This window comes from Boleophthalmus pectinirostris, unplaced genomic scaffold (genome assembly GCF_026225935.1).
Source record: "Boleophthalmus pectinirostris isolate CB_2022bp ecotype Guang Dong unplaced genomic scaffold, ASM2622593v1 HiC_scaffold_6, whole genome shotgun sequence".
Classification (NCBI taxonomy): Eukaryota; Metazoa; Chordata; class Actinopteri; order Gobiiformes; family Gobiidae; genus Boleophthalmus; species Boleophthalmus pectinirostris.
Genome location: NW_026571447.1, coordinates 6,191,651 through 6,252,598, shown reverse-complemented (window position 1 = coordinate 6,252,598; position 60,948 = coordinate 6,191,651). Strand labels below are relative to the sequence as shown.

At 37.3% G+C, this 60,948-nt stretch overlaps 1 protein-coding gene across 1 annotated transcript; it reads left to right on the top strand.

Moving 5' to 3' along the window:
• The first annotated feature begins 256 nt into the window (after positions 1-256).
• On the top strand, positions 257-58,665 carry etv1 (ETS variant transcription factor 1). Its single transcript, XM_055164031.1, has 10 exons — positions 257-332; positions 10,215-10,268; positions 34,067-34,193; positions 35,439-35,615; positions 37,016-37,263; positions 44,259-44,330; positions 47,615-47,683; positions 49,471-49,640; positions 55,753-55,854; positions 58,264-58,665. Exons 1-10 carry the CDS (start codon positions 272-274, stop codon positions 58,483-58,485), a joined length of 1,302 nt encoding a protein of 433 aa, XP_055020006.1. The 5' UTR covers positions 257-271; the 3' UTR covers positions 58,486-58,665.
• Positions 58,666-60,948: the final 2,283 nt, after the last annotated feature.

Genomic DNA, 60,948 nt, shown 5'->3' with positions numbered 1-60,948 from the left:
GCTATCACTCGCCGCTCCTCCCTCCGCTCGCACACCTTCACTCTCCTCCAGCTGTACCGGCAGTCTGCGCTCTCCCACCCGTCCGGAGCGCTCTCAAAACCAAAAAAAAACACCCCCCCTCTAAAAACGGAAAAGAAAAGAGAGAAAAAAAAAAAGAAAGAATGGATTTATGATTTTCTTTTCCGTAAACTTTTAAGAGAGAAGACTTCCCGAAGCGCCCCGTAAGTTCGCGAAGTTGGCGGTCCATGGCCAGGCGTTCAGGAGGGACGTGATGCTGCAGGATTTAAGCGCCGGCGTTCTCTTTCCCCAATGTCTCCAGCATCGAGGTTTCGGTCAGTCAAGTTTAACATTTCTTTTTTTTTTTTTTTTTTTTTTACTCTGGAAGTGTTAATATGTGTCATGGGTTTAACTCAGGTTTCGGGGTTATTTTAGCGTTAAAAGGCCCTCGATGTTGTGTCTCGTGTGTGTGTTTTTGTGTGTTTAGAGATCAGAAGCAGAATTTTAGGTTAAATATTTTCATTTGCTTTGAGGTAAATTTAAAAAACACAATAGAACTTTGTTGTTAAAAACGTTTCAGTGTTAGTTTCACTTGTTGTGCTTAATTTTTGTAGAGAAAGTGTTATATCAAATTTAAGTTGCTTTGAAGTAAATTTAAAAATAGAATTCTGATCTTGTCTGTGCTTTTAGACAAAAGAAATTCTTAGTTAAAAAGCCTTACATTTTGCAAATTTTAGTTGAACTTTTAAGTATAATAGTGTAGAAAAAGCTTTCCAAGTACAATATATTTTAATTTGTTTTGAAGTAAATTTAAAAACTGAATTCTGCTCTTCTTTGTACTTTTACAAAATAGGAATTTGTAGTTAAAAATCCTTCAATTCTGTAGTGGTACTGTGACTTTTTGTGTATAATTTTGTAGAAAAAGCTTTGCAAATACTGACAATTTTGGTTATATATTTCCATTTGCTTTGAAGTAAATTTAAAAACAAAATTCTGATCTTCTTGTTACTTTTAAACAATAGAGATTTGTCTTGAAAAAGCTTTAAAATGTGTAGTTTAATTTCACTTTTTGTGTATGATTTTGTAGAACAAAAGGTTTTAGGGTACTATATCGAAAATATTGATTATATATTTTCATTTGCATTGAAGTAAATTTAAAAACACAATTCTAATCTTCTTTGTACTTTCAGACAATAGACATTTGTCATGAAAAAGCTTTAAATTTTGCAGTTTTAGTTTCACTTTTTGGGTATAATTGTGTACAAAAAGCTTTACAATCAGACTGCCAATCAGATTTTTTTGTTTAGTTTATATTTCATTTTCATTTGAGGTAAATTCAAAGACAAAATGTTGACCTTGCGTGAAGTTTTAAGACCAAAGTAACACAATATTTGCACAATATAAATGCAACGTGAAAAACCCTTTAATTTTGTAGTAATAGCTTCACTTTTTGAATATTATTTTGTAGAGAAAGCTTTGCAACTGACATAAAAATTTTAGGTTATATATTTTCATTTGCTTTGAAGTCAATTTAAAAACAAAATTCTGATCTTGTGTGTCGATTTAAGACCAAAGCGTTATGAAAACATTTAAAATTTTATGGCATTAGTGTCATTTTTTTTTGTCTATAACTTTATTTTAAAATTAATAAACCTTCGGACGAACCATGTCAGAATTTTAATTTCCTTTGAATGAAATTTAACATAAATCTGATCTTGTGTGTGATTCTAAGAATAAAGTCTGGAGGACACTACGCATTTGCACAATGTAAATGCGCTGGTGAACCTCGGATCATTACACTGACGATTTTATGTATAATTTAGAAGAAAAATCTTTGCGAGGTTATAGATTCAAATTTACTTTCAAATGTACTTTGGATTTAAAAACAGAATTCTCTTGCGTGATTTGAGGACAAAACACACAACGCAATTTGGTTAAAGCTGCAAATGAAAGTGCACAAACGTTATTTCTGATCTCAACATGCGTCCAACTGAGAAACACAGTGTTGAAAAGTCAGAATTTTATTTGATTTTCGCTTCATGAAACAAAAATAATTACATGTTTTATAAAATTTTACAAGCTCTCATCTCTTTATGTTAAAACGTTTCTTTATTTTCACTTTTATTTTCCATTCCAAACTCTCTCCACACTTAAATATTTTCTTTTGTCTTCAGTTTCAGGTTAAAGATATTGTGTTAATGCAAATTTATAGAAAATTCCAGTTTCAAATATCAAATTTAACCAAATCTGCCTTCAAATTTAAACACGATTCATTTTTAAGCGATGAAATTTCACAGTTTACTCATTTCCAATTGTCATCCACGCGTCGAGCATCACCTCTCCTCTGTCCCCCCCTTCCCTCTCCATCTTCTCCGTCTTAAATCTTCTAAAACCTTCTCAAAACGATTCTATTAAAGCTATATTTTTAGTTCTGAACATCTCGAATCCGATCCGTTCGCGCGCGCACACGGTCGGACAAAGACGGGAGAAGGACTTTAAGGGCGTTTAATATTTCAGGAGGAGACGTGAAGCGGCGAGACGAGGTATGACTGTTAGAAATGACACTTTAACTTCAATACTATGCCGATTTAATGAGCCACTTCCTGTCTATTACCATATAAGGAATACCTCTTCATTTTCGAGATTTATGGCTACAGGTAATTGGAACGAGAGCTGGAATTATGAGGCTGGGTTTCCGGCGTATGTCCTACTTATGGACTCCTCAAAAAGTACCTGTTGGAATATTTTTAGATTTTAGGTTTTTTCAGCTGTACTTCTTAAATGTACGCAAATATTGTATTGTATTTGTTTACGTATAACCTAATATCATAACATAACTGTTCATATTTTCATTAGATTTTTTGTAAAGACTTATGAACTACTTACAGAACAGGTGTTTTAGATCAGAAATGTTCAAATCAACCATGTTTTTGATTTGATTTTTTCGCTTGACGAAAATGTGCGAAAATGAACTTCTCAAATACCTGTTGGAATATTTTTAGGTTTCACTTTTTTTTTTTTCTTTTTTTTTTTAGTATCATAACATAACTGTTCAGATTTTCATTAGATTTTTTGTAACAACTGTCTCTTTACTAAGAATTACTCAAATATTTTAAAATTTTTAGATCAGAAAGTTTCAAATCAACCATTTTTTCAGTGTAATTTTCAATTCAGTTTGATTTTGTATCACTCAATATCATTATCATCACTTGGCGAAAATGTTATGAACTTCTCAAATACATGTTGGAATATTTTTAGATTTCAGGTTTTTTTTTTCCTTTCTTTTTTTCCAGCTGTAATTCTAAAATGTACGTACAAATTTCATTGTATGTTTACGTGTAACCTAGTATCATAACATAACAGTTTAAATTTTCATTAGATTTTTTGTAATGACTGTCTCTTCACTAAGAACTACTCAAATATTTTTAAAATTTTTAGATCAGAAATGTTCAGATCAACCATATTTCCAGCATAATTTTCAATTCAGTTTGATTTTGTATCTCCCAATATCATTACAATCACTTGACGAAAATGTTATGAACTTCTCAAATACATGTCTCCAAACACGTTTTTTCAGTTCATTTTTTTAATTCAATGTGTATTCATACCACTCAATGCAAAAACTTCAAACTTCACAAACTGAACTTTTCGAATATTATGTTGGAATATTTTTAGATACATTTTTGTTTCACTTCATATTTCCATACACACATACATTTTCGATAACAATTTTGAAATTTACTTTTGTATTGCTCAAAATCACAACAGTTGACTTGACAAAAACATAATCAGTAATAATTCAAATGACTGATTATGATTATGATAATAATTCAAACTGAAACCTCTCAGATATTGAAATTTGAACATTTTTGCCTTTGATTTAGTGATGTTGCAGACCAGCACCTGCCCTCTCCTCCCATGTGTACTTTCTATAGTTGTTTTTTTTTTTTTTTTTTTTTTTTTTGTTGTAGTTTTTGTGTGTGTGTTTTTTGTGAATGATGGCTCCTCTCCAGATCTGAGTCTCTGCAGGACTTGGTGGTGCAGCTTGGCTTTAGAACAAACCTGGTTCCGGTGACTCATCCATCCTATACTCTTCCGCTAAGACACTATTTTAGTCCTTTATCACGCGCTGCTTTTTGTGTCAGACTGTTTTTTTTATTTATTTATTTTTTTTATTGTTTGTTTGTTTAATCCAAAAAAAGTACTAAATTGATGTAACGAGATTTAATTCGGTTGTAAAATATGCATGTTTTATTCAAATGTATTCAAATGTACTCGGGGGTTTATTTACATTTCTTTCCTACCGATTTCAAATTTCAAACAGAAAATTTGCTGTAAATGAGATGTTAAACAGACTCTGGACTTTTGTTATCAATTCCAATTAGACAAGAGAGCTATTTTGCGATGAAAACACAAAAGTTTAATTCAATTTTTTAAAACTAAAAATGAAAATTTTTGTCGTTTTTGTCATACTTTTTAAACACAGACCGGGCCTTAACATTATATTCTGGTCAGAAAGTAAAAGCTGAAAAAATATATCTGTTTAAATGTTTTGAAATACTGTACAAATGTCAAATTTTGTCATTTTAAATCATGTGAAATTGCTCACAAAATGTCAATATTCAATTTAATAGGTATTATAGTATTTTATAGATGTTCGAAACTTGATATTTTTTATCTTAATTTACAAAAAAACATTGCTAATCCTGTACTTTAAATCTATACAGACATGTTCTGAAGTGTCTCTTTGCGTCAGATGCCCTCCCAGCGTCTCCACCACCTTCTTTATTAAAGCTACACTGATACAAAAATACTCCGAAATCTGGATAATTTGATTACTTTGCAATACAGGGTTTAGTCAAATTTGAATACTACTTACTACTACTACTACTACTACTACTACTACTACTGAAAATATTTGCTAGTGTTGTCAAGATACTAAAATACTCCAAAAAAAAAAAAAAAACCTCGCTGTTCAATACTAATTACTGTAAAAACAAATTTCAGTTAATTGAATATTACAATGTATTCTATATTAGTCCCATTCAAAACCTCACTAGGAAAAAGTCAAATTTTGTTCTATGTTTGTAAGCATCAATATATTTCTTATTCATTCTCTATATTTCTTACTTTGAGCATAAAAATTACAATTCAGGACAAAAAAAATCTGAAATGATAATGTATTACATAAAAAAACATATGTATAAAAATTCATAAACCTCATTTGAGCTCTTGTTTACGCTGCCTCCACCTGTTTACCATTGTTGGAAAATATTACCTCTTTCTCTCTCTCTCTACGATCTGTTAATTATTTACTCTTTTTAATTCACACCTCGGGCGAGAAAACATGATATGAAAAGTGTCACAAATGGAAAATCCGTCTTTTTTTCCCCCTTTTTCGACGACCCCGCGCATGTCTGAACTCGTCCCCGCGATAATGACAGCCCCCTCTGTATTCAGGGTATAAATAGACCTGCTAATGACATTTTAAACTCCCCTCTAAAACGCACATCAAATGAAAATATCTAATCGGCGAAGGCTTCATTATTTGGGCATTAGCGGGTACGGTGGGGCGGGGGGGGTATGGAGGGGGGAGTGAGCAGGTGAGGAGCCCCGTTTCGAAGCCTGCGCCGTGGGTACAGGTGGGTCCAGCCGCGGGGAGGAAGCCAATTAAACACAGAGAACAATGGGAGTGTGGCGGGGGAGAGGAACAGTGTGGATTTGTCGCGATAACCGCTTGATTTTAAGTCGATTTTTAACTAAAAACGCAAATTTGTATCATTTTTGGCGTCTTTTTCTATATCTCGTATACGTCTCGAAATGGTTTTAAAAACAGACCTAACCTTAATATTAGTTGGTCAAGCTTACACTAACTTATGGACCCAAGATTATATTTGATTTTTAAAACTAAAAACGCAAATTGTTTCATTTTTGTCGTCTTTTGTATGTCTTGTATATGTCTCGAAATGGTTTTAAACACAGACCAAACCTTCATATTATTTAACCAAACTTGCAATAACTTAATGACGCAAGATTTTTATTTGATCTTTAAAACTAAAAATGCAAATTTATATCATTTTTGTTGTCTTTTTCTATGTCTTGTATATGTCTCGAAATTGTTTTAAAAACAGACCTAAATTTAATATCATTTGGCCAAACTTACACTAACTTAAGGATGAAGGATTTTGATTTGATTTTTAAAACTAAAAACACAAATTTGTATAATTTTTGCCATCTTTTTCTATGTCTTGTATACATCTCGAAATGGTGTTAAACACAGACCAAACCTTAATAGTACTTGGCTAAACTTATAGGAACTTAAGCATGCAAGATTTTTTATTTAATTTTTTACCCTTAAAACGCAAATTTGTATCGTTTTTGCCGTCTTTTTCTATGTCTTGTATACGTCTCTAAATGGTTTTAAATACACACCAACCCTTAATATCATTTGGTAAAACTTACAGTAACTTAAAGATGCAAGGTTTTTATTTGATTTTTAAAACTAAAAACACAAATTTGTAGCATTTTTGGTGTCTTTTTCTATGTCTTGTATACGACTCGAAATGGTTTTAAACACAGACCTAACCTTAACATCATTTGGCCAAACTTACACTAACTTAAGGACGCAAGATTTTTATTTGATTCTTAAAACTAAAAACGCAAATTTGTTTCATTTTTGTTGTCTTTTTCTATGTCTTGTATACATCTCTAAATGGTTTAAAACACAGACCTAACATTAATATTAGTTGGCTAAACTTACAGGAACTCAAGGACGCAAGAATTTTTTTAGATTTTTAAAACTAAAAACGCAAATTTGTATCATTTTTGCCATACTTTATATATATATCTCTTAATGATTTTAAACACAGACCATTGTATTTTGACCAGACTTGCAGTAACTCTGGATTTTGTGTATTTGTCACTATATCTGTGTGATTTGTATTAGATTTTTTTAAACTAAAAACGCAAATTTGTATCATTTTTGGCGTCTTTTTCTGTGTCTTGTATACATTCCTAAATGGTTTTAAACACAGACCTAACCTTAATATCATTTGGCCAAACTTGTAGAAACTTAAGCACACAAGATTTGTCACTGTATCTGCCTGATTTTTATTAGATTTTTTAAACTAAAAACACAAACTTGCATAATTTTTGGCGTACGTTTTATATACATCTCACAATCAACGCTTAACATTATATTTTGGCCAAAGTTGCAGTAACTCAAGAATGCAAGATTTTTCATTAGACCTGCAAGATTTTTATTAGAATTTTTAACCTAAAGACACTAATTTGTATCATTTTTGTCATACTTTTTGTATAAATCTCCTAATGGTTTTATACATAGTCCAACACGTAACATTATATTTTGGCCAAACTTGCAGTAACTTAAGAAAGCAAAATTTGTCACTATATCTCTGTGATTTTTACTAGAATTTTTAAATCTAAAAACACAAAATTGTGTAATTTTTATTGTATATTTCTATGTCTTGTATACATCTCTTAATGGTTTTAAAAACAAATGAACCCTTAATATAATTTGGCCAAACTTGCAATAACTTCAGAAAACAAGATTTGCCACTGTATCTGCCAGATTTTTGTTTGATTTTTTTTTAAACTAAAAACAAATTCTTATAATTTTTGTCATACTTTTTGTATACATCCTTAATGTTTTTAAACATAGATAATCCCATAACATTATTTTGCCAAACTTGCAGTAAGGCAAATTTGTCACTATATCTGCATGATTTTTGCTTGATTTTCTAAACTAAAAACACAAATTTGTATAGTTTTTCTCATATTCTTTTTGTCCTGTATACATCTCTTTATGGTTTTAAACAGCCAAACTTGCAATAATTTAATAATGCAATTGCAAGTTTTGTCATTATATCTGTATGAGCTTTATTTGATTTTTTTAAACTAACAAATGCAAATGTGTTTAATTTTTGTTGTACTTTTTGTATACATCTCTTTACCTCTTATCTTATCAAATCATAACATTACTGGGCCAAACTCACAGTAACTTGAGAATGTTAAATTGGTCAGTGTATGTGTTTTATGAATGAATCACAGTGAACAGTGGGAGTGTGGAGGGGACACTGTGGATAGTGTAGATAATGATCGCCATTGTAGTAATTACATCTACTCAGGAACTATTTTTTAGACCAGATGCCCTTCCTGTCTCATCAAGCCATTACAGCAACTAATAACTAATGTTTTGCCCGGCGACACAACAGCACGAATTAAGGCTGGTTTCGAACCGTAAACCGACTGTAAATATAAATGAATATAACTAACCATAGCGTTCCAAATAGGAAGTGAGCATGGGCACACTTCTGGCTCCATAGACTCTGGCTCCAATTGACTTTACATTGAAAAATGATGAGCCCTCTCTCTGTAACAGCTGCTGTGAGCCTCGATATTTTGGTCTTAAAAAAGCACAAAGCATCAGGTCCAGCTCCAAACTAGACTGGTCCAGAGTTTCCAGGCCCACGCACTGCTAAAAAATGATATTCAGGAACTAGGATGTCAAGTAAAAAAAATATAGTAGTGGTGTAGACATGCACTAAAATGGTTAAACTGGGTAAACTGGGCAAGATTTTTAATTTATTTATTTATTGTGGAATATATTTTAAATGAGATGAAAAGAGGTCATTAACAAAACTAAAAATCTAAATCAGTCTTGTCTTACATTTGTGACAAGCGCAAACTCAGGGAAACTCCAGATTTTTGAGTAAAATTATTATTGAAGCTTCATCAAAAAAAACCAAAAAAAAAAACATGTTAATTAACATAATTAACATGAAAAGTGGCAGTTAAATACTAATAATGTAAAAAAAAAAAAAAAAAAAAAAAAGAAATCCAGTTGTGATAAACTTAAGATTTTTGAGTAAAATTATCACATAAAAGTATTGAAGTTTCATTAAAAAATACAAAAAAAAGAAAAAGAAAAAAAAAAAAAGTTGAGGCATTTCTTTTCTTTTCTTCTTTTTGCCTTTATTTATCGTATTTTAATGAACATGGAAAGTGGCTCTTAAAAATTAAAAAGGTAAAAATAATAATAATAACAAAAACTCAAGATTTTTGAGTAAAATTATGACATTATTCCATTACAGAATATATAAATAAAAAAAAGTTGACAAAAATTAAATAAGACTGAAGATGAATAATAATAATAAAACATATAATATATAATATAATATAAAAAAAAAAAAAATAAAAAAAAAAAAAGATTGACGGTTAATCAAAAAATACAAAAGGCCAAGGCTAATCCTTTTTTTTTGTTTGTTTGTTTGTTTGTTTTTGTTTTTTGTTGTATTTATTTATTTGTTTTATTTATTTTTTAGTTCAAACATCTTAATTTTGAGTCAACAGTGCTCAGTTCTTTCACCTGTTGCAACGATTCAGGTAGAAACTGAAGCCTTTTCACTTCTATCTTATCTTGATTCAATTCATTTTTGTTAAGTCACAAATCACAACAGCATTCGCCTCTGTTCTCCTCATAATAGTGGATTAAACAAACAAAAATAATTAGGAAATCAAATTATGAAAGGTTGAGGAAGTCAAACTGTATAAGACAAAAGAGAATTCATCCAATTCAAAATGATAAAATATTCTTTGCAATTTCTCACCCCTTAATTTGTTCAAGGCAAAAGGAATCTCAGGCTTACTTTGTGTGAGAAAACTTGTGCAACAAAAAAAAATCACCCTCTCAAATCATTTGTTAGTAATTTTTCTTATCAGTTTTGTCATATTATTCTAGGTCTTGAAAAATCTTTAATAAATTTGCACATAAGAAAGATTTGTCTCTATACATGTGTGATTTTTTATTGAATTTGTAAACTAAAAACGCAAATTTGTAACATTTTTGTCATTGTATAGCCAAACTTACAGTAACTTAAGAATGCAAGATTTGGCAATATGTGTTTTATTTATTTATTTTGGTTATAAAACAAGAAAAAAAAAAAATATAATGAAAGGTAAAAAACATAAAATATAACAATAAATATTTAAAAACAGGTAATAAATACTGTATATATGTATGTAAAATGCTAAAATAATGTTCACTTTTTTGTTGGATTTCCTAGGGGGCAGGACAGGGTTACCACGGTTACCTCTTTTTTTTTTTTTTTTTTTTTTTCCTTTCTCTCTCTTTTTTTCCTCGTCTCTCGGCTCTGTCCATCCGCATCACTCTCTTCTTCTGTGTCTCTTTTGTGCAGCTCAAGTTCCCGACAATGATGAGCAGTTTGTCCCGGACTTCCAGAGCGAAAACTGTGAGTACGTATGTGTGTGTGTGTGTGTCTCTGTGTGTGTGTGTGTGTGTGTGTGTGTGAACATCTGCCAGCGCTGGAAGACGAATCGCAATTTGAATCATCAAAATGAGCAAATGACAAAACAAAATCAAAAATATCTAGGTGTATGAAACTTAATATTTCTATGTCCGTGGAGAGTCTTGTGGGTCACGTGTTCTGAAATGGTCCAGATGCCCTCCCCGCGTCTTCATCTCTAGTGTAAAAGCTGCTTAACCTGTACACTGAAAAAAATAATGAATATGAACAATGAAAAAATCCTCGTAACAATTTGCACTTGCAGTTTTTAAGTCAATTTGACTGCACTAATATCAGGTACAATTTACTTGTCAGAGTTAAAGGGCCCATCTCATGCAAAATCAACTTTTCAGAGCTTTCTACCTTCTAAGAGTGATGTGTGGGACTTGTATATGTCGCTGAAGTGTTTTTTTAGATTGTTTTGGTGTTTTTTTTAACAAATTGCAGCGTATTTCTTCCACCCTCCCACGTGACAACGAAATAAAGCTGCTACAACGATGACGCGGCAGATACACCTATGACGCGTCCCCCTCTCCACCACCTCCGCCCCGACTGCAGTGTCCACGATATAATAAGTTTATCTACTAGTGTTTATTAATACTTTACCAATCAGTAATGTTCAGCTGATGTCGACGTCCTCGTCCGATTCCGGGTCCAACACATGCGGCTGTATCTCCATGATGAATAAAAGTTTATTCCTACCACTATCAGGGTGCACGTCTGTCTCCCCCTCCCTCCCTGAGATGGCGGAGGAAGGGCGGCTCACTCAGAGCCTACGTCACGTTTGGAGGGCGGAGCCTGTGCTTTCTCAGGACGGGCGGGGGGATGAGCAATAGTCGGTCTTTCATAGTTCCTGGTCTGTGACTGAATCCAAGAAATCAGTAAGATTTCAGAACTATTGTGTAATGGATGTTCCAAAACCCAAATTGTGCTTGTTTATGTGCAGAAGATACAACGTGAAAAGAGTTATTTTGCATGAGATGGGCCCTTTAAGTAAAAACAGTCATGAATTGTTACTCAATTCAAAGTTAGAAGTTAGAAGTCATATTCATGTAAATAAATTAAGTAAAATACATGAAATATAGTCATAATTTATTGCATTGCTGTGATGAAATAATGAAATAAAGATAATATGTCTAGTATTTACTGATGTATAATAACTATATACATTTACATAAAACATTTTTATATTGCACTTTTCCACCTTCAATTCTCGCAAAGTGCTTTACAACAATGAACCGCTCACACACGCATTCATACACCAGTGTACGCACACACTGGGTTAAGTGTCTTGCCCAAGGACACAACAACAGCATTCATCTGTGGGAGCTGGAATCGCACCTCCAACCTGTGGGTCAGTGGACAAACGCTCTCCTCAGCCCAAACACGTAGAGATATACTTACTCCTTAAACAATTTACTCCTTAAACTTCGACTACTTGAGTAAAATAAGTAAAGTTTGACTATTCCTATTAAATAAATTGTAGTTCTCACAGATTCATGTTATTTGAGTGTAAAAATTACCCCAGATTATTCATACATTTTGACAACCCCAGAAGTTTTTTTTTTTTTTTGCTGTGTAGTTTAGATCTCTACATGTTCTGAAATGTCTCTTTGTGTCAGATGCCCTCCCTGTAGTTTCCTCTTATACAAACAGATTCTGAAATACATTCTTGGATTAGTCAAATTGGAACGCTACAATTACTACTACTGCATATAGCTACATCTACTAGTGATGTCACGATACTAAAAAAAAAAAAAAAAAAAGGTGGTTTTGATACTAAGAAAAGACGTGCTGCTGAAAACTAATAACTGCAAGAGTCATTTTGAACATAAAATAATTGGAGTTCATTTCATACTACAAGGTGATTTCATTCAAAACCTCTCCAGTAAAAGTCATATTTTGTCATATTTTGGTAATTTTTTATATTTTCTCAAATGTCTTACTTTGCTCCAAAAAATAACAAATCAAAACAAAACAACAATTAAAAAAAAAACATTGATAATTTCCAATTTTTCCTCTAAATCAAGGCAAACTTTGACTCTGTACTAGAAGACACATAGTCATGTCTCACCTATTATTGTTTATTTTGGTATTTTTTTAAAGTCTCAATACATTTTCTCAACTCAAATTTCTTACTTTGAGATGAAAAATGACAAATCAAAAAAAAAAAAAAAAAAAAGAGCTTTGATAATTTCCAATTTTCCTCTAAATCAGGGCAAACTTTGAGTACCAGAAGACGCATAGTCACGTCTTAACAATATTTATTTTATTTATTTTGGTATTTTTTTAAGTCTCAATACATTTTCTCAACTCAGATTTCTTACTTTGAACTGAAAAATTACAAATCAGCACAAAAAAACATTGATAATTTTCCAATTTTCTTTCAAATCAAGGCAAACTTCAACTCAGTAGTAGAAAACACACAGTCACGTCTCAGCTATTATTTCTTATTTTGGTATTTTAAGATGTTTTCTCAACAAATTTCTTACTTTGAGCTGAAAACAAAACAAAAATCTTTGATAATTTATGATTTTCCTCTAAATCAAGGCAAAATTTGACTCAGTACTAGAAGACACATAGTCACGTCTCATCTATTTTTTAAAGTCTCAATACATTTTCTCAGCTCAGATGTCTTACTTTGAGCCAAAGAATTACAAATCAAAACAAACAAACAAAAAAAACATCCTCCAAATCGGGACAAATTTTGACTCAGTACTAGAAGACGCATAGTCATGTCTCACCTATTACTATTTATTTTGGTATTTTTTTAAGTCTTAAGACATTTTCTCAACTAAAATTTCTTATTTTGTGCCAAAAAAAATGACAAATCAACACAAAAAACGTTGATAATTTCTGATTTTCCTCCAAATCAAGGCAAACTTTGACTCAGTAGCAGAAGACGCATAGTCACGTCTCATCTATTATTATTTATTTTTGGTATTTTTTTTAAGTCTCAAGATTTTTTTTCAACTCAGATTTCTTACTTTGGGCCAAAAAAATTACATAACCCAAAAAAACATTGATAATTTCCAATTTTCGTCCAAATCGAGGCAAATTTCAACTCAGTACTAGAAGAGACATAGTCACATCTCATCTATTATTACTTATTTTGGTATTATTTTAAGTCTCAAGATGTTTTCCCAACTCAAAATTCTTACTTTAATCCAAAAAAATACAAAATAAACAAAAAACCCTTGATAATTCCCATTTCCCCCTCAAATCAGGCCAAACTTTCACTCAGTTCTCGTCCCGTCTCAGCTCCCATGCCTCAGAGTGGCTGTATTCTTCTTAACAGCTGTATTCTTAGACCGTGGCTTATTTGCATGAGTTAAAATAGTCCAGTGAGGTTTTTTCGGGACTAGAGTGGTATATTTAACCCATCTGTGGCTGTTTTGAAATGGAAAACTCGTCTCCTCGCTGACCTGCCTCTAGAAGCACTTTCAGTAAACGCTGCTTTGTGGTTGGCGTCAGTTTATTTTTTACAGTCGTAATATTTGCTTCACTTTTGTTTAAGATTGCTGTTAATATTCTTCTTCTCACATGAGTTTGGACAGTAAAAGCATTATTTAGTCTTTTATTAGACTCATGTTGACGTTTTGGTTTGAAATTATTAAAAAAGAAAAGTGGAAATCTGTGGAAAATAATGCTTTAAGAGCCTAAACTCAATGATCAGTTGGATTTTTATAATGAAGATATTCCCAAAAAGTATGCCATTTGGAGCAGAGTTCAGAGTTTGTTGGAAAACATTAGACTTCTTTGTGTTCAATGGCAATAATTAAACGTCTCAAAAGAAAAATTTAAAATCAGAATTCATCAATGTGATTACAAATGTCATCTTTTTTGTCATTTAGATAAAATGTTTACCCAGCAATAACCAAAATTCAGTTTATTATCAAAATATCGTTGAGGGACATTGACCTTAGAAGTCTTTTAGGAACTATTAGGAACTATTCTTTTATACCAGATGCCCTTCCAGTCTCTATGTTATTAGGTTCTTTTTTCAGACCAAGGGTTTGTTTTTCATACCTTACAGTTTCAACTGCTCACTCGCGGTCTTCTTCAAAGTGGTCACGTGATGTTGCTGTGACGTGTCCTGTCAGCCTATTTATACAGGTTTTGGCGCTGTCTTCCTACCGGTGGGGGCAGGACGACAGCGCCATCTGCAGTCCCACTTCCTCAGGACAGTATCCCAGGTGTGTGAGAGTAAAAAAGCCCCCTCGTCCCAGTTTATAGTCCTGTGAGCAGTCGAATCTGTCAGGTATGAAAACAAACCCTTGGTCTGAAAAAAGAACCTAATAACATAAATTATTGGAAGACCAAATGAACCTCATCGGACCCTTCCTCTCTTCAAGCCATTACAGCGACTAGAGTACTCCAGAAGGTCGATCTTACCGGGGACTCAACAACAGCGCGCGCCCAGTCTGAATTCGAACTGTAAACTGACTGTGTATACACACCACCTAGTGCCTCCGCTCAATTTAATTTCTCTCCAGTGACTAGGTCAGGAATCGAAATACACTAGACGGTTCACAAAACCCCTGGAAGTGCAAGTTTGGGCACCAGCCAATCAGCGAAGAGCCATATATTCTGTATTGGCAATGATTCCAGAGATTAAGGATTTAAAGCCGGAACAAAGAGAATGTTTGGTGAATTTTATCAAGGGGAAAGACGTTATTGCCTTCTTCCTACGGGATTTGGGGAAAGCTTAGTCCCGTTAGCAGCGCATTACATACGTCACGACCAAACAGCAGCGATTGGTTAAATTAAAGTACGTGTGCTGTGGTCCAAAGCAAGAAAAATATCTGATGAAGGCTTTTTTTTTTTGCCGAAATGTTATTTTGAAAAAAAAAAAAAAAAGCTTTTGGACATCGGCCATCTGAGTGTGCTATGCATTTTTTCACTTTTGTCTTGCTACTCCTTGCATTTGCACCTCTACAAGAATTTTGGTGTGAGTTTTCTGGGGGTCACCTACCGTCGAGCAAATGAATTCTAATGCTGTGAGGTCAGACGGTTTCCACGAAGTGAAACCATCTGATGAATCAGACTACTACAACCTATCTATCTAAATAGGAACTCGACATAAACATCATTGGTTGAGCACTCAGATCCACAGACCCACAGGTTGGTGGTGTGATTCCAGCTCCTACAGATGAATGCTGTTGATGTGTCCTTGGGCAAGACACTTAACCCATCTCGCCCTCAGTCTTTGCGTACACTGGTGTATGAATATGTGTGAATGGGTGAGTGGTTCCTTGTTGTAAAGTGCTTTGAGTGCCTTGAAGGTGGAAAAGTGCTATAGGAAAATGTGACCAACTTGGGTGTGCATCCAGGTCCATAGACTCTGGCTCCAATTGACTTTACACTGAAAAATTGCCACCCCTCTTTCTGTACCTGCTGTGTTGAGCCTCGTCATTTTGGTCTTAAAATGTTTGTATTAATACACTATTGATCATTGTTTCCCAAAGACTGGGTCGCGATCCTCAGGTGGGTCGCAAGAGATTTTTTTGGGTCGCCTTGTCACGATCTGCATGTAGGTCTGCAATATACAGTTCTGACACATGTTGAAATGTTAAGACATGTTTTATATACTTTCTAATCTTTTTCTAATTATTTTATTGACTATTTTGTTCCAATATTGTTGGTTCAATTGAATGAAAAAAAAAGAAATGGGCTAAATTTAATGTCCAAATAGGCGACTTATGGATACATTTAATTGCTGATTCAGTTACTGTTTTTCATTGTTTAAGACTTGAGTAAACAATCACTCAGTCGACAATAAAATATTCTCACACTCTCACGTTCAATAATGGTCTTTTTTAAGGCTCAAGACATTTTCTCAACTCAAATTTCTTACTCTGAGCCGAAAAATGACAAAACAAAAAATTTTTTGATAAATTCCAATTTTCCTGAAAAATCAAGGCAAACTTTGACTCAGTACCAGAAGTCACATCTCACCTATTATTATTTATTTTGTTGTTTTTTTTAAGTCTCAAGACATTTTCTCAACTCAAATTTCTCACTCTGAGCCGAAAAATGACAAATCAGCACAAAAAACATTGATAATTTCAGATTTTCTTACAAATCAAGGCAAACTTTGACTCAGGACTAGAAAATGCATAGACACATTTCACCTATTATTAATTAATTTATTTATTTATGTCTCAAGACATTTTCTCAAGTCAAATTTTTTACTTTGAAAAGAAAAAAAAAAAAATCATTCATTAATGTTCAGTAATGTTTAAATCCACCTTTATTTTGTGATTTATGACTAATATCTATTGACTTGGGTTGCGAAGGTTTGTGACTTTTAAAATGTGGCTCCCCAGAAAAAAAGTTTGGGAAGCACTTCTGCAGATGATTCTGGTGTTTTTATTTTACTCTTTTGTCCATAAATCAATTCCTATTCCAGTTTCGCTCCTGTAACCGCCAGCCTCGATGAGACTCATTTGACTGTGTGGCGTTGTACTCCCTTACAGTCCACTTCTTTATGCTTCTACGCTTTGTACCGCGCGTCTCCAGACATAAACAGCCCGGCTCCGAGTTACACACCGCGCTGGCCGCCTCTCACCTGAGCCGCGAGAGGCTGCTGGGAGACGGGGACTTGGCTCGGGGGTCTTCTGGAGGAGGAGGGGGGGGTCCCAGCGGGAGCCAGAGGCAGCACATGTCTGTCCCGCGAGCCAGAAAGCGCATGGAACGGACCGAGAGAGAGAGAGAGAGACACAGAAAACCACCTATCCACCCCCCCACCACCCACCTATACCCGCCCACCCACCCACCAACCGCCCGGTCACACAGCGGAGAAAATTTGTTCTGATCTGTAAACATTAGCCAGCAATATGGTCTATTTAAAGTAACAACAAGTCAAATAAAAGTAAGTAGTAGGGATGTAACGATATCCAAATCTCTCAGTTCGATATTACCACGATATTCATCTCACGGTACGATATTTATTGCAATATTTTGGAGTGACAAATATAATTCTAGATAGGACACTTTTTTGCTTTTAAAATACTTTGACAAGATTTTGGTGCGAATTATTTCTGTCAGAATCTCAAGAATTCAAGTAAAAAACATATTTCTTCATGTTGTCTGCGCTGAAATGAATCATGGGAAATGTAATTCCCGACTAAAGAACAATGCATTTAAGCAAAATAACTTATAATTCGATATATCGTGCCAGCTCTTGATATTGTTGTGAGACTTCTGATGATACGATATCACGATATTTCAGAAGTAGTACTACACTGCAAAAAGTAATATTTAGGTTAGTTAAAATGGCTTGAATTAAGAATATTTGCTTTTATTTGAGTAGATTCTGCCAATGGAGTAAGTGTGTTTTTCTTAATTCAAGCAACATTCTATTTCGCTTCATATTTTAAGTGCAAAAAGTTGTTGTTTTTCTCATTTTAAGTGTAGCAAGATGTATTTTCATATTTTAAGTACAAAAGGTCTTATTCCATTGGCAGATCATTTTACTTGTCAAGTGAAATTTACACATCATGATCAAACTTTCTTAATTCAAGAGATCTTAACTTGGCTATTTTTTGCGGTGTGCATCGATACGCAGCGACTGACAATAAATATTCGAGACCGTGAACAATTCCAAATGATGTCATATCCATTATTTTTTATGTTTTTACAAATACATTTTTGAATTACAACTTCAAAACTTAACACATCTTTCTTTCTACCCAGTTATACATCAGAAAAAATATGGCTTGACCTGTGAACACTGGCAAGAAATAAAAAGTAAATATGCATACATTTACAAGTCAGAATTTTTAATGAACTAACCAATTCTTGATTCATTTCGACCGTACTGTCTAACATTAAAGACTGTAATGTCCAGCGAATTTTAACAGTTGACAAAAAAAAAAAAAAAAAAAGTTCAAATATTGAGTTTGTTTCTAACTGTAAAACTCAAGGCCTTGACAGCTTGAAACTGTAAAGAGTGGCAAGGAATCTGGTCTGTTTAAATCAGACATGTCAAACGCAGGCCCGGGGGCTAAATTTGTCCTGTGATATAATTATATTTGGCCCGCAAGATCATATTAAATATGTATTAGAGCTGCCCGCCAGCTACAGATACACTATAGAAACATTCAAATTGTGTTATTTTATATTTTGCTTGTTCTGGATTCAACATTTAAGCAAAACTATTATTAAACATTTAAAATTACATATCTCAAAAGAAGAAAAAACATGCAGATGTTGTTGAAAATTTTCAATAAATATTTAGTTTGGCCCATGACTTAGTCCCAGTGTTTAATTTTTGCTTCTGTGAATTTGAGTTTGACCCCCCTGGTTTAAAGCAACTACAACAATACTCTAAATGTAAGTAGTGCTCAAGATTTTTTAGTTGATGAAAATATTTTACTATGATTATCATGAGAATTAACTTTACTTTTAGGTTTGCCAGTGAGACCATGAACCAAAAAATTCCAAACATTTCTTTATTGGTTTTTTGACCAAGAGTGTCATAATCCAGTATATTTTCAAAAGTAATATTCTGATATAAAAAAAAAATAGAAAATGCTTTTTTACTGCATGTTATATATAAAAAAAACTTCTTTTGCAGAGACTAAATAAATCGCTTTTTTTGGATGGTATAAAGAGCTCAAAATTAGATTTTTTTTTCCAACCGAAAACTCCTAAAAACTGTTTTCGTAAAAGAAAATCGAATAGTGTTAAAAGTAAAGTGGATTTATACTTTTATACATATTACACATCACCAAACAAACAAAAACAAAAAGAATTCCATGCCCATTTAGGCACTTGACAAAAATATTCTCTTACTAAACAAGAAAAGGACGTTTTTAACCGTCCGCAGAGGTCACGAGACTGTCCTGTTGTCCTTCAGAGCGGGGCCAGGCTGGGTGGGCATGGAGCTGGGCATGGAGCTGGGTGTGGGGGAGGGGGCACGGGGGCGGGCACGGGCGAGCTCGCGGAGACTGCTGACCATCTGAACGGCCCTGGGTTGGCACACCGGCCGGCAGCACCAGCACCGCGCAGAGGTACGGACAGATGGCCAGAGGGGCCGGTGGGGCAGCCCGGTGGGGTCCCAGCCGGCACCTGTCCCAGATGGAGCCGGAGCCCACTCACGTGCCACACAAAACGAGAGAGAGAAGAGAAGAGAGACGGAGGGAGAGGAGGAGAGGGAGAGGAGTGGTGGTTAAGGCAGGTGATGAATGGCCCTGACAAACTGGATGCACTGAGTAGGAGAGGTTAAAATATCTAGTGCCATTTTTATTAAAGGAGGCTAAGATACAGGTCGAAAAGGTTTAGTCGTATATTTGACACAAAACGGATACAATTTGGAGCCTTTGTAAAAAAAAAAAAAAAAAAAAAAAAAAAAGAAAGATTGTGCAGATTTTTGATGATTGAGACCAGGGTGTCAAACTCATTTTGGTCCAGGGGTTGTATCCAACCGACTTTGGGCTGCATCAGAAAACTCACGGCATATAAACCACAAAAACAGCTATAAGTTTAAATATTTGTGCAGAGAAACTCAAATCTATTACACAAATCTTTTTTAATTGATGAACTCTTTCTTTTACAAAATATTATAATATTATGAACAACCTGAAACTTTAAGAAAAATGTGATTTTAACACAATGTTTTAACATGAACATGTATGCAAATAGGAAAAAGTCAATTTTTCTCGGAAAATCCTGCACTCGGCTCCACTTTTCTCATTTTTGACATTTTTCTGATGAGGGTGTCACGGTCAACAGTCAAAACGATCGTCCTTTAAGAGCGTTTGGAAAGAGACAAGTCTTCATTTGTGCTGCTCTGGTGGGAGGGGCCACGTACAGAGACGCTGGAGACGCTGCTATGCTAAGCAACGCAGAAAATTAACAATATTTTAATAGAAAATAAAATTAAAATATTTGAGTAGAAAATCAGCCAAGGGCCAGATTAAAGGTCTTGGAGGACCCCGTGATTTAGACTGTAGGGCTGCAAGATTAATCGCACTCAAATCGAAATCGCAATTTGAGCAGACGAAATTAACAAATCGCGGAGCAACTAATGAATGGACGTCTCTCACTTCTCTGATCTTCTGGTCCAACTTTACAAAGAAACTGTGAAACCAACGCTGACCGACCAGAGCTGAGCTTGACTCGAGGCTTTCCGAGGCTTTATCGATGTTTACGGAGTAGCACCACTTTGAGAGAACCAGTGATGTTGTGTAGTGGGTTTGGTTGGTTTCTTGTGAGTGACTTTCTCCTCACGCTCTGCTCCTTTTAAGCTTTATGTTGCTGTAAAGTGAACGCATCTGTCGTACATGGAGAGGTTTGGAGACGATTACATTTTGTGTAAATCGCAGTCTGCTTCATGCTTGTGCGCCAAGTTCAACTTCATCCCAAAAATGAACAAATAATATTGTCCAGGACACTCTTAGAAAAGACGTTTGAAATCTCAGTGATATTCTTTTTTTTTCTTTCTAATTTACATTTTGTTGAAAAAGCAGATGACACATCGCGACATGTAGAATATAAACCACGCGTTCCTGCTTTTGCATTTGTAAAAACATATACAAACTCAGAACAGGTTGGGGAGCCAGGGAACCTCTTTCACAAATGAACAAGACATTGCACATATGAAGTCTGACCTCACCGGCTTTACATACTCCATCCATTTAAGACCACATCTTAAAAATGAAACCTTTTCCATTGTATAGATCTCCTGTACAATATCAGTCCAGTTCTCAAATCTCAGTGACATTCTCCTGGTTAATCAAAGGTTAAATAAAAAAAAATATCTGAGCAGTGATTATTAACCCTGCAGGCAAAAAGAGTCTCTTTCTTGGGCTGGAGACAGGCACAAATAACTGAGGACGCTGAACATGTGTCACGTGCATGTTATTGATAAACGTTAAGACATCATTTTCATTCATTTACAGTTGAATAGTCGGTCATTCAATGTGATCGCTAAAGAAAAAGTCTAGAGCAGGGCTGTTAAACTCAAATTCACAGAGGGCCAAAATTAGTCGTGGGCCAAATTAAATATTTCAACATCTGCATGTTTTCTTTTCTTTCGAGATACGTAATGTTAAACCTTTTCTTATTAAAATAAATGTTTAATAATAGTTTTGCTTAAACATTTAATTTTTTAACATTTTAAATAAATAATGTCTCTATAGTCTATCTGTAGGCGGTGGGTTATTTCTAATACGTATTTGATATGATCTCGTGGGCCAAATATAATTATATTGCGGGCCAAATTTGGTCTCCAGGCCTGAGATTGACATGTCTGGTCTAGCGTAACCCACTGATCATCAAGATTTTTGCACATTTTAAATCGCAATATTAATCTAAAATAATTTAATAAAAGAAACGTTAGAAAACTGCGTTGCCCAGTGGGAGCTGACGTCGTCGTGAACGTCATCACAGCAAATAAAACTGCAGAACAAAGCAAGTGCGTCACAGTGGGCTTATCCGGTGGCGGTGAAGACGGGGGGTAGATCGGGGCAATGACGTCTTGAATACAGGAGAACAAAGATTTCTCAAACATGCATGAAACACTCTAAACTCTGCAACAGGGGTGTCAAACATAAGGCCCTCCAAGACCTTTAATCTGGTAATCTTAATTTTCTACTAAAATATTTGAATTATATTTTCTATTAAAATATTGTTAATTTTCTGTGGTGTTTAGCATAGCAGCGTCTCCAGCGTCTCTGTACGTGGCCCCTCCCACCAGAGCAGCACAAATCAAGACTTGCCTCTTTCCAAACGCTCTTAAAGGACGATCGTTTTGACTGTTGACCGTGACACCCTCATCAGAAAAATGTCCAACATGAGAAAAGTGGAGCCGAGTGCAGGATTTTACAACAAAAATGGGCTTATTCCTATTTGCATACAAGTTAATTTTAAAACATTGTGTTGAAATTGCATTTTTCTTAAAGTTTCAGGTTGTTCATAATATTATAATATTTTGTAAAAGAAAGAGTTCATCAATTAAAAAAGATTTCTGTAATAGATTTGCTTTTCTCTGCACAAATATTTGAACTTATTTCTCATTATTTTTGGGGTTTATATGCCATGAGTTTTCTGATCCGGCCCTTTTGTACGGAAGCCGAGAGAGGTCACAACAAACGCAAAGGGACTCTATTTTCCGACGGACCGATCAAGCAGCAAGTAAACAAGAAGAACTACAACGTGAAACAAATAATGATAAAACAATAAATTACTTTTACTTACATTTCCATCTTCTCCGTTCTTTTAGTTTTCACATTGTAGTTCTTCTTCTTCACTTGCCGCTTGATCGGTCCGTTGGAAAATAGAGTTCCGCGGTCACTTCCGTTGTGGCTTTTTAATGTGTTGAGGCATTTGCGTTTGTGTTGTGGCGTTTGTATTTCTTGCCGCATTTGCATTAAAATAGAGTCCCGCGGTCATTTCCGTTGTGGCTTTTTTTGGTTTGTTGTGGCTTTTTGTGGTGTTGTCGCATTTGTATTTGTTGCGGCGTTTGCGTTTGTTGTGAGCCCTCTCAGCTTCCGTACTTTTGGGATCAGAGTAGGTTGGACACCCCTGGTCTACAACTCCGAGAGGGTTAAATGAGACGCGAAACTATAACATGAATAAAAGCTCTAAAAACAGACTTTCCATAATAGGTACATCCTCTTTCAAATGTCCAAATTATAACAGAATGATTCATGGTGTCATTGATCCTAACTAAATATCAGACACAAGCACAACAGGTCTTGAAGTTCTTTGAGAGTTCATAGTTGACCGTATGACCCTGCGTACGGACTTTGCCCTCCGGACGCGTGAACCTTCAGAACAGCGTGCGCTCATCCTCCGAGCATCCTCCTCCTCGTCCGTCTGCAGGAGAACACAGAGCTCTGCTTTTGTCTGCTGCTCCACACGGACGCCTTGCATTAGCATAACTTAGCGGGGAGAGGAGGAGGAGGAGCGGAGGTGTAAAACGCGACCACACGTTCTCCCTCCTGTTCTCTCGTTCACAGCGCGAGGAGCACCTACCGCAGGTGAAAATGGAACCGAGGCTTTTTCACGTACTGCCAAAAGACCTGCACTTTTTATGAATGGACCGGTGGAGGATTTGCCAAACGGAGAGCCAAAGTTTGCCAACACACACTTTTGTAGCGACGCACCGAGGCCAGGAATTTGGAAGGAGCGTTGAGTAGGAGCAAAGATCTGAACGGGAGAGAATTTTCACTTTTTATTTATTTTATATTATCACTTATATTACGCAAAATTTACTCTTGTGAGCTTTAAGTTGTGCTATAACCTTGTAGAAGTTGTGTTTGTTTCATTCACACACGTTTGAGTAACTCTTTATTATTAGTCTGTGTACATCCCCAAAGTTGAAAATGCTCTGTTCCGCCTCGTGATGTCATGAAGTGGTAGTTTTCAAGCTCCTTTTACCTTTAGTTTAGTAGTGATGGGCAACAGGCTTTGTTCATGCTTACCGGAAGACGTTTAGAAAAATTGGGATGAGGAATTCCAGTGTAGTTCCCGACAATGGGCTTGTGATTAAACCGTGGATTCAGCAGCAGCGTCTTCACAACCTGCCAAAGCTTTCCATGAGGGACGGGACTCTAATCACAGCTTCCATGTCACTTTCAAACGGCTGGTTGGAACTGTTGATCCGTCGAACATAACGGAACGCTACAATGACATCTTTCTTTTATTCTTTTATTATTAAGTTAGACAAATTATAATACACAAATGAATAGGCAATTTATAAAACAAAAACAAAAGAAAGAATCTAGATGAAGGTGAACATCTAGATGAAGAAAAATGGGCCGTTGTCTCAGTTTTCCCAGATTTTGTCATATTACCGTACCATATTTTTTGGACTATAAGTTGCACTTTTTGGGGGAAATGTGTATTATAAAATCCGAGAAGTCAAGTTCTAGAAATAACAATAGAAGAGAGAACAACAGACTGTTAACGTCACATATGAACAGTTCTTCAGATAAATATAACATAAACAACAGACTTACCAAACTCACTCCAAATTACTAAGTCCGTTGAATTCTTCATCCTCTGTGTCACTTCTGAGCAACTCGGTGACCTCCGGAGGTAAACAGAGCACCGCTTCCTCTTGATTTTCTTTTTGGGGGCATTTGTGTTCAGTCTTCTCAGTCGTCTTTATAAGTTTACATGTTAAATTTTCAGTGGTACAGAAGTAATGGTGCGATCGACTGACGTGATACAGACAGGACAGAGGCTCTTTCTGCAGGAGACATGCGCAGTAGAGCCAAGTGACAGTGGTACAGAAGTAATAGGAGTATAAAATACTGGCACACAAGCCTAGCGCAACCTCTGTGTGAAAATGTAATATATAAATGCACCGGAGTATAAATCACAGGACTGCCCGCACCATGAAAAAATATGGTTCTGTTTCCAAATGTCTTCAGATTTTGTAACATAAGCATGAATAGAACCATATTCCAAGGCTGAAATCATCCAATTGATTCTCGTAAAGGTGTATGGAGTTTAAAAGCACAGTGGAGCATTTCTTTTCCACGTGACATCACAAGTTGGAACACAGTTTTTCTATTAAAGAGACGAACTCATGTGAATGAAACGTCTGAATGAAACAAACACAACTCGAGATCTGTTTGTGACGAGGAAATATTATAACATACAATAGATCAGAAAACAGCGTAAATATGGACTCTTTAAATATATATATATCTCCATGGAAACAATCAGGCGATAAACCAAGTGAAGTCAGATCTATGGAAATGGAGGCTGCTCACTGAAAGAATACATACTTTTCAATGTCGTAATGTAATGACAAGATATCTTATATTAATCCCAAACCGTAGAACATTACAGGTGAAGTATCTCCATGGAGACAAGCAGAAAAGTGCAGTAGCGAGTGTTCGTCGATGGTGGTGCGATTCCAGCTCCCACAGATGAATGCTGTCGTTGTGTTTTTGGGCAAGACACTTAACCCACCTCAACCCTAGTATTTGTCTATACCGAATTTGAGTACCTTGAAAGTGGAAAAGCGTTATATATATAAAAAATATGACCATTTACCATTTTAAAAGTGCACTATGTAACTTTATTAGGGTTTCGTCACCTGCTTGTTTCTATGGATACATCATTGCTTTGCTTTAAATGCTCCACAGTGTGGCATTAAACAGCTCTACCTTACATTTATTCAATATCAGGTGGTTTTATTGCGCAAAAAAGCTGAACTGACTGTGAGCGGGGTCGCCTCTCCACAGATCTGACCTGTAACTTGGTCTGGTTTAGTCTCCGTGAAGATAGAAAAGTCGAATATGATACCTTGAAACATTCTAGACAAAGCAAACATCCAAACATCACCATGGAGAGAAGCACTTCAGCCGAAAAGCTACACACTGCAGCTTTAATGTAACAGAAAAATACAGAAAAACAACATTTGCATTGCGGATCGGGCCTGTAATTGTTTTGAAGCGCTCCCGTTCTAAACACAGTGACGTCTTATTCATCAATACGGCGATAATGAGCGCGATCAGGCTGAGGCGGGAGACTGTGCGATTTACACCCGGCTCTGCCCCCCGGTATCGATTTGTGTACCGCGCCCCCTGCTGGACAAATCTATGGTGACATTTCCATTTCTAATTTAAGGCTCCGGGCTCGTCAGCGTGCGAAGCTATTGTCGAGGCCCCCCGCCGTGACGCTCGCACAGTTAAAACACAATCTACAGACAAATCACATATTAGTTTTATATATAGAATAATAGCCAATGTACGAGATGATTTCAAAGTGAGGATGGAAAAACAAAGTAATACAACAGGGTAAAAGTGAAGGTTAAACCAACTTTTAACAGAGTATATAATAAATAAACAAAAAGATGTAACAGTATGGAACTTTTCTGGTAGAGCGTCCATCACTTCCTTGACTCAGTTTTGTTTTTGTTTTTTCACCAAAATGTTCTACAGTTTGGCATTTAATTCAAGTATTGCCATGGAGACAGTCAGCTCACATCACCAGGCCAAGTTACAAGTCAGATCTGCGGAGAAGCGAAGCCGTTCTCAGTAATAATGCATGTTTTTTTGAGGTAGTTTTGAGAAATAAATGTCTATAATTGAATAAATGCAAGATGTATGTGTTTAATGCAGTACTGCGGAACATGCCAGACAAAGAAATAACATCACCATGGAAACAAGCAGGTGGCGGACCTTCCACCGGAAAAAAGAAGAGGGTTTTCCACTTGGTGTTTAGATCAGCATGTTACCTTACATTGTTTTGAATATGCTATATTCACTGAAAACGATCTATTAAAATGTTTTATATGTTTCACTTTCATTTTTGATGCTCTGAGTCTCCCCTTTCGTTGCTCTCCGCGCTAAGTCACTCTCCCTTCAGAGTGCTATCACATTATAATTGGTGTGCATTCCGCTAAAGAAACTCCCGCACATCGCATTAGGTTTGTGAAGTTGTAGTTGTGCAGTTTTGAATCATGCTTTTGTATATTTATGAAGATGTATATATTGTGTATTTATGTAGGCTCGTGGAGGGTTAGAATAGGGCTCAGAAGAGATCGCTAGATTGCTCAAACATGCAATGATGACATCTAAAACCTCTTCTTTGACGGGGGAATGATGGTAGAGAATAGTGGTGTGCAAAATATTGAAATATCAATATATAGTAGGACATGTCTGTTTTTTGCGTCCTGTCCTGGGCGTCCGGGTCTTTTTTTTTTAGTGATGGAAATGTCTGGGTTTTCATTAGTGTTCACTGGGGCCATTAAATTGAGCGGCTCTCGTAGCTCTCTGCGCAATCAGACAGAGCGAGCAGACACAAACAGTCGGTCAGCCTGCAACACGCCGAAGTGCAAATGCGCATTTAACGCTGACTTGTACAAGAAATTCTCAGTTTTCTGTCGCGACAAGTGGCCATGTGCACAGGTTGCGAGGTGAGCGTAGCTGAATGTCGAGGCCCCATCCCCCACTCCCGGTAAGGTGTCCGAGTTTTCACGAAATATGGTCACCCTAATAAATAACACGGTTTAAAGTGATGATACAGCATTGAAACTGTGGGCTGCTGTATCAATATATCATTTTTTGGTATATTTTACTAAATTATTTTGTTACAGCGCCACAGTTTTGTTGCTTGTTTAGTGGAAGGAAACTCGTTCATGTGACACATTTGACATTTTGACAGTTTTGATGATTAAAATGTTTGTGTTTCATATGAACTTTGCTCAAGAAGTGGTTTAACAAAGACTTTTAAAAATTGATTTAATATTTTTATTGAACTGTATCGAATCAATTTAAAATATATCGTACTGAGTGCACTGTATCACGTATCGTATCGTGGCCTATATATCGAGGTATGTATCGTACCGTGGCGTATGTATCAAGGTATGTATTGTACTGTGGCCTATGTATCGAGGTTTATATCATACAGTGGCCTATGTATCGAGGTATGTATCGTATCGTGGCCTATGTATCATATCGTAGCCTATGTATCGAGGTATGCATCGTACCGTGGCCTATGTATCGAGACATGTATCGTATCGTGGCCTATGTATCGAGGCATGTATCGTATCGTGGCCTATGTATCGAGGTATGTATCATACCGTGGCCTATGTATCGAGGTTTATATCGTACAGTGGCCTATGTATCGAGGTATGTATCATATTGTGGCCTTTGTATCGAGGCATGTATCGTATCGTGGCCTATGTATCGAGGTATGTATCATACCATGGCCTATGTATCGAGGTATATATCGTACCGTGGCCTATGTATCGAGGTATGTATCGTATCGTGGCCTATGTATCAACGTATGTATCGTATCGTGGCCTATGTATCATATCGTAGCCTATGTATCGAGGTATGCATCGTACCGTGGCCTATGTATCGAGCATCTTGTATCGTATCATGGCCTATGTATCGAGGTATGTATCATACCGTGGCCTATGTATCGAGGTTTATATCGTACAGTGGCCTATGTATCGAGGTATGTATCATATTGTGGCCTTTGTATCGAATATTATCGTGGCCTATGTATCATCGTATATATCGTGTGGCCTATGTATCATATTATGTATGTATCGTATCATATTGTAGCCTATGTATCGAGGTATGCATCGTATCGTGGCCTATGTATCAAGGTTTATATCGTACCGTGGCCTATGTATCAAGGTATGTATCGTATCGTGGCCTATGTATCAATGTATGTATCGTATTGGCAACTTCTTACTGATACACAGCCCTAGTAGAGAATGTGACAGAAAGTTCCAAAAGGTCGATTTTGTATAATAACTCTTCTTTAATAATATCTTTCAATTGTGTGGTAGCCTACTTTGGACAAGTTTATGTAGTGAGAAAAAAAATCATGTTGTGTTGCAATTAAAGAAAAGTCCTTGGCTCCTTTGATCACTTGAATTGTCTCAGATCCCTCAGAGACCTCATCCTCACGTCTTTGCTGGCTCTGGTGTCTCATTAACTTAACAATCACTTTACTGTTCCTCGTCCAAGTTGATTGAATTTGTTTGTGCGTTCTGAGGAGATGACAGTGTTCACTAATTTCGGCATTTTTCTTTGTCAGATTCTCACTGATGTAGACACCAGAGCCCCTCAGATTATTCGTGTTTCTCAGGACTTGAACTTTATGCTTTTTTGAGAGCTGAACAATTGTGGATTTTGAGTTGTCCTTGTCTGGCAGTCTATAACATGCTTTGACTTATTAATATGAATAAGAGTCAGGTTTGTGGAAATGCGAGCCAGCTCATAAGGATGCGCATTTTTCTTTTTTTTTTTTTGTTTTTCAGTGCAACAAAAAAACAAATAAACAAACAAGCACAAAATTTGATTCTAATGTATTTTTTTGACTAAAAGTTACAAACTGTGGCTTTAAGTCGATTTTTCATGTGATACTTGAGTACTACTTTTCTTCACAAAGATGACACATAAGTCTGCAATTTTTAGAGTAGCCAAAAATTATACTCAAGTAAGAGTAACGTTACTTCAATATTATAATACTCATGCAGAAGTGTAAATTAAGAGTAAAAAGCAATTGCGTAAAGTACTACTCAAGTAAGAGTAACTTCTGATTTATGATTTGTAGTTAAAGCAACAAAATATTAAATACAACAAAAAATCTGTTTTTATTTTTTTAGACACAAAAATGAGACAAACTAAATTATATCTGAAGAATCGCTGCAAGAAACACAAATGTTCAAATCATTTCATATTGTCAACATAAAGTTTTTGTCACTTGTACATTTAGTCACAGTGGAATGAGGAACTACAACTTTTTAATTTTTTTAAAATTTTTTTTTTTTTTACTTTTACCACTATTACTTCTATATATATTAAAAAAAAAATTACTTAAGTGGGAGTAAAAGCAGAACTCACTGAAATTAAAACCCCAACTTTATTGCGATTAATCTATCAGCCTTTTTGAAGTACATTTTGAAGTACATTCTGAAGTACATTTTGAACTAAACAAACTCTAAACAGTATCTGCGTGAACTGTGTGTCTGTATTATTTTGTCCACACAAGTCTTTAACACGGCTTTCCCAGGCAACCAACAGTCGCCAAAGGTCACCCCACAGGAAGTGCCTGTTTGACCCCTGATCGATGACCCTCAAAGGTCAGGCCCCCAGCGCGGTCCCGAGGCTCCCAGAGTAGAGGCAGCCCGGGCCCCTGCGGTCGGCCCCGGGGAGCCCCTCTGTGTCGGGGGCCCGTGGACTCCTCCTCGCCTGGCAGATGACAGTCACGCGCGAGAAAGAAACTTAAAGGTGCACTGTGCAGCTTCTCCGGTGGAGGGTCCGTTGCCTTGTCTCCATGATGTGCCTAGAATGTTCCACAGTAGAGCCATAAATTTAAGAATCTCCAAGGAGACTTGTAAGCTAAATTACTGGTTAGATTTGTGAAAAGGCGACCTCGTTCACAGTATGAATTTTTTTGGTAAGATATTGAATAAATACAAGACAGATTAGTTCAATGCTATACTTCGGACAATTTAAACCCAAGCATTAACATCTCCATGGAGAGAAAAGCTACAAAGTGCACCTTTAAAGTGCCTAGGGCCAGTTTTCATGTGACTTGGTTTGGTGGGATGGTACTGAAGACTGTAAACAGATGTGGTCTAAGTGAGTGTGACGTCAAGTTCCATATTAGGAATACAAATTAATTTACAGACAAAATAGTGAAATAAAAAACACCAGGATCATGGAGAGTGTCTTAATACGAACATTTTAAGACCAAAATGAGGTTGATGGAGCCTGAAGTGCATCCATGCTCACTTCCTATTACCAGGTCTATTCATAATATGTGTCAAATATTTATCATTTACATTTTTACGTTTGCAAAAAAAAAAAAAAAAAAAACTGGAAGAAGTGGTGAGTTCTAAATGTGTGAATGAAACAAAACACTTTTTTTTTTCTAACTATAAGTTACACAGAACTACAGGTCACACTTTTGGGGGAAATGTATTTTATAAAATCAGAGACCAGGAACTGACATTTCATCTTGAAAGTCAAGTTCTAGTAATAACAATAGAAGAGAGAACAACAGACTGTTAACGTCACATATGAACAGTTCTTCAGATAAACTATAACATAAACAACAGAACAGAACAAGTTTACCAAACTCTCCATCTCACTCCAAATCACTAAATCCATTCAATTCTTCATTCTCGCTGTCACTTCAGAGCAACTCAGCAACCTCCGGAGGTAAATGGAGCGCTGCTTCGTCTTCTGTGTAGCTGTCGTCAGACTCAGCATCAGTTCTATTTAGAATTATTCCGGCCTTTCTGAATCCCAACAGGAGGGTTTCAGTGTCACTGAAGTCCAGGTTTTGTCAATTCATCCAGTGACTTCCAGGAAAGTTGCATGATGCACCCTCCAAACTCACTCCCTCACAACTTTCTTTCTGCTGCTTGATTATGGTTTTCAGCTGCAGATTTTGCTATTGTCAGTTTGTAATCTGCAAAATATGATTTTATTTTTGGGGACATTTGTGTTCAGTCTTCTCAGTTGTCTTTACAAGTTTGTTTAAATTTTACATTTTCAGTGGTACAAAAGTAATGGTGCGATCGACTGACATGATACAGACCGGACAGAGGCTCTTTCTGCAGGAGACATGCACAGTAGAGCGTGAAGTGACAGTGATACAGGAGTAATAGAAGCAGCAGATACTGACTGTCAGTGTGTACATTTTAATATATAAGTTGCACCGGAGTATAAGTCACAGGAAACACCCAAACTGAAAAAAGTGCGACTTATAGTCTGAAAAATATGCTGTTTTTGAGAAGGTAACAGCATTCTACGTGGCTTAAAGCTACATTTTGAGTAAATTTTGCGTAATATAGGACCTAACAATTCAGCATCTTGTATCACCGTATTACCAAGAAGTCCATAATGATATATTATTTTATTTATATTCTGAGTACAGAGCTAATAGTGATATCCTTAAAACCCCTTATTTTTCTTCGCCTATTTTCTTGTATCGTCCATTGTCCACCTCCCATCCACGACGTAAACAAACCGTGGAAACCAGACTCCAAACTCGTGAATACTGCGGTCCGAATATTTGTACACGGGACAGACCTATCCATCACCTGTCTGAAAGCATGTGCCCCCCCATTGTGGAACCATGGAACCAGCAACCCTAAACCCCCCCCGCTCTTCCCTCCACCCTCGCTCCACCTCCTCCCCTCCCGCTCCTCCGCTCGGACGATTGAATTAGCGTCGATCCCGGCTGTAGAAGATGGGAGTTAATCAGGACTGATCAGGCACTTAGCAGCCTCTCCCCTGCCTCGGCGCTCAGTGTGGGGCCACAGGCAGCGGCGCGGGGCCCTTCAGATCAATGGGCTGTTGTCATCGTCTGGAGAGTATCGAACCGCACACCCTCCCCCCGCGCTCCGGTGATTGTCATATTTCACTGTGAGAGAGCGCAGGAAAAGCCAGTGCAAATGAGGTTTAAGTGAGTCGTCTGTGAGAGATGGGCCGGTGCGAGGCGGGAGCGAGGCAGCTGGACCTCGCGGATCTGAATGGACTGTCTCGGAGTCTATCAGCGCTAAAGAAGACCTCACGGGCTTGTGTCTGCTCTGTAGTTCTAATCTATGACACCCGCGGATCATCACGTTATCATTTGGACATTTGAAATCACAACATTTATCTGAAACGACTTAATCAAACAAACTAGTTCAGTGTCAGGTAGAGTTGTAGTCAAGACCGCCCCAATCGAGACCAAGATCTGTCCGAAACCACAGGGTCCCGAGTGTCCCAAGTGCCTCCGTTCAATTTAATTTCTCTCCAGCGACTAGATCAGGAATCGGAATACACTAGATAGTTCGCAAAAAACCCGGAAGTACGAGTTCGAGGACCCGTCAATCAGCGAAGAGCCGTACGTTTTGTGTTGGCAACGATTCACGAGATCGAGGATTTAAAGCCGGAACAAAGAGAATGTTTGGTGAATTTTATCAAGTGGAAAGACGTTATTGTCCTTCTTCCTATGGGATTTGGGAAAAACTTAATGTAGATAGCAGCGAGTTGTTAAATAAAAAAAGTACCCGCCTACCGTCAAGTGAACGAATCCTAATGTTGCGACGGTTTCCACAAAGTTAAACCGGCTGATGAATCAGGATACCCGAGACCAGGACAAGACCAAGACCTCTGAGGGTTGAGAAAGAGACAAGATCGAGACTTTTAAAGGCTGAGGCCGAGACGAGACCGAGTCCACAATCTATCGAGACCAAATCGAGACCATGTTTGTCATTTTCAACATGTATTTTACAGTTATTTTGGAACATATATATCGATGTACTCGAGTACTACAACACTAGTGCCAGCATCTACTGTGGATAGCTGCAGATATTTTTTTTCATTTATACTACTAAATGACCATACGTATCACCAATTAAGAAAATAAAATGGGAGCATTAAATAAGTAGAGAGCAGTGGGTGTGTGCTGGTGGCGATGGAAACTATTTAGAATGAAAATAAAAGGTAAACAACTGAAAAGTCAGTGCTGTAGAATAGAACAGTTTTAACATCAGTGATTCCCTGTGAGTTTCTAGTGTCATGATATAAAAAAATCAAACAGACTTAGTACTGATTCAAATACACAGTGATAATTTAAAAAGCACTAAATTGAAATAATTGTAATATATTTACTTTCAGGATAATCATCAGGCATAATCAGACTTTTTTTTTTAGTTCTTCTTTCTTATTATCCTTGAACTAAAAAATCTTGAAATGTCTTCCTCATGAGAATCAAGTTCCTGTGTGAATGTGGACTTGTCTGTTATATTTTCATGAATTCTGATGCAAATGTTGCTCTGTTTCAGTGTCTCTCTCTATTTCAGTGTCTCTGTTTCAGTATTTGTCTCTCTCTCTGTGTTTCACTGTCTCTCTGTTTCAGTGTCTCTCTCTGTTTCAGTGTCTCTCTTTTTCAGTCTTTCTGTTTCTGTCTCTCTCTTTGTGTCTGTTTCAGTGTTTCTCTCTGTGTGTTTCAGTGTTTCTCTCTGTGTGTTTCAGTGTTTCTCTCTGTGTGTTTCAGTGTTTCTCTCTGTGTGTTTCAGTGTTTCTCTCTGTGTTTCAGTGTTTCTCTCTGTGTGTTTCAGTGTTTCTCTCTGTGTGTTTCAGTGTTTCTCTCTGTGTGTTTCAGTGTTTCTCTCTGTGTGTTTCAGTGTTTCTCTCTCTGTGTTTCTCTCTGTGTTTCAGTGTTTCAGTGTTTCTCTCTGTGTGTTTCAGTGTTTTTCTCTCTGTGTGTTTCAGTGTTTCTCTCTGTGTTTCAGTGTTTCTCTCTCTGTGTTTCAGTGGCTCTTCACGGCCTCCAGCTGAAGATCAAGAGAGAGCTTCATAGCCCGTGTCTGGAGCTGAGCTCAGCCTGCAGCCAGGAGCGCCCGCTCAGGCTCCAGTATGGAGACAAGTGTCCCTACAGCAGGTACTCTCTCACACCTACAGCAGATACTCTTATACACTAGTGTCCCTACAGCGGGTACTCTTAAACACTAGTGTATCTACAGCGGGTACTCTTATACACTAGTGTACCTACAGCGGGTACTCTTATACACTAGTGTATCTACAGCGGGTACTCTTATACACTAGTGTATCTACAGCGGGTACTCTTATACACTAGTGTATCTACAGCGTGTACTCTTATACACTAGTGTCCCTACAGCGGGTACTCTTATACACTAGCGTCCCTACAGCGTGTACTCTTATACACTAGTGTCCCGACAGCGTGTACTCTTATACACTAGTGTCCTGACAGTGGGTACTCTTATACACTTGGGTCCCTACAGCGGGTACTCTTATACACTAGTGTCCCTACAGCAGGTACTCTTATACACCAGTGTCCCTACAGCAGGTACTCTTATACACCAGTGTCCCTACAGTGGATACTCTTATACACCAGTGTCCCGACAGCGGGTACTCTTATACACTAGTGTCCCTACAGAGGTACTCTTATACACTAGTGTCCCTACAGCAGGTACTCTTATACACCAGTGTCCCTACAGCAGGTACTCTTTAGCCTTTCTGTTGAGTGCATGACAGAGCACAGTGGACATCAGTGCAGCTTTGAGATGTTCCAGTCACGGCCTGTGAGTCACAGCAGAGCCACAGAGCTGCGTGGGCCCCTGTGGTCAGCCCCCGGGGGCCCCTCTGTGTCTGGGGCCGTATCCTCCTCCTCATGTGGCAGCTGAGAGGCAGGTGTGAGGAAGAGACTTTTGTGGTTTACTCCGGGACTGGAGCAACGATGAACACTGAAACATAAATATTCACAAAAGTCAGTCTCTGATACACAGATCTAATCGATGACACTGTGGATCCTTATTTTACAATTTGCACATTTTAAATTGTAAATGTAGTTTTCTCATTTTTGCGTCTATTCTTTGAAAATATAAAATTTGTGCATTATTTAATATTCTGTCCTTTAAATTATATTAACTTTCAATTATAAATCAGATGTTACGTCCCGACAGTTTTTCTTCATGAAGCTCTTACTTGGACAGTAGTTTTCCCAAATACTTTTTTACTCTTACTCAAGTAACTTCTTGAACCACTATTTGAGTATTATTATTATGAAGTAAAGTTACTCTTAATTGAGTAAAAGTAAACCCGTGTTGGTTAGTTCCCTCTACCATCATATTACCGTCGTAACATGTGTGTGTATCTTTTCCTCCAGTGCCTACGAGCAGAAGCAGCCCACAGGTATGAAGGCCTCCAGCCCAGTGACCCCCCCCTGCAGCACCCCCGTGTCCCCCCTCCACCATGGCTCCCCCAACCCTCCGGAGAGGAGCTACAGCACCCACGTACCAGCCTCACAGCCTCTGCCCGACAGCGCCTACGCCATGGACAACAGGTACTCCAGTCTCTCCACAATAACACACAACACTACCCGTCCAAAGTCTGGGCACACTCTCACTATTATTTTTTTTCTATTTTTTCTAAATGTTTATGACTTTTGACATTTTAGATACACACAGAAGACATTAAATATATGAAGTAACATGTACTGAAGTATGTAGCAAAGAAAAAAAAAAGTATATTTTTTTTTATTTCATATTTAAATCCTCAAAATATTATGCTTTGTCCAAAAATATTTAATAATATTCAGTTATTTAAAGTTGCACTATGTAACTTTTTGGTTGGGGGTCTGTCAGCTGCTTGTTTCTATGGATATGAGGTTGCTCTACCTGGAATGTTCCACAGTATGACATTAAACATCTCTACCTTAAATTACAGGCTGATTTATAGCTCAAAAATGGCTAGAAAAACAGGCATTCTGACTGTGAGCGGGGTCTCCTCTCCACAGATCAGACCTGTAACTTGGTCTGGTTTGGTCTCCATGAAGATAGAAAAAGTTTAATGCCATACTGTGAAACACTCCGAAAAAGCATTTGACCGACCCTCCACTAGAAAAGTTACACAATGCACCTTTTAATTTTTTCTTTACTTTGTAATTCCATGTATTTGACTTCATATATCTTGTGTCTTCTGTGTGTATAAAATGTAGAAAGTAGCAAGAAAAAAAATAAGAGGGTGAATGAGTGAATGAGAGGGTGTGTCCAGAACTTTTGACTGGTAGTGTACGACAACATCTCATTAAGAAGTAGCAACATTCTTCTATATTTTCAGGCGTTTATGGTAAAAGGAGAAAATCGATTTGTCAACTGGTCAAAAGTTTATTTGGTTGAATTCGTTTCACAACTCATCCAAGCTGCTTCTTTTTGCTTTTTACTTTGCTTTAGTTTTCTCCAGTTAACAAATTGGATTTCTCTTTTTGCCTTGACAGTGTAACAATACTAACTTAAAGGTCTTATATTACACAAAATTGACTCTTGTGAGCTTTAAGTTATGTTACAATGTTGTTACATAACTGGAGTTGTGTTTTGTTTTGTTCACACATGTTTGAGTAACAGTGGAGCAATTCCTGTATTACCACACGACATCACAACACAAGCTGGAACAGAGTGTCTTTTGTTTGAGAGAAGAACTCGGCATAAATACGCACTCACCTTCACTAGAATCATTTGGATAATTTCAGCTCTGGAATTGCCAATCTCTACTGAACTAAAGGTAAAAAGACGCTCTTAATTTGAAAACTACCGCTTCATGACATCACAAGGTGGAGATGTAGACAGTGTAACAAAGCAGGATCACTCAAACATGTGAATGAAAGAAAACACAACTCCAGGTCTGTGTTTGATGAGATAACAACACAAGAGTTGATTTTGAAATTCTAAATGTGTGTGTGTTCAGGTTCCGTCGGCAGCTTTCGGAGCCGTGCCACTCGTTCCCCTCTCCCCCCGCCCTGACCCGGGACAGCAGACCCATGTACCACCGGCAGCTGTCGGAGCCCAGCATCCCCTTCCCCCCGCAGGGCTTCAAACAGGAGTACCAGGACCCTCTGTTCGAGCACCCGGCCATGATGGGGGCCCCTCTGCCGCACGCGTACCCCCCCTCCATGATGATCAAGCAGGAGCCCCGGGACTTCACCTACGACTCAGGTGAGCAATTTTTTTATTTATTTATTAACTTATTTTCATTAAAGGGCCCATGTTACACAATTTTCTGATCTATGTTTTAATGTTTCCTCGTCACAAATAGGCAAAATTTCATTCTCACACGTTTAAAAACACACAAACCCTGCTTATTTAGACTGACTTTTTCTCTCAAACCGAAAATGCTTTGTTCAACCTTGTGACGTCATGTGGAATACAGGAAGTGCTCCACTGTGTTTTGAGTTGCGGGTTCCATTTCGAGGTGAGATATTGAAAGAAAGTTTGATACTGCAACTGGTTCGGAACAAAATTCGAATATAGAGTAAACTTGCATTACACAAAATGGACTCTTGTGAGTTTTAAGTCATGTTATAACGCTTTTACCTCATTAAACATACCTGCAGTTGTGTTTTGTTTCATTTGCACATGAATAGTCCTTTTTTATTATTAGCTCAAAATGCTCTATTCCATTTTGTGATGTCATGTTGGGGTAGTTTTCAGGTTATTAGCATCACAGGTGGAACAGTGTTTCCAGTTTAGGAGAAGAGCTCAGCCTAAATATGCAGATTTTGTGTTAAACGTGTGAATGAAACAAAACCCAAATCCAAGTCTTCACAAACAGCAAACACGGGGAGACGCTGGTTCCCATGTGACTAAAGGGCAAAGTATAGTTCTGCGCTGATTCAACACACACTGCCGCCGTCGCCTCGTCTCCGCCGTTTTTAATTTACGGATCTGCGTCGAGGTCTGTGTGCCGTAAAGTAATTCAACGCCACGACGCTAGGAGGCAAGGATATATGTCTGTTCATACCTGCAGACTGATAGACCTGCAGACGTGTAATCGTATAATGAGGCGCACCGGATTATAAGGTACAGTGTGGATTTTTGAGAAAATTTGAAGATTTTACGTGCGCCTTATAGTCCGAAAAATACAATAGATGAGAATGTAATCTGGGCCCTTTAACTGTGAATCCCATGCGTTTCAGAAAAGGTTTGTAGAGCTCTAAACTAGATGATAAAGCTCTACAAAAGACAGGATATTTTCTTCTATTATTCTATTAGCAAGTGTTGTAGTGCTCGAGACTGGTCTTAGTCTTGAGACCGGTCTCGATCACGCTTTTTTATGGCCTTGGTTTCGTCTCGAACTCGAGCGCATTTGGACTCGGTCTTGTCTCAGAGTCGAGGTTTAACACTTGATGAGTGTGATCTTATTTCATTCCAGCTGGTAAATGTGCAGAGGCTGCTCAACATTACTGCAAAACCTGAATGATAATGGTTTTGCAGTGATATTATGGAGTAAATGTTATGAACATGAAAAAAAAACAAAAAAAAACACTTGATTAACGTTGAAGTTGTTTTCTGTAAAGTGGGATTCAGGGGTCAGTGTCCGGGCACAGAGTGTTTCAGTAGAGTACAGTTTTCTTGGCTTATTTTAAACCTAAATGAACATTAACCAGATAAAATGGAGATATATTTATAAAAACATTGACATATATTTATGCAAAAATAAATGTAAAATACAAATAAATGTAGGAAATGACAAAGATGGTTTTGACTTGGTCTTGATGAGCTGTGGTCTTGGTCTTGTCTCGGTCTCAGGACCCTGTGGTCTCGGACTGGTCTTGATCTCAAAAGTAAAGTAAACCATTGCAGTTTTATTGATTTGATAATTGTACCAGCTCAAATTGCAATTTCGATTTCAATTCATTCTGCAGCCCATTATGTTACAGTGAATACAATCTGCCATATGCCTGTCTAATCCCTTTCTTTTTACTCTTTTTTACTAACATAAAAAAATCAAATATCACAATTTGTACATTATAATCAATCAATTACAAAGCAGATTACTCATATGTGTAAGAATATTAAGGTCAATTTACACGTAGGGGGAAAACTGTGCGTAAAAAACTAAAATAATGACAAAAATACATAAAATAAAATAATAATTTAATCTAATCCTTTTCTAAACAGAGTAATATGAGGTTATCCGAGTGATGAAAAGGTCCGTGTAAGACGAATGCAGTGCGTCGCTATAATCCCATTGGCCCCGCGTGTCCCTCCATCACCCAGGAGGGGGCGGTCTTATTGAGTTAGCCCATTATTAGACAGGCCTCTGCTAATGTCCACGGCTCATTTCCTGTAGCGGCTAATAGAACAGATCTGGTCCCACGCCCACCGCCGCCGCCACCGCCACCACCCCCCTCGCCTGCGCTCTCCCTCCCCGTGGCGGTGCTCTGCCTCTGGGCAACGGAGGACGGAGACGGGCCCCGGGCAGCTGGAGGATATGAATGAAAGTTGTCTAGACCGGAGTTCATTCACAACAAGGCCAATCCAAACCACTTTATTTACAGCATATAGCACATTCCATAAATAAAACCGTAAAGCTTTATTTAACTCCACTCGGCCTGGATTTAAAGACAGTATAATATCTTTTTGAGGGGTTAAATAAAACTAAATACAATATTGTGTTTCTGCTTCTGTATATAGTTATAATCTATGACACCTGTGGATCATTGCGTTATAATTTGGACATTTTAAAATTGCAATATTCATCTAAAACTACTTAATAAAGAAACATGTACGCTGACTTCCCCGTTATAAAACTGTGGTGTCTGTTGAGCAGCAAATGGAAATCCTAATAAAACAGTAAACAACAACTCAACAACAAAGTGATGTAAAGTTGTTGGCCCCTTCGATGGATAGCTGCAGATTATGTTTTTTGTACCTAAATTAATAAACGACGCTTCTGAATCCTACATTTATCACCCATTAAGAAAATGTAATCGAAGAACTAAGTAAGTACAGTGCAGTGGGCGTGTACCTAAAAATAACCAAACAATTAGGCATATGAAGATGAAAATCAGACTAATCGATGCTAAAACTAGTATTGAAACTAGATATTAATTTCAGCAGGTATCAGTACGAAAAAAGTTGCATTCACAAGACAGAAATGAACCCTTCCTGAATAGTTTTAGAATGATCTTGAGCCTTGTATAAGAACAAGAGCACACAGACTAGTATACACCCATGGACCACTATGGAACCAACCTGGACCACTGAGGTCCATTTTTAATTTTTGCAAGAAATTTAGAAAGTAGAAGAGCAATGGCAAGCTTTAGACGGGGTATAGTTAGATGCCTATTAAATATAAACCATTATCCATTTATTAGTGTACAAGTCAGGCATCACAATGGCACGATTACAATAATAATCAGATTTTATTTACATATTTCAGAAGTCCTCTGGCAAGCTACTTGGAAGGGGGTGGAGAGCTACAAGTTCGAGATCCCTGGATTACACAGATATAAGACCACATGGGAATAGAAAAGAAAGTTCTAAGAGTTAATGTTGAAAATCACATTAAATCAGGAAAATGAATGTGCTTTAGTTGTTCAAGGGCCAAACCTAATGACAGTTTGCACATAAAACTATTCTTTTGCAAAGAAATGTCAGATTACACTGATTTTAAATTATTGGAAAATATTATAGGAAATAGACAGTACCTTCTTCTCATCTCCTGACTGTCTTTTCAAAACAAGATCGAATCAAAGTAGATACATCGTAAAATCTCCACGCCCCGTCCTGAGCCAAATTACCTGAAAACTAAACCTGGACCAGATCCTGGAGTAAACAGGACCTGACCAAGTCCTCACATCAGGATTTAAATTTAGGCTATAACTTCTGTCTATCTATAAGTGTTAACTTCTGTCCTAACGTCTACTAAACCTACCTAGAAGTCCTAACTTCTATCCATCTATAAGTCCTAACTTTTATCTATAAGTCCTAACTTCTACCTATGTATAAGTTTTAACTTCTATGTATGTATAAGTCCCAACTTCTGTCTATCTATAAATCTTAATTTCTATCTATAAGTCATAACATCTACTGTATCTATCTATAAGTCCTAACTTCTCATGTATCTATCTATAAGTCCTTGCTGCTGATGTCATTAGGTTCTTTTTTCAAACAAAGAGTTTGTTTTCATACCTGAGGGTTTGGACTGCTCACTAATGCTCTTCCTCACGTGATGTTGCTGATTTATACAAGTTTTGGAGCTGTCTTCCTACCAGTAGAGGCAGGAAGACAACAAGCCCTTGGTCTGAAAAAAAAGAACCTAATAACATAAATGATCGGAAAACCAAATGGAACTTGATGGACCTTTTTCTAACCATGTTACTTTACCACACATTTTTATAATGCAAGTAATTTTGTTATGATACTAAAATTTCAAACTCGATTTCATTAAGGAAGGACTTGCTTCTCAGTACTGATTCTGATACCACAATAATAATGAAAAAACAACACTCTAAAGACTCATTTCTGTGCTCTGAATGTGACTTTTTTGGTACCGATACCTGCTCAAACAGTTTTTATTTCAGTCCTGGTTTTAATATCGATTAGTATTTTATTTTCAAGACGACGCTCAACACAGTATTTTCCCAGCCGCTCTCCTGCTCTGTGTACATATGAGATTAATGACAGCTCTCCTGGTGCAGGGAGGAGGAGGAGGAGGAGCTGTAATTTCATCAGAGCTATTTCCTCTTCAGTCCCATTACTTTGATGAAGTTCAGAGAAATGTTTACGAGTCACGTCTGTTCATTGGCCATCACTTTGGAGCTGCTCATGTTTGATCACAGCCTCCAGATAACTGCTTCAATTAGGGGCTGTGCTGGATTTTTTTTTTTTTATCTACATACACTAAAAACTCACATTTCTCTTGCTCCAGTACAGATACAGTGTGTTGTAGAAGCAGCTCTTTGATTCAAATGAAACCACAGTAGAATTACAAAGCATTAATTTGAATGAGGAAGTGCACTGTTAGCATGGCAAGACGACAAAACTCTGCTTTTGCTTCCGAAAACTGACAAAAGTGCTTATAAAATCATTGCGCTGAATAAGGATGCTGAGAATGCATAAGGTAAGTAAGGACCTTGGACTTTGGACCATTGCAAACCTTTTAAAATGGACTTCTGTTTTTTCTTTTTTTTTTTCTTTTTACATTTTTAAGACACAAAAAATCAGGTACAGCACCTCAAGAATGACAAGATGCACTGGAACTAATACATTTCTCTATATGATGCTAATATATTATTCATTTATTGATAATTTTACACACACAAACCAATCAGAACATTTGTTTCAGTTCTTTCTCTCTCTCTATTTTTTTAATCCCTTTATTAATCAACACCAAGTGAAGTTACACTGAGGGTCGGCCAAACACAGGGGACAGTAAAAACATACAAAACAGAGGTCCACGAGCACATAGGGATGTTACTTGTAATGTTAATTACAAAATCCTTTGCTTAAATGCTTTTTTTGCTAATAAACATCGGGAACTACATATCCCATGATTCATTTCAGTGCACACAACAAGAATCTGTGTATCATTCAATCATTCATTCAATATAAAACCAATAATAAGAAAATGAAAAAAAAAAAACCCAGCAGATTTCTTTATTTTTATTTGTCTCCAAATCCAAAATGAAAAAGTGGATAATGATTCGTTTATGCACTTTTCGATTTTGTGTTTTAATGAATAAAGGAAAAAACGGATAATGACTTAAACTGCGATGCCGCTTTTGCGCCGCATATGGACTGAACCAGATATAAAACTAAACTAAACCAGATCCGGGACCAGACCGGAACCAGACCGGGACTGAGATCAGGACCAGACTGTGATTGAGACCGGGACTGAGACCGGGACTGAGACCGGGACTGAGACCGGGACTGAGACCGGACCAGTCCAGGACCAGACCGTGATTGCGACCAGAACTGAGACCAGGACTGAGACCGGAACCAGATCGGGACTGAGATCAGGACCAGACTGTGATTGAGACCAGGACTGAGACCGGGACTGAGACCGGGACTGAGACCGGGACTGAGACCAGGACTGAGACCAGGACTGAGACCGGGACCAGTCCAGGACCAGACCGTGATTGCGACCAGAACTGAGACCAGGACTGAGACCGGGACTGAGACCGGGACTGAGACCAGGACTGAGACCGGGACTGAGACCAGGACCAGACCGTGATTGAGACCGGAACTGAGACCAGGACTGAGACCGGGACTGAGACCAGGACTGAGACCGGGACTGAGACCGGGACTGAGACCAGGACTGAGACCGGGACCAGACCAGGATCAGACCGTGACTGAGGCCAGGACTGAGACTGTTGCTGAAACAGGGACCAGACCGGGACCAGACCAGGACTGAAACCAGGACTGAGACTGGGACCAGACCTGGACTGAAAACGGTCTAGTCCTGATTTAGTCCCGGTTCAGTCCGTATGCGGGGCAAAAGTCCAGCATCGCAGTTTAAGTCACGTAAATGGAAAACGGCCGTTATCCATTTTTTCCATGATTCATTTAAACACAAAATCGAAAACTGAAAAAACTAATCGTTATCCATTTTTTTCATTTTGGTTTCGGAGACAAATAATGAAGATTTTATTTAATTTTTTTCTTATTTTTGGTTTTACATTGAAAAACAAATGAACAAATGATACACGGATTATGAAGAAATATATTTTTATGGATTTGTATCGGATCTTGGTGCTGATCGGTTTCTACATATTGATTATCCTGGTTGGGTCTTTCATTTGGGTAATAAGAATATTTACTTAGAGTCTCATAAAATGTTCTGCCGTTACTTTTGAGAATAAAATACCAGCTACATAAACCACATAAGGATCAGTTTTGTCATATGTTAAATATAAATGCCGTTTTCAGTCTCTGCTCTGGTGTTGGTTGATAACAGATATGGGCAGATACTTGAAGCTCCAGTATCGTGATTGCACTACTTGTTCTAAAAATTGCATTGAGATATTTTCCAGACTGAGGCCTCGGAGCAGGAGCTGGGGGGCTGTTCTTTAATCAGAGCCAGCGGAGCATTGAGCCACGCAGACGGAGAACTAAAGAGATACAGTGATTTTAACTCTGCCTCCGGGCTTCTCACACCCTTTTCTTCTTTTTCTCTCTCCTTCTTTTCTCTCCGTTTGTCTCAGCAGAAGTGCCTAGCTGTCACTCGGTCTACCTACGGCAAGATGGCTACCTGGCTCACGCTAACAGGACAGAAGGTACGTTTAAATGTTTTTAATTGTTCTAGATTTAACTGAAACGTTCATGGTTATGGAATTTTTCTAGAGAAGGATCCGTAATTTTCTTGTCTATCTGTAGATGTACTTACTTTGCCTGGAATGTTACACAGTATGGCATTAAACGTATCTACATTTAATCTCTTTTTTTTTTTTTTTTTTAATTAGATGAACTAATTTACACCTAAAATAAGTGGAGCAGAGTCTTTTTTCCACTCCATTTTACATTGGTACGGAAGCCGGGAGGGCTCATAACAACCGCAAATGCCGCAACAAATACAAACGCGACAACACAAATGCAAACGCCACAACTCAGCGAGCCGCAACAAACCGAAAAAAAGTCACAGCACACCAAAAAAAGCCACAACAAAAGTGACCGCGTGACTCTATTTTAATGCAAACACCACAACAAATACAAACACCACAACACAAATGCAAATGTCACAACACAAATACAATTGCCACAACACAAATGCAAATGCCACAATACAACAACAAGCTACAACAAATTAAAAAAAAAAAGCCACAACACACCAAAAAAAGCCACAACGGAAGTGACCGCAGGACTCTATTTTAATGCAAACACCGCAACACAAATACAAACACCACAACACAAATACAAACACCACAACACAATACAAACACCACAACACAAATACAAACACCACAACACAAATACAAACACCACAACACAAATACAAATGTCACAACACAAATACAAATGTCACAACACAAATACAAACGTCACAACACAAATACAAACACCACAACACAAATGCAAACACCACAACACAACAAAAAGCCACAACAAACCAATAAGATAAAACGGAAGTGACCGTGGGACTCTATTTTTCTGACGGACCAAGCGACGGTCAGACAGTGACATCGATCCTGGCCACAAAACAATAATTTACTTTTACTTACGTTTCCAACTTCATTCACTTCATTCATTCCTTTACTTTTCATATTCTTGTTCTTCTTCAACTTTTCCCATTCACTTCCCGCTTGATCCTTTAACGCTTCACTTGGTCCATCGGAAAATACAGTCCCGCGGTCACTTCCATTGTTGCTTTTTGGTTTGTTGTGGCTTTTTGTTGTATTGTCGCGTTTGTATTTGTGTTGTGCCATTTATATTTGTTACAGTGTTTGCATTAGAATAGAGTCCCGCGGTCTCCTCCGTTGTGGCTTTTTGTTGTGTTGTGTCATTTGTATTTGTGTTGTGGCATTTGTATTTGTGTTGTAGTGTTTGTATTTGTTGTTGTTTGTGTTTGTTTTCATTAAAATAGAGTGCCGTGGTCACTTCCGTTGTTGTTGTTTTTTGGTGTGTTGTAGCATTTGCATTTGTGTGTTGTGTTTGTGGCTTTTGTTGTGTTGTGGCATTTGTATTTGTGTTGTGGCATTTGTAGTGTGTTTGTATTTGTTGTTGTTTGTGTTTGTTTTCATTAAAATAGAGTGCCGTGGTCACTTCTGTTGTTGTTTTTTTTTGGTGTGTTGTAGCATTTGCATTTGTGTTGTGGCTTTTTGTTGTGTTGTCACGTTTGTTTTTGTTGCGGCGTTTGCTTTTCTTATGAGCCCTCCTGGCTTCCATACCATGGAGAAGTTTAATGCTATACGGTGGAACATTCCAGGCACAGCAATGAAGTCTCCAGAGGTGGAAAAAGTACTGAAAATTTGTAATCAAGTAAAAGTATCTTTACTTTGCTTGATTCCTACTGAAGTAAAAGTGACCATCTAAAAATCTACTTGAGAAAAAGTAAAAAAGTACTTCACTTAAACTGTAAACTGAGTAAAAGTGACATAGTTACTTTCAATTATTTGATATAAAAAAGGATGAGTCCAGGACTAAACCAGGACTAAACCACTTTTGTATTACTAAACCAAGTCTAACCCAAGCCTGTGCAATTTTCCTTTCATTTTCGACAGATTTTTTATTTTTTTTTTTTTCATATTTTTTTCTGTCAGTCTGATTTTACTCAGTAACAAGGGTGGGTTCCAGTGTAATGAAGTAAAATACTTGGGTCAAAGTGTACTCAAGTAAAAGTAAAAATCCCTATTTAAAAATCTACTTTAAAACATTACAAATTACTCATAAAAACTACTCAGTTATTAATGTAATTTGTTACTTTCCACCCTTGGTCGTCTCCATCCGTACTAGAAGGTGGCGGACCCTCCAGCAGAAAAAGAGGGAGTATTATTCAAATGGACTTTACTGTCACGTCAGTAGTCTCATTAGAGAGATGCACTCTGATATGGTAATGTGATGTGCTCTGAAGGGGGAATGACTTAGCGTGGGGAGTGAATAACAAATTCTGAAGCACGATACTGTATCGCTACAAAGAATTATGACAGTAACAATAATATTGACGACTTTATGCCTCTGACACAAAAAGGGAATTCCATAACTGTTACCTATCAACCAAACTGTACACAGGGCCAGTAATAATAGCAATTCTTGTTAAAATAACCTCCAGTTTTCACAGAATGTATAGAAACAGATCAAGATTTTATATTTAATGTTTCATTTTTGTTGTTTTCAGGTTGAGTCGTGCCTTTCAATCCCAAAGAGAAGTCATTTTGCGTTTTGGAATCACACACAGTCACCCAAGACTGTGCAACGTGACTTCAATGCAAAATTTGGAAAAACTTCACCAACTGGCAAACAAACTCAGACTTGGTACCAAAAATGTTAAGAGGAAGCATATTCCAAGACACAAAATGACTTCTCTTTGGGAGTGAATGACTCAACCTGAAAACAGAACAAAAATAAAACATTAAATATATAAAATCTTGATCTGTTTCTATACATTCTGTGAAAATACAAGAACTGCCAAAATTATTGTCCTGCGAAATAATGTCAAATTTTTACGTTATACATAGAGATTATTATTTAAAAGAACACACCTGACTTTTGGATAGAATTCTCCCAGTGTGATGTCAGTGTATAATTTTCAACATATTTTTCAATTTTTCTTCACAAATTCAGTCTTGATTGGTGTAAAAGTATCATTTATCTTTACAACAGTTATTATCTCACCAAATGAAGTAGAAATAAGAGAATACTCAAAACCTCTCATACGCACTTTAACCAAATCAGGTTTGAACCAGGACAAATGCAGGTTTTTCACAAATCAGGTCAAGTCTAAACTGGAAAAAAGGACTAAACACATCTAAATCAGTTCTAATATGTTACAAATTCAGGATAAAATTGCATCAAACTGACCACATAAATTAACTTATTTTGATGTCATTCTGCTCTTCTGTTTCAGGGTGCATGTTCGACAAAGTAGCGAGACATTTCTATGACGACACATGTGTGGTGCCGGAGAAGGTGGAAGGTACGTGCTTTCATATCATAGGCTGTAATCATAAATGGACATATCTAACCTGCTCACCACTGTGTTTCATCGACTCTAGCTCCAATGCACTTTGCCCCGCTCTCTGTAACTTCTGCTGTCAAACTTATTTTGGTCATATTTTGTTTGTATTGACTCGCTCTACTAGCCTGATTCATCAGCCAGTTTCACTTCGTAGAAACCGTCTGACCTCGCAGCATTAGAATTCATTTGCTCAACAGTAGGCGGGTACTTTTTTTCATTTAACCAATCGCTGCTAGTTGGTTGTGGCATATGTAATGCACCGTTAACAGGGTTAACAGGTTATTAAGCTGCATTATATTAAGCTTTTCCCAAATCCCATAGGAAGAAGGGCAATAACGTCTTTCCTCTTGATAAAATTCACCAAACATTCTCTTTGTTCTGACTTTAAATCCTCGATCTCGGGAATCGTTGACAACACAGAATGTATGGCTCTTCGCTGACTGACTGGTGCCCGTTCACACTTCCAGGGTTTTTGCAAACTGTCTAGTGTATTCTGATTCCTGAAATAGTCGCTGGAGAGACACTAGGAGGCACTAGGTAGTGCCAGCCTGGCTACCGCTGTACATGATCCTGATGTTTTTATTTTGCTGTTTGTCTGTAAATTGGGTCCAGGTTTGTTCCATAACTGCTAGCCTTGGTGAGCTTCATTTGAACATTATGGGTATTCAGTCTGTGATTATTATTAACGAGGTGTGTAACAGTACACACAAATTACAGTTCAGTAAGCATCTCAGTTTTGAGGTCATACTTCAGTTCATTTTCAGTACAGTATGGGAACAAAATGCAAAACCATTTGCTTGTTGTTTATTTGTGTTTTTATTAAACCAACAATTTGTTTTAACATTATACAATAAAATAAATGCAAAGTGCTGCTTGGTAATACTAAGTTAAATAAAATATTAGCAAATAAGCAACAAATGTATGAAATATTATAAAAAATAAATTCCTTGTAAAGAGTAAACAAAACTTTTCAAACAGTAAAGTGCAGCACTAACAGTTCCAGCACAAACTTTTACTCAATTAAAAATTTTTGGCCAGAAAAAAACAACGTTGTCCACATTGTCTGCAGTAAGTGCAGATCTGCTGGCAGGGAGGGTGAGATGTGGTTCGGACGGACGTAGACAAATCCTAACTATAAAGCGCTGCGGGAAATACAGTTTCACTGTGAATATTGAAGAGCTGAGCCTCCGTGTAGCTGCACATGTAGTGGTAGAATCTAAACACACACAAATTGCACAAACTCATTTGTGCACAACCCTGCACCGAACTGAATGTCTCAAACCGAAATGGTTCCGCACAAATATATGTACCATTACACCCCAAACAACTGCTTTTTATATGGTATCCCATTGTATGACTTATCTGCAACTTATCTAACACTTTTTTATTTGATGGGGACAAGAGTGTACAGGGTTCACATTAAATTTTACAATATACTAAGACAATCGCAGGTCCTCACTGATGGTTTATCACTGATTACATGTCGGATTACTCTTTAAGTCCTTAAGTTCATATTCAAACCAGCCTAGTCTAGGTCAAGTTTCAGCTCCGGGCTTAAGGAGTCCCAAAGCCCTGAACAGAGAACGCAGACTGTCCAAAGGATGTTTTTTCTTGGGGGCACCTTCACATTCCCATTGAGGGTCAAAGTCAGGCCTGTACTGTGAGGGCCCTTGGTACCAGCACCACAGCTCTCATATGTCCCCTTTAAATTGGTCCTTACAGTATATGTGTGTGTGTGTGTGTAGGTGATGTGAAGCAGGAGTCGGGCCTGTACCGCGAGGGCCCTTCGTACCAGCGGCGTGGCTCTCTGCAGCTCTGGCAGTTCCTGGTGGCCCTGCTGGACGACCCCTCCAACTCGCACTTCATCGCCTGGACCGGCCGCGGCATGGAGTTCAAACTGATCGAGCCCGAGGAGGTGAGAGGGGCACACGGGGACAAAGATATACGGATATACTGCACACGCAAATACTACGAGGGGATCGGGATATGTGTGAATGAAACAAAACACAACTCCAGGTCTGTTTGTGACGAGGAAACAACGTTATAACATAAATCAGAATATAGCACAATTTCGTTATCTGGACTATAATATATTAAAACACACACAGAAAGACATTTTTATAACTAAGACAGTGGAATTATTAAAGCTGCACTATGTAACATGTTGGTTGGGGGTCTGTCACCTGCTTGTTTCTATGGATATGTCATTACTCTGCTTAGAATGTTCCACAGTGTGACATTAAGCAGCTCTACTTTATATTTATTAAATTACAAGTGGTTTTCTAACTCAAAAACACCTAGAAAAACAGACATTCTGAGTGTGAGCGGGTCCCCAGATCTGACCTGTAACTTAGTCTGGTTTGGTCTCCATGTAGATAGAAAGGTTTAATAATGTTATACTGTGCAACATTTCAGACAAAGCAGTAACATAAAAAAAAAAAAGAAAAGAAAAAAAGTGAGTTTATTGTAAATAGGGAGTTCATTTTTTTCTGTCATAAATAGTATTTTTAATTGTTTTATTAATTAATAAATCAATTATTATAATTATTAATGGTGATGATAGTTATAGTGATAATAATATAATAATAAAAACATTAATAATAATAACAACAACAACAACAATAATTATTATTATAATTATTATAATAATAATTATTATTATTATTTCTAATAGCTGTTAAGTTTATTTTTCTTCTATATGTATATATATATATATATATATATATATATATATATATATATATATATATATATATATATATATATATGTGTGTGTGTGTGTGTGTGTGTAAGACTACTTCTGCCTATATAATGGCGCATGTGGTGTGCATATGTATCTATATATGTTTATATGAATATGTATGTGCATGTATGTGTTTATGTAATACATGAAAATGGGTATACATATGTATACTTCTACTTTATATTGGAGGGAGGAAAAAAATTATAATATTGTGTTATAACTAACACAATGGAATGTTTGTATGGAAATGATTTATTTGCAAATGACACAATAAAGCATAGAACACACCCCCGGAAAAAAAAAAAAAAAAAAAAGTATTTGACGGACCCTCCACTGGAAAAGTTAGACAACGCCCCTTTAAATGAAAATGGCAAAGAATAAACAGTCCCTCATTTTCTTTAATAACACAAACTCTATTGAGACAATGACTGAATGAAGCTACATGGAGTCAGTATTTTGATCCAGACAGGCAGATATTAGTTATTAGCTGCTAATGAATTCACTTTTCACATCTGTGGCACTTCATCAGATTCTGACAGGACCATTATCACTAGTATTTTTAGTATTACAAGCCTCAAGATGCCATTACGAAACAATGAGAGCGATTCAATTCTCTGTGCTGTATTTGCGAGAGCTCCCACACTGAATATTTGATTCATCTGGATAATTGCCATGTTATGTCGTACGTCTGTGGCTGCAGTGCAAATATTACAGTAATTACACTAGTTTGGGCTATGGGTAATGGGAAAGGAGTCACATTATAATTGATTTGTTATCATTCCATATTGACAAGACATCTGGCAGAAATATGAATTAGAAGAGAATGTGTACAATTATTTATGCAGCGTTAAAGGTCCTATATTACGCCAAATTGACTCTTCTGAGCATTTGCCAGTTTCCTCATCAAAAACAGACCTGGAGTTGTGATTTATTTCATTCCCATGTTTGAGTAACCGAGATTTTTTAGGATGTCTGTATCTCCAAATTCTTAAAAATGTTCTGCTCCACCTGGTGATGTCATGTGATAAAACTGGAAGCGCTCCAGCATGTTTTTAAACTCCATACATTTTCACTAGAATAATTTGAACAATTTCAGCCCTGGAATTGCCAATCTCTACTGAACTAAAGGCAAAAGGAGCTGTTAAGTTGGAAAGTACCACTACATGACATCACAAGGTGGAACAGAGCATTTTGAGCTTTGGAGAAGTAGAGAGACTAATAATCACTGTTGGGAGTAATGCGTTATAAAAGTAATAAATTACTGTAATGCATTGCTTTTTGATGTAACGCAGTAATGTTTGGCATTACAGGGGAAAGTTTTTTTTTTAAATATTTTACTCGGTACAAATGTCAGTGAGGTCTGTTACAATGCTTTGGATTGAAGTAGAGGGTTTTTCTTCATACAAATTTGCTAAAATCACCGCGATATCAATAGCGGTGAAATGCTGGAAACGCGCCCATTTAGAGCTGGTTTAGAGCTGGTTTAGTCCTGGTTTAGTCCTGGTTTAGTCCTGGTTTAGTCCTGGTTTAGTCCTGGTTTAGTAGTCCTTGGTTCAGTCCTGGTTTAGTCCTGGTTCAGCCCTGGTTTAGTCCTGGTTTAGTCCTTGGTTCAGTCCTGGTTTAGTCCTGGTTCAGCCCTGGTTTAGTCCTGGTCTGGTCCTGGTCTAGTCCTGGTTTAGTCCTGGTTTAGTCCTTGGTTCAGTCCTGGTTTAGTCCTTGGTTTAGTCCTGGTTCAGCCCTGGTTTAGTTCTGGTTTAGTCCTTGGTTCAGTCCTGGTTTAGTCCTGGTTCAGCCCTGGTTTAGTCCTGGTTCAGCCCTGGTTTAGTCCTGGTTTAGTCCTGGTTCAGTCCTGGTTTAGTCCTGGTTCAGTCCTGGTTTAGTCCTGGTTCAGTCCTGGTTTAGTCCTGGTTTAGTCCTGGTTCAGTCCATATACGGCGCAAAAGTTCAGCATCTTCACAGTTCTTTTGGTGAGAGTAAATTAAAGTGCTGCAATAGTCATGTAATGTTTTACATTTTAAATACAGTAATATTATAATGTAATGAATGACTTTGAAATGACAGTAACAAGTCATAAATAACACATTACAGTTTTAAGGGTACTTGCCCAACAGTGCCAATAATAAAGGATTACTCAAACATGCGAATGAAACAAAACACAACTCCAATACGTTTTTTTAATGAGGCAACAACATTTTAACAAGACAAGTCAATTTTGTGTGAGAATCAAGTCTTTGATTATGCTTTATTCAGTTCAGTTCAATCTTTATTAAGAACACGTAATATCTAGTTCATAATATTAAAAAAGAAAATAGTAAGAATAAAACATTTAAATACAGTGCATGTTACAATAATGTTTACAGACAAGACAGTCAGTGTCTCCACAGCTTAGAGGTAAATCTGACAGAGCTCCTCACAGGACGCACTAGAACTTCCATGATTCGATTGCTCAGATTCATGGCTCTACACATAAATGATTAAATAAAACATCTGATTGTGACGACACAGGCTCTCACACCACAATTTACAAACATTTCACCTCAGCACTTTCAGTAATATGCTCAAAGAGTCGTTATTAGATTTGTAACGATATCCAAGTCTCACAATGCGATATCGTCACAGTATGAACCTCACAGTACGATATTTATTGTGATATCGTGGGAAAAGCTCACGATACGGTGGGGAGGCTCACGATTAGAGATGTAACAATATCCAAATCTCTTACGATATTTTCACGATATACATCTCACGATAAGATATTTATTGTGATATTTTGTGGAGACTAAACAGCTAAAACTGTTAATATGCGACTTTTTCCTATTTAAATGCCCTGACAAGATTTAATCCAAAAAACTAAGTGCTTAAAACTGTTATTTCTTCTTGTAGTCTGCACTGAAACGGAGCAAAGGATTATGGTCTATGTAGTTCCCTCTGTCATTTTTAGCTATTGCTGCGCCATAACTCTTCATTTAAACAAAGAGACTTGTGATTCGATATATCGTGATGGCCCACGATATTATTGTGAGAACTTTGACATTACGATATCATGATATTTCGATTATTGTTACATGCCTAGTCGTTATAGGCCTCTGTCAAACTCTGCAAAACTCTTTTCCTTGTAGTTGTGCCAAAGATATGCAGTATACAAGGACGAGCAGAAACATAAAAAAAAAAAAAGTTTGTTAAATGTTGTACTATAAATTTCATAAAATAACACACATTTCGACAATAAAAACAGTTTGGTTGAGTTTGGATTATGTTCAGAACAGAACTCTCACGCTGGCTGGCTCAAAGCAGCAGTTATCAAATGAGAGGATTACCTGTGTACACAAAGGAGCTTTTAGGCAAATTCATGTGGAATGGGACACCTGATCCCTGTGTAGCTCAGAGAGACTGCAGTGTCAACAGGATTATTCAGGTCAAGGGTTGTCAAACGTATAGAAAATCAGATACTTACCGATACTAAAACTAACATTGAAACTAGAAACTCATTTGAGCAGGTATCAATACTAAAAAAGTCACATTCACAGGACAAAATAAACCTTTCTTGAATAGTTTTAGGATGATCTTGAGTTGTGTCAGAACAAGAATGAATATGAATATGTTTTAATGTTGAAAATCACATTCTTTTGTCATAGTGTGGTATGAGAATCATCATCGAGTCTGTTCCTTACTATTTGAAATGTTAGTAATTGTGACAAATCTATTCAGGTCACAATATAATCTTAAGAACTAAAAAGTAATAATCATGATCATTTTAGATTCATTCTTTCTATACTAACAAAAAATACAATTAAAGGTCCTGTATTATTCAGGAAATCTTGAAAAACATACATCTTGACTGTGCGCAGGCTTGCATCTCCACAAACCTGACTTTTATTTGGCCTTGATGAGGGCCTCTTCTCTTCTTCTTCTGCTTATTTCCATGGAAATGTTGTTTCTTTGGCTATAATTATCTAGCCTGATTCATTAGCCGGTTTCATTTGGTAGAAACCATCTGACCTCACAGCATTAGGATTCGTTCCCTCGTCGGTAGGCGGGTGCTTTTTATCATATAACCAATCACTGCTGTTTGGTCGTGACGTATGTAATGTGCTGTTAACGGGGCTAACTGGTATATTAAGCTTTTCCCAAATCCCTTAGGAAGAAGGACAATAACGTCTTTCCCCTTGATAAAATTCACCAAACATTCTCTTTGTTCCGGCTTTAAATCCTTGACCTCAAGAATCATTGACGACACTGAATATATGGCTCTTCGGTGATTGGCTGGTGCCCAAAATCGCACTTCCGGGGTTTTTGCGAACTGTCTAGTGTATTGTGATTCTTGACCTAGTCGCTGGAGTGAAATGAAATTGAGTGGAGCCTGGCTAATAATCATCCACAGTTTAGCATAAAACGCATCTATCTCCTTGGAATATGTTTCTTGGAAGTATGGTTTTGGTTTTAACTTTCCGTTTCCATGGAAGCACAGAGGTGACCTGCTATTTGTAGAAAGTTGGAGACTGTCCCTTTAAACGGGGATGATTAATCTGCATCATTTATGCTCATGAAATGAATATTGAAAGCCTTTTTTATTTTGTTTTAATACAACAAAATTAAATTGAATAAAAAAAAGAGAAATCGCTTAATATGAGAGAAAAAAAAAGTGTATGTTTTTATCATATTGCTAACCCTTAAAGATGCACTGCACAACTTTTCTGATGTTATTGTTTTGCCTGAAATGTTCCATGGTATGACATTAAACATCTATCTATCTATGACATTAAACACATCCATCTATCTATCTATCTATCTATCTATAATTTATTCATTACAGGTGTTTCCGTTGCTCAAAAATAGAAAATTCTCTTTTGGAAAAGGGTTGCATCTCCACAGATCTGACCTGTAACGTAGCCTATAGATTTCTCCCCTGAAATAACGAGGTTTAATGTCTACTGTGGAACATTCTAGACAAAGTAATAATATTTCCATGGAGATAAACAGGTAGCGGAAAAGTAACACAACTCACCTTTAATAATAACCAGCACATCCACATTGTTGCGCGGTGTAAGAGGAGCTGTAGTTCTCTGTCGTCCCGGTGAAGCGGCGGCGGCGTGCGGGCTCGGGCTGCTGCCGGAGGGTGGTCCGCGGGACAGGTGCTCAAACATCTGCTCCTCCGGCTCCTGGCGCCTAATGAACACATCGGGCGGCCATGTTGGATCCTCTGATTAGACTAATGTGACGTGAACGGGCTCGGACAGCGCGCTCGGCTTCTCCTGCTTTAATAAAGTCTGTGTGGTGTTTGAAGGTGGCGAGGCGGTGGGGCATCCAGAAGAACAGACCCGCCATGAACTACGACAAGCTGAGCCGCTCCCTGCGCTACTACTACGAGAAGGGCATCATGCAGAAGGTAAGGCAACGCCCGCCGGGATGAGATCATACACTGGAGACTTTTTAAATAGTTATAAATAAAACAGAACATGAACAAGAATAACAAAACACAAAGGTCTAAAGGTGCACTATGTGTTTTTAGACAAATTTTATTGATCCAAAAGTGAAATGACTCAGACACAGAAGCTCAAACATCACAATATAGAGTGTCCCAAAAAATTGTACATCATTTTGCAGGCCCATAATTTTGGCAATTCTTGTTGAAATAACCTCAAATTTTCACAAAATGTATAGAAACAGATCAGAATTTTATACTGATCAAGGTTTTATTTTTGTTCTGTTTTCAAGTTGAGCCGTTCACTCCCAAAGAGAAGTCACTGTGCATCATGGAATATGCTCAAACACATATTTATACATAATTACATAATACATTTATACATATACATACATAAATTCCTCTTAAATTTTTTTTTTTTTTTTTTTTTGCATTGAAGTCATGCTATACAGTCTTGAGTGACTGTGTGCGAGCAGATTCCAAAGCTCAAAATGACTTCTCTTTGGGAATGAACAGCTCAACCTGAAAACAGAACAAAAATAGATCATTAAATATAAAATCCCGATTTGTTTCTATACATTCTGTGAACAAGAATTGCCAAAATCATTGGGTTGCAAAATGATGTCCCATGTTTTTGGGGAGAAGAAAAAATATAAATGGTAATAATCAATTCAAAATAAGTAGCAAATATGATGTCCCATGTTTTTGGGGAGAAGAAAAAATATAAATGGTAATAATCAATTCAAAATAAGTAGCAAATATAGCCAGAGACTGACAAAAAAAGGCATAATTATATAAAGTAAAAAGTGAAAATAAAATATATAGTATTTAAAGGAAAACAGTGCAAAGATAAAAGGTGTTACATAAGGCTGAGTTGTTGTACAGTTGTAGGGAGTATTATTTGTTACATAAGGGTGAATTCTTGTACAGTTGTAGGGAGTATTATCTGTTGCATAAGGGTGAGTTGTACAGTTTTATGAAGTATTTGTTGCACAAGGCTGAGTTGTTGTACAGTTGTAGGGAGTATTATCTGTTACACAAGGGCAAGTTGTTGTACAGTTGTAGGGAGTATTATCTGTTACATAAGGGTGAGTTGTTGTACAGTTGTAGGGAGTATTATCTGCTGCATAAGGGTGACTTGTTGTACAGTTGTAGGGAGTATTATCTGTTACACAACGGTGAGTTGTTGCAGAGCTGTAGGGAGTATTATAAACTTATAACTTGACCCTGTGGTGTCAGCTTCATAGATAAGTTTAATGCCATAGAGTGGAACATTTTGACTGTATAAAATGCGGTTTCGTTTATAAATGATAATAAATAATTGTGTTTTGGAAAATGAGTTCTAAATATCAGGAAAATTGTCTTACCTATTGAGGAAAACGGTTATAGATTATCTAACACAAAAATACGTGGCTAATTGGATAACCTTTGTACAGATCAATAATCATTGATCTCACCATTAATATGTCACTGTGGACGTCTTTTATCACTTTGTCAATCAAAACATACACAGCACTATAATGGTTGGTGATTACTGAAGAAAAAAAAAAAGAAAGAAAAAGAATCATCAAACTGAAAAAAAATGTTCAAAAGGACAGTATTTTTTCTTCTTTCTAAGACACTTTTCCTGATAAAGAAGATTTATTATGCTAAATGTACTAAGTTGTATTTACAGTGATTCATGCATGTTTAAATAATCTTTCTTTCTTTCATCAACCAATTTTCTAAAGCACAATTTTGCAAACTTGTTTCTTTGATCAAGGGGTTTTAGATGAATATTACTATTTAAAATGTTATCACTGAGTTAAAGGTGCTTTGTGTAGTAACTTTTCTGGTGGAGGGTCCGTCAAATGTTTTTCTCCATGTAAATGTTATGGGTTTGTCTGGAATGTTTCACAGTATGGCATTAAACCTTTCTGTCTTCAATGAGACCAAACCAGACCAAGTAACAGATCAGATCTATGTAAAGGCGACCACGCTCCATCAGAATGCCTGTTTTTCTATAGGTATTTTTGAGCTAAAAAAAACAACACCTATAATTGAATAAATGTAAGGTACAGCTGGTTAATGTCATACTATGGAACATTCCAGGCAGAGCAATAACATCTCCATATAAACAAGCAGGTGATGGACTCCCAACTGAAAGGTTACAGAGTGCACCTTTAACTATATACACCTCAATATCAACTACCCTGTTTTTCGGACTATACTGTAAGGCACACTTAAAATTCTTTAATTTTCTCAACAATCGACAGTGCTCCTTGTAATTCGGTGCAAAAAAATCTGGTGCGTCTTATAGTCTGAAAAATATGGTATGTCATTTAATAGGCCTATAGTATATGTATAAACAAAAGTACTGTATTGTGTGTGTAGGTGGCCGGTGAGAGATACGTGTACAAGTTCGTGTGTGACCCAGAGGCCCTGTTCTCGATGGCGTTCCCCGACAATCAGCGTCCAGTGCTGAAGACGGACGCGGAGAGACAGATCAACGAAGAGGACACCGTGCCCCTGTCCCACTTCGACGAGAGCCTGGCGTACGTGCAGGACGGGCCCTATTGCCCCCCACACCCCTACAGCGAGGGATACGTCTACTGATGCCACGCCCCCAGGACACGCCCACCATGACACGCCCCAGGACACGCCCACATGACACGCTCCCATGCACATAGACTGTCTGTGCGGGGCTGTGTACATGTGCGTATCATGGGACGGCTGAGGCAGGACTCTATAAGACCTGGACTCTTACATAATAGACTCTGATTTCCTGTTCCTGACGTCACAGGAAACGCACAACCAACTTCACCTTTCATTTTGTCAGTCCATGCTCATGTAAAGTTGGCCTGGCTAGTTCTACACCTGTCTCATTGGGTTCAGTTGAGCAGTGGTTCCCAAACTGTGGTACGGACAACCCCGTTGGTCTCCGAGCGACCCAGGGGCAGAGTACGCAAAGACAATTTTCAAAAGACAAAAAATGCCATGTTGTATTTATTTGATGATGAAGATTTTTGTTCTTATCATTTGTGAAACGTGGTTCATGTTAATAAAAGAATGGTGTGTGCAGCATCCACAGACACTTTTTTCAAGGGCATCGATGTGTGGGCTGATCCAGGGACGTGCACAGAGAGAGCCAGCTGGTGCCCAGGCACCCGGCCCAAAGCCTCTGTTGGATTCCCAAAAGCAACATCACATTCAAGCCAAGAGTCTCCACTAAAGTTTTAGGTTGGACTTTTGTCTGAAAGCTCAACTCCACTGGGAACCGCCCACAGGATTGGGAGATGGTCCAAGCATTTCTGTAATCAACAAATGTACCTATTAAAGGTACTAAACAATGCTAAGAAAAAAAAAAAAAAAAAAAGATTTGTTTAACTAAAATACACCAGATTACAGGAAATTGCATCTATTTTATTCAAAATGTCCCGGGGCAGAACCCTCCACCTCACAAACATTCAAATTCTCGATTTGTCCTAGACCTCTTATATTAGATTTATTTAATTTAATGTGCCCTTTTTCATGGTAGAGCACCCACCCCTCAAAAAGTCAGTGCACGTCCTTGTGGTCCCAGAGGTGGTACAGAGTACCTGACTATAAAAAGTTTGGTAACCACTGCTACACACAGCAGTCTGGTACGGATTACATGGGATTAAAGGATGGACTGTGAAATGCAGAGCAAATGAGATTATTCTAAACCGTATCAAGTGCAGTATAAACATTATTATTTATAACATTATTTCGTTTGGTTCAGTTTGTGATACTGGACAAACTCCAGCCCCTGGTTGTGATTGGTCTGCAGACATTCTATGGATAGAACAACAAGAAACTGCGTGGCTGGTCACATTATTTTATAGGGAATAGTGGAATTGTCCCGCACTTCTGTAGTCCCAGGAAAATTCTGATTTAAAATATGGACATGTGGACACTTTGGAAATGCAGTAAGAATATCAGTATTTTCCAGTGTGCATCAGCTGCAGGAGGAGACCTGTGTGACTGATACAAGGGACGGGAGATACAGTAAAAACACACATAATATTTTTGCAGTCCATCAGAAATGTGATACAGTGTCTGTAAATGTCTTTGTTTAGACCATTGTGCTCCTGAGAAGTAAAACACAGACACATCTATTTCCTGAAGGATGCTTCAACCATGTTGACATGATCTCACAGACAATCTGAGGTCAACACAATGTGTCATCTGTTGTTAGGACTCACAGACAACTGATAGTGTACACTCAAGTCAAATGGCCATAATTTTATTATAACGAGTTTCATTAGAACAGTCTGAAACTACAGAATCCATTTCCAAGCACTTTTCACAGAAACATTTTATACTGTAATGCTTTGGAAAAATCAGTTGATTAAATGGCCAATATTCACAGTGGATGCCCAAAGAATTCTTAAGTAACAGAATTGATTCAAAATGAGTTTGTTTTGTTGGGAATGAAAATAAATAAATAAATAAATGAATAACAGAGAAAACAATGTGACAGTTTGCAGTACTTTAACTTCAAATAATCACAGGCAAATGAAGGAGGCACAATGGTATTGTATAGTAAATATAACCCACCTGCCTCTGGCTGCTGAAGTACTCTTGTTCAGCCTTAAAGGTCCAAATATTTAGGTTATGGACTTTAAAAAAACATGGAGGAGCACTTCTTTACTTCTTTATTTACGACCTGATGATGTCACTAGGTGAAACCAAGTTTTTCCTTCACACGTGTGGATGAAACAAACACAGTATGATTTGATGAGGCTACCTCATTATAACATTGAAAAGTTGATTCAGTAAAATACAGAGCTAAGGGTTCACTTGTGGAGTGTTTAAATATGAGAAGATCTGAGGGAGAGAGAAAACAGATCCACACTACAGCACTGACCTGAGTCCCTCCTTCAGTTTGGTTCCTGCTGTAACATCATCATGTACAGAATATTTAACTTCAGTTGAGAGTTTTATATCCATGTCAAAAGTGTTCACATTCTGTTGCTGCTGCAGACTGTATTTTGTAGCACCAGAGAAGACGGGGAGAAGATGAGGAGAAGATGAGAAGAGCATGGATGTGGTCTC

Bases quoted from the DNA above. Each gene is read 5' to 3' on its own strand.
- etv1 (XM_055164031.1), top strand. From the start codon at position 272: ATGCTGCAGGATTTAAGCGCCGGCGTTCTCTTTCCCCAATGTCTCCAG. The intron at 44,331-47,614 runs GTACGTTTAAAT...CTTCTGTTTCAG, and splicing joins TCACGCTAACAGGACAGAAG to GGTGCATGTTCGACAAAGTA. The intron at 49,641-55,752 runs GTGAGAGGGGCA...TGGTGTTTGAAG, and splicing joins AACTGATCGAGCCCGAGGAG to GTGGCGAGGCGGTGGGGCAT.